The 72,089-nt window shown below is 35.8% G+C and overlaps 2 protein-coding genes and 1 non-coding gene across 5 annotated transcripts; 1 reads left to right on the top strand and 2 right to left on the bottom strand.

Annotated features, from left to right (window-relative positions):
* Positions 1–27,582: 27,582 nt before the first annotated feature.
* Positions 27,583–35,328, top strand: LOC141647330 (putative linoleate 9S-lipoxygenase 5). Its single transcript, XM_074455468.1, has 9 exons — positions 27,583–28,158; positions 32,024–32,313; positions 32,399–32,639; positions 32,735–33,076; positions 33,157–33,242; positions 33,330–33,437; positions 33,522–33,826; positions 33,932–34,195; positions 34,295–35,328. The coding sequence occupies exons 1-9, from the start codon at positions 27,963–27,965 to the stop codon at positions 35,046–35,048; spliced, it is 2,586 nt and encodes an 861-aa protein (XP_074311569.1). The 5' UTR covers positions 27,583–27,962; the 3' UTR covers positions 35,049–35,328.
* A 323-nt stretch (positions 35,329–35,651) lies between these two features.
* Positions 35,652–48,517, bottom strand: LOC141647329 (cysteine-tryptophan domain-containing zinc finger protein 3-like). Of its 3 annotated transcripts, none has more exons than XM_074455467.1 (14): positions 47,731–48,517; positions 44,852–44,919; positions 44,626–44,747; positions 44,117–44,506; positions 42,777–44,020; positions 41,814–42,190; positions 39,388–40,781; positions 39,149–39,303; positions 38,268–38,428; positions 38,013–38,164; positions 37,526–37,825; positions 36,974–37,120; positions 36,758–36,896; positions 35,652–35,811 (listed from the first exon to the last, which is right to left on the bottom strand). In XM_074455467.1, exons 1-11 carry the CDS (start codon positions 47,775–47,777, stop codon positions 37,631–37,633), a joined length of 4,305 nt encoding a protein of 1,434 aa, XP_074311568.1. In that variant the 5' UTR covers positions 47,778–48,517; the 3' UTR covers positions 35,652–35,811; positions 36,758–36,896; positions 36,974–37,120; positions 37,526–37,630. The 3 variants fall into 3 exon arrangements, with proteins under 3 accessions (XP_074311568.1, XP_074311567.1, XP_074311566.1); XM_074455466.1 differs by having other exon boundaries at positions 39,388–40,775; positions 44,852–44,924; XM_074455465.1 differs by having other exon boundaries at positions 44,852–44,924.
* Positions 42,627–42,734, bottom strand: LOC141650463 (U6 spliceosomal RNA). The gene has a single exon (XR_012546494.1). It is a non-coding gene; the product is annotated as a U6 spliceosomal RNA (small nuclear RNA).
* Positions 48,518–72,089: the final 23,572 nt, after the last annotated feature.

The following is a 72,089-nucleotide window of genomic DNA, read 5'->3' on the forward strand; positions in this document are numbered from 1 at the left end:
ATCCTATACAACACTCACGAACTAAACACATCGACATACGACATCATTTTCTACGTGATCAAGTTGAGAAAGGTCATATTTGTCTAAGCTTTTGTAAAACGGAAAATCAAATTGCGGACATTCTTACAAAACCGTTAGAAAGAGAACAATTCGAAAGACTTCGGTCGGAAATTGGTTTATTAGGTGACATACCGCTAAATTAAATTACGTCTTCCAATGATTGATTAGAGGGAGGATTTACATGTAATTAAATGTTAGTTAATATGGTAGAATGCATGCAAATATCGAACAAATGTAACTGACAACCGTATGAGTGCACTTGAGTTGTTTTTGCATTGAGCTTCCAAAATCACTTTATGTCCCATCATACTTAAAAGCCTACACCCTAGCCTCACATTATCAACACTCAACCGTCCTTCACCTAGATTAATTACACCAATCTCTCATTTATATCCATGTTTCCACTAACACTTCCTATTACCCACTAAATAAACAACCAACCCTCACCTTTTTCGGATTCCCAAAAACCGCCATTAACCTCCTTTCTCTCCTATCTCTTAAAATGCCTCCAAGACTTTCAAAAGAATTACTTCAACTCAGAAATACCTTCAATCCAAAATACATTGCCAAGAAAAAGATGGCTCCCAAAACCGCTGCAAAACCCGATGAAATCATCTCTGCCACTGCCAAACCAACTGTTGCACGAAAGAAGACAACCGCCAAAAGGGGCGGTGGTCGTGGCAGAGGAGGAAGAAGTAGGAATCCTCCTATTTCTCTCCAACTTGATGCTGATGTGGATATTGACACCGATGAAGAGAACTCCGGTTCTAAGGCAAACAAAAATGATGAAGAAATTCAGAAATCAAATGAGGTTGCCAAAACCAATGAAAAAGAAGAACAATCAAGTGAGATTAAAGAGGGGGAACTTGGTAGTGAGAAATCAAAAGAGGGAAATAATAGTAAAGAAAAATCAAAAAGTGAGGAAGAATCAGAGAGAGATGAAGAGCAATCAAAAGAAAGCAAAGAAAAATTAGAGAGGAACAAAGAAAAAGAAAGTGAAGAGAAATCAGAAGGAGAAAAAGAAAAATTAGATGAGAAAAATGAAAGAGATTCAAACGGAAAGGAAAGGAAGGAGGATAGTGATGTTGTAGTTGAAAAGAATGATGATGATGTGCTCTTAAAGGATTTGGTGAGTGACACTTTAGAGAAGGATAAGAGGAGTGAGATTGATGCAACGGAGGCCTCCACTGTTGAAAGGGAAATCGGTTCCAATACTGAAAAAATCGATTATGAAGTTGTTGATGTTGAAGATCGTGATGATGCCCAAGTGGTGTTTGATGATGGGTTTGACCCATTATTCTCAAAACCCGCATCACGAACCCGGTCTAAGAGAAAGATGCTTGAAATATTTGGTGATGATGACGAGGATGTGACCCCGGAGGCATCCCCTCCAAAACCCAAGGTTACCCAAAGAAAAAGGGGATCCGGATCAAAATCAAAAGCACCCAAAAGGGCTCGTTATCAACGGGATTTACCGAGCATAAATGAGGATGAGATCATTGAGGAGAAGGTGCCTCTCAACACATGCATGGACCTTGTTATTGCTCCTTATGCCTAATCATTCAAGAATGATATCCTCAACCATCTCAATTCTCTCGATCTCCCGGAGGAGATCTTCAAGATATGCCACGGTATGCTGCTTTGTTGCTTCCACAGTGGACGTCGTTATAAGAAATCTTGGTATGAAACCTCTCCTGCTTTTAAATATTTCAAAGAGGCCATGTATGCACAGGGTTGGGTGAATCTGTTGGACAAATATAGCCCCATGTACTTGTCCGAAGTCATCCAATTCTATGCAACAGTCAAGGTAGATGTTGAATCTGGAACTCTCTCAGCCTTTATCAATCAGAAACCTTTTGTCCTAACAATCAATCAACTTGCTGCTCATCTTGATATTTGTAATGTCGGGCTTACCTCCTTCCCCAAACGTGATTGGGGTGAAGTTGATGAGGTTACCTCTGTTGGGGCTGGTGTCCTTTACAGTTAGTGCAAGGACTTATAAATCTCTAAAAGGATCAAAGGGTATACTTTTGTATCATAATCAGTTGGTCCACGTTTATCAATAACGGTTGGCTTGCTAGATAAGTTTGACGTTATTGTCATACAGATGGCGGTGATCAACTGGTCCCTAAAAGTCACACCTATAGGATACGTTTGAGAGATGTGACGGTATGAAAATACAGTCATGTAGATGCCAAAAATTGACTAACCAGTTAGTCTGAGTTATTTGACTAATAATTAGTCAAAATGTGATGTTGAGATATTTTATTTAATACGGATTAAATAATAATGGCTAAGGTGAATTAAGCAGTTAATTCGTAAATTGAATATAAGCGTTTTATATTTAATTAAATGTATATTGAATATAATTATACAATATCGTTTTTGTCGGACATGTATTAATATTTCAACTAATCCGTATTATTAGTTGATGCTTTAATAACCGATAACCGATGACGATTTATAATGAAACCGCGTCATATACATTTAGTAATTTGGATTCGGACCACGAGTTTAAATAAAGAGGAAATGGAAAAGCCCATTTCTCCTCTCCTCACTCGGTTTGGCCGAAATTAGGAGAACAAAAGGAGAGCCTCTCCTCTTGTTTAACCTAATCATCATCATTTGGAAAAGAAATTAGGGTTTTGAGAAATATTTCTCTCAAAACTTTAGATCTCACATCTAAACAAAACTCACAAAAATAATCCTCTCAATATTACAAGGCAATTAGAGGATTCATTCTAGCACAAGGGCATTTCTCGGACGATCTTGGGTGCATCATTTAGGAGGAGATCTACTTTCATCTCTCATTGCCAATTTGCACTAGGACCGAAGGTTAATTCTTATCTTTATCGTTTCATTGTTGTTTTTCGTTTATGACAATAAATTGCATGTAAAATTTGCGTTATAATCCTATAATTAAAGGGTTTTATACGGATATTACCCTACAAGTGGTATCAGAGCAAGGCCACGTAAATTTTTCTATGTGATTTTCATCAAACGAATTTTGAATCGATGGATTTTTGCTTAATTTCATTCGGCTGCCAATTTTTTTTCCTCTCGGCATTATTTTTTTTGCTGCGTTTTGCTGCGTTTTTTGTGCCTTGGGATCCGTGTCAAGTTTACACGGTGATGGTTGTCGTTTGTCTTGTGTTCATTTTGATCTTTGCATATTGTTTTGTAATCGATATTCATTGCAATATGTTAAAGATCCATCAAAATGTTTGCATAAAATTTCGTGCGGCACAAAATTTTTGTCTCGGCAATTTTTTTTTTTGAAAAACCGTGTGGCCTTTGTTGACACGGCCTGTTTTTCTGTTTTTTGTATAGATTTGCGTGCCACACAATTTTGATAGATCATTCGATCTTTTGTCTTCAATCGTTCTTTGCATATTGTAATTTTAATCGATAATTATTGCAATATGTTAAAGTTGTTTCAATTGTAATTTCAATTCTATACAGATTAGATTAAATTGCAATTGGGTTTTAACAAATCGTTTTGTTTTTGACCTTTTGTTGCTCACGATTTTGAGCCGTTTATTTTTTTTTGGCCTTTTGAGGCTCTCGGCATTTAAGCATAAAATAAAAAAAAAAAAAATTTCTGGGTACTGTTCACGCCCAGCAGTGAAAGAAAAAAATAATTGTTTTGTTTTTTTTTTCGGCCAATTATTGCATAATACGGATTTATGCACTCGCTTGATAGTGAAACGGTTCACCCACGAACAATTTAGTTACTTTAAAACGATTTAAAGTAACGGATTATCATGAATTAAAATTAAGTTGATGAAGCGGTTTTGTCACATAATTTTAATTGTTAAAAGGTGGTTTGGAAAATTTAACATAATTACGGAATTATGTCACGAATAAATTTAATTTAGTTGATGCATTTTATTTATCGTTTTTGATTATTTTGAATGCTTTTAATTACGTATTTATTTATTTTTGCAAACGGTTGTAACTTAGTGTGGCCTTAGTAGAACGTGTTACCGTAATGATGGAACACGGTCTTGGTTGTATTTTGAGATCTCGTATCTCCCTTTTATTTCTTTTAATTACAGTTTTTTATTTAGAATGTAAATAGGTTTATATTTTGTAAATTTTAATTGTAATTTTGAGAAGACTAAAGAAGGAGATCGGATGCTCACTCCCGCTGCATGGACAAAGATGGAACATCAAGACAAGCTATTCGGGTCCAACGGTGGATTCCAAAGTTGTATTATGTTCTTTTTACTAGGATAGGCCACACTAGGAATTTTATTTACGTATTGCATTCTTTTATTTATTTTCATGTAACGATAGTATGCATCATTTTCCGCCTAAAAACCAAACCACCTAATTATTGCAAGAAAACTGACTCATGTAGAGGTCACGCGTTAGTTTTCTATGACATTCTTATGTCACACGATTTAAGCCATCATCTAAATTAATTCATTCACGCAGTTGCTAGTTATTCGTTCACTTAAAATGAATTGAAACTTAGTTGATGGGATCTTCCTCGTATAAACAAAAATTGAGAACGGTCTTTATAGGTCAAACTCCAATGAATCCCTTCTTCGTCGGTAGGCATAATATGACCCCTTCTACGTCGGGTAAGTTGGAACCGATTGACCTATTTTATCTCAACACTATGGTCACTCGTATGATCCTGTGACTATGGTGGACTATAGATAGGATTTACGGAAATCTATCGACCAAGAGTTTTTACGGAAGAACTAGCTAAACAGTTGGCTTATCAATTTACGGAAATTGAGTCTTGGGATCACTTGTATTATTCTTGAGGGAGATCAATTATACAAGTGCAATGAGTCTACACGATTAAAATGAATTTTAATAGACTTAAATCACCTCGATGAGTTGCTTATTTCGTTTTTGTTTTCCTTTCTTTTTCAGTGTAGATCACGTTCACATAAACTGCTAATAACAATATGGCTGGTCATTTGAACGACCCAATGCCAAGTGTCACATTGGACCGAGAGTCCTGGCTTCGGATCTTCATGAATCGGATGAATCATCAACTCGATCGAAGAATGATGGATCAAACTTCGCGGATCGGGAGGGATTACGGAATGCTTTGCCGCTGGCCGACGGAAGCTCAAATTTCCGCTTGAGCCCATGCCGTCAAACCCAGGCCCCACGGCCGGAATTAACGAGATCGACAAGTATAACGATTTCGCCATGGAAGCAAAAAGTGCGATAAAGAACGTACTCATTTTTGCAATGGAACCCAATTTGCGGAAACGCTTCATAGCCCAAGGTGCAAACAAGATTTTCACCACGCTCACTAAGGAATTCTCGAAAGCACCGAGAATCGTGACCTATGAGCATACCACTCGCTTCTTTGATGCGAGACTCCAGAAGGGCCAACCGGTTAGCCCACACATTCTCAGCATGATTGAGAATGTCGAGAGATTGGAGGCGCTTGATTGTAAAATCAGCGAGAACATCGTGATTGACCGCATGCTTCATTCACTCCACGATGATTTTGCGCTCTTTAGAGCGAATTACTATATGAATGATTTGAAGAAAAGCCCCCATGAACCGCACTCCTTTCTCGTACGGACCGAGAAGGACATGAAGTTCAGTGGGAGCATGAAACAGGATGTTCTCGTTGTGTCAAACAAGGGCAAGGGTAAGGGCAAAGTTCAGCCAGGCCTAGCAAAGAGAGGCAAACCGAAGTTTAAGAAGTCGGGTTCGGGTAAGAGTGGGCCTAGTGAGTCGAGCACCTCATCAGCGCGACAAAGAGCAAGAATGAAAACATGGAATGCCATCATTGCCACAAGATTGGGCATTGGAGGCGTACATGTCCTGTTTATCATGAGGACTTAAAGGCAGGTCGCGTTAAACCTGTTGGTATGTCTTCATCCTCTTCTACTTTTATTCATATGATTGAGATTAACCATGCAAGTTACGGAACTTGGGTACTTGATATTGGTTGTGGTTCTCATCTGTGTAATCATGTGCGGGGGCTCCGAAACATCGAACCCCTCGTAAAGGGTGAGGTGGACTGCGTGTCGGGAATGGAGCACGAGTGGCTGCCATCTCAAGGGGAACATATGTGATCCAGCTTCCTAGCGGATTTGAGTTATTTTTATATAACTGCTATTATGTACCCAGTCTTTGGAAAAACATTATTTCGGTTTCGCACTTGACAAACTTGGATTTTCATTTGTAATAGAGAATAATACTTGCATTTTCTCATTACACGATATGATTTATGGCAAGGCAGTCTCCATGAACGGAATTTATGTTTTAGATCGACAACCGAAATATTACACGTAATGAATAAAAAGTTAAAGGTTGGTGACAAAGATCAAACGTATCTATGGCATTGCCGTATGGGACACATTAATGAGAAACGCGTTAAACAGCTCATAAAAATGGAGCTATCTCGGCCTTTGATTTTCAATCATTTGGCACGTGTGAATCATGTCTCATCGGTAAGATGACTCGGATTTCCTTCAAAGGTGTTGGAATGCGCGCTGTCGACCTATTAGGACTCATACACACGGATGTATGTGGTCCTATGTCAATCACCGCACGAGAAGGCTATAGGTATTTCATCACTTTCACGGACGATTTAAGTAGATATGGCTATGTCTACTTAATGAAGCACAAAAGTGAATCCTTTGAGAAATTCAAAGAATACCAGAATAGGGCAGTAACCTATTAGGTAGAAAGATTAAAACACTACGTTCGGATCGTGGTGGCGAGTATCTTTCTCACGAGTTTGATCAACACCTAAAGGACTGTGGGATTGCCTTACGAGCTTAACTCCACCGGAACACCTCAATTGAATGGTGTGTCCGAACGGAGAAATCGAACACTACTTGATATGGTTCGATCCATGATGAGTCACACCGTGTTGCCTCATTGTGGGGTTATGCTCTTTTGTCGCCGCTCTAATACTTAACCAAGTCCGTCTAAAGTCTGTTGACAAGACTCCATATGAACTATGGAAGGGAACGGTCCCTAACTTGTCCTTTATACGGATTTGGGGCTGCGAGGCTTATGTCAAGTGGAGACACGAGGATAAGCTCGGTCCGCGATCGGTCAAGACATAATTTATAGGTTATCCTAAAGGAACACTTGGCCATTACTTCTATTCGCCAACCGAACAACGTGTTTTTGTTGCGGCTAGTGCGACATTCTTAGAGAAGGAATTTCTCGAGAATGCAAAGAGTGATAGAACCTTCGACCTGTCGGAGATTCCAGAACCAAATACCGAGCAACCATTGGAGGAACCAATTCCTTCAATCCCGGCTGCGGTGAATATTCCGGAGGAACCTAGGAGGTCGGGAAGAGTCTCTATTCCTCCGGACAGATACATTGGTATGGTCGAGGAACATGACATAGATGACGTTCTACTCTTAACGAGTAGTGAACCCGCAACCTATAAAGGTGCCATGACTAGTTCCGACTCAAAGCTATGGCTTGAGGCCATGCAATCCGAGATGGACTCTATGTATGAGAACAACGTATGGGATCTTGTTGACTTACCTGCTAAGGTTCGTCCCCTTCAATGCAAATGGCTTTACAAGATAAAGCATTCTGTGGAAGGTCAACAAGATATCTATAAAGCACGACTAGTTGCTAAAGGTTTCACCCAAGTGCCAGGTTTGCACTACGATGAAATTTTTGCACCCGTAGTCATCTTTGCGTTCCATTCGGATTATCTTAGCGATTGCCGCTTTTCATGACTATGAAATTTGGCAGATGGATGAGAAAACCGCCTTCTTAAACGGCTTTTTGGAGGAAGAGTTGTACATGGTACAACCCGAAGGTTTCATCGATCCACAACATCCTAAGAAAGTGTGCAAGCTTAAGCGTTCCATTTATGGACTTAAGCAAGCATCTCGGAGTTGGAATCATCGCTTCGACCAAGTGATTAAAGAAAATAGATTTACTCGATCGGTCGAGGAACCATGTCTTTATATCAAGTCGAGTGGGAGCAAGATTGTCTTCCTAATATTGTATGTCGATGACATACTCCTGATTGGGAATGACATACCTCTCTTAACTTCGGTGAAAGTATGGTTGAAAAACCATTTCCGGATGAAAGATCTGGGAGAGGCACAAAGAATTCTAGGCATCCGTATCTATCGAGATAGATCACGACGGATGTTATCTCTCGATCAGAGTCTTACATAGACAAAGTCCTAGAGAGATTCAAAGCATGACTAACTCTAAGAAGGGGTTTCTTCCTATGGCTCCAGGGGTGCATTTGAGCAAGTCTCGGGCACCAGAGACACCGGAAGAGAAAGAGCGCATGACACGGATTCCTTATGCCTCGGCTATAGGATCAATCATGTATGCCATGATATGCACACTTCCGGACGTGGCATATGCATTGAGTATGACAAGTCGATTCCAACAAAGACATCCGGTGAATCACGGTGGATGGCTGTCAAAAACATTCTTAAGTACCTACGGAGGACTAAAGATTGGGCATTGACTTATGGAGGCGAACAAAAGCTATGCGCAAGAACCAAGATGCAGATGCTAGCTTCCAAACGGATCGTGATGACTCGAAATCTCGGTCTGGATTCGTTTTTACTCTTAATGGCGCTGCAGATCATTTGGAAGAGTTCCAAACAAAGTGTTACAAAGCAGATTCTACGATCGAGTCCGAGTACTATGCCGCGTCGAAGGCCGCAAAGGAAGCGATATGGATGCGTCAATTCTTACAAGGACTATCTGTAGTGCCTAGTTCGAATGACCCGATCACCATCTATTGCGACAATAGAGGTGCCATCTTCTAAGCTAAGGAGCCTAAGTCTAGCAACAAGTCTAGACATGTACAACGGAAAGCTCATCTAATCCGAGATTACGTGGAGCAAAAGGAAGTAGTGATAGAAAAGATTGCTACAGATGATAACATAGCAGATCCTCTCACTAAACCATTACGACAAGATAAGCATGAAGGGCATGTTAATTCCATGGGAATTAAACGTGTTCCTAAGTTGTAGTACTCTTATATGGATTAGATACATCCTCTTTTGTACTCTATACGACATCATCGTTTTGATATTTTATATATATTTTGTTTTTCATGTGGATTTGTACGACAAATTTTGAACACCACAAAGTGAACTGAACAAACATTATAATTTTGGTCCTTAATTGCCCACGTAAGCTGATAACTCAAGGTAATTATTTTGTGACGTTGGTTGATGGTGGGTTCAACGAGCCATAAGTCAACAAAGTTGGTGACCAATCACAGAAGCGGGTTATACGGATATCTCGTAGGACACAATTGTGACATCAACGTGGAGTCCTAAATGTTTTATAACATTCGGTGCCCGGTCGTGGATAGGACCTCCATGGTGATCCTAAGAGTCGATTCTTTTGACTATCGACTGTCTCTTGAGACTAAGACAGATTTTGGGTGACTTTGGTTTCTTTCTCACGGTCATCCGTAACAGGAGGCCAAGTAGATTGTGTCTGGGTCATTTCATGCTGTGCTTAGATCGGAAGGAGTTCGAGTTAAAGGAAATATTCAGCCATTATCAGGTACTCGATATTTCTCGGGGCCACTCGAGGAGTCAGAATCGAAATGCATAGCCATGCTCGAATACGAATTCGTTTTATCAGTTAAGTTACTCTCTAGTCGGGGAAACCACTCTAGATACAGATCGATTGTAAAATACGACCTTTGCGGATCCGGATCTGCAAATTGTTTTACATTGAGTGGGAGAAATTTTAAATGAATATGAGAATCGGTTATCGCACATACACTTGTACGGACAAGTGGGAGTTTGTTGGAGGTGGTGTCCTCCAGTTAGTGCGGATAACGACATTGCCTGCACACTTATGCGGACAAGTGGGAGCTTGTTGGGGCTGGTGTCCTTTGATTAGTGCAAGGACTTATAAATCTCTAAAAGGATCAAAGGGTATACTTTTGTATCATAATCCGTTGGTCCACGTTTATCAATAACGGTTGGCTTGCTAGATAAGTTTGACGTTATTGTCATACAGATGGCGGTGATCAACTGGTCCCTAAAAGTCACACCTATAGGATACGTTTGAGAGATGTGACGGTATGAAAATACAGTCATGTAGATGCCAAAAATTGACTAACCAGTTAGTCTGAGTTATTTGACTAATAATTAGTCAAAATGTGATGTTGAGATATTTTATTTAATACGGATTAAATAATAATGGCTAAGGTGAATTAAGCAGTTAATTCGTAAATTGAATATAAGCGTTTTATATTTAATTAAATGTATATTGAATATAATTATACAATATCGTTTTTGTCGGACATGTATTAATATTTCAACTAATCCGTATTATTAGTTGATGCTTTAATAACCGATAACCGATGACGATTTATAATGAAACCGCGTCATATACATTTAGTAATTTGGATTCGGACCACGAGTTTAAATAAAGAGGAAATGGAAAAGCCCATTTCTCCTCTCCTCACTCGGTTTGGCCGAAATTAGGAGAACAAAAGGAGAGCCTCTCCTCTTGTTTAACCTAATCATCATCATTTGGAAAAGAAATTAGGGTTTTGAGAAATATTTCTCTCAAAACTTTAGATCTCACATCTAAACAAAACTCACAAAAATAATCCTCTCAATATTGCAAGGCAATTAGAGGATTCATTCTAGCACAAGGGCATTTCTCGGACGATCTTGGGTGCATCATTTAGGAGGAGATCTACTTTCATCTCTCATTGCCAATTTGCACTAGGACCGAAGGTTAATTCTTATCTTTATCGTTTCATTGTTGTTTTTCGTTTATGACAATAAATTGCATGTAAAATTTGCGTTATAATCCTATAATTAAAGGGTTTTATACGGATATTACCCTACAACCTCTACCCAGGTCATGAAGGTTCTTCGACCTCATGATGATGATGGCCCTACCAACATATATGCCTTTGAATTAACCGCACCCATCCGGTTCATCTTTAACCTGGTTTTTCGTAACCTTGTCCCTTCCAACAATAGCCGTGGGAGATGTTCTCTCCTTGACATGCTCCTGATTCATCACATTGTCAAGCACAAACCCATTAACCTTCCCCGTCTTATGTTTCACCGAATTCTTGAGATGTCCACTGAGTTCCAAAGTGGCAACTTTGACAAAAATGCCGTGGTTCCGTATGGTATGTGGCTCTCGATCATTTTTATGAGGGAGGGGTTAGTGTTGAAGGGAAGCCCTGCGATTGAGAAATTGAGTGATGAAATGACACCGGGTCTTCTTTCTCGGATGAACTTGGAGATTAAGAATGGCAAATTGGAAAGGAAGAATCAGTCGGGTTCTACAGTGGGTTCTACCGTTGAAATGGGTGTGGTACTAGCAAAGTTGGATGAGCTCCTTGGGATTGTGAATCGGCTGGTCAAAGAACAGGGCAAGTTGAGGGATGAAGTTGGTGATCTTCGCACTATGAATGAAGATCTTCTTGAACGTCTTCAGAATGCCTCCTAAACTCATGCCTCTTTAACCCGTCTCTCCTCTTGAACTTTGGCTCTTTGTTATGTTTTAAGACACTCTCTTGCACCTTCGGTTGTTTGTTTTTATCTTGCTTGAACTATTTGTGTGTGTTTTAATCATGTTGCTTGCCTTTTGAACATGTTTTCTCCTCCTTTGACGATGTCAAGAGGGGGAAGTAGTTTAATTATGCCATGTGTGATCTTCTAACTCTTAGGCTAACGTCCACCTTAATTATGTCTTAGCTTCCATGATTAGATGTTTTACTTTGGCCAAGCATGTTGCACCTTTCGACTACCTTGATCATGTCTATTAATTATGTTTATGTTGAAATTGACCAAAGACCGACTAACCATGGGCTAAGGGGGAATATCACACATGTTTGGACTTGTCATCATCAAAGGGGAAATTTGTTAGAACACATTAGATTGATGATGCCAAGTCCCTTTGTTATTTGATTGTTTGCTCTTAGTTGAAATAATTAGTGAATGAAGCAATCAAATGGACTTTCAACAATGATTCAAGATGATCAAGTCAATCAAGGAAGTCAAGACAATGATACTTTCCAAAGCCTTAGTCGATATATGTAAGAGTAAGTGTAACATTCTCATTTAAGTCAAGTAATGGCAAAACCATGCAACGGTACGCTGTCATCGTGGTTTCGGTACTATCATACGGAGGAGTTTTCGTCCAAATGTTTTTAAGTGTCAAAACTTTGCAAACTTTAAACCTTAAACATTTGAATTTTCAAAAGCTTGAAAACAATCTGAAATTTTGGAGTCACAAGCCTACTTGTCTAAGCCTCTAGATTTGTGCAAACACCTTTTACTAAAATGGCAAAGAAGACTTGTCAAACTTCTAAAGTAAGAAAAGCTTTTTGCCATTTTGGTAAATTGTCACATGTTGAGTGTAGAAGCTTAAGTTTTCTGATTTCTTAAGCCCCAAGCCTACAAGCCTAACACTTACCATCACTCAAAGCTATCATTTTAATATTGGATTTAATTTTTCTAAGTGTACTTACCTAAGACTAAATCCACTATAAATAGAGTGTCTTAGTCACATTTATTTCTTAAAACTTCCAAAGCATTTATTGTAAAAACCTTGCAAATCATTTGTGCATTAAAAGCTTTGTTCTTCAATTATTTGCAAAACGTTTTTCTGATTTTAAGTCTTCAAAATTGTTTTGAAAAAGTCAGTAAAACCTCCAAGTATCAGTTCATTCATCTTTGTGACATGATGAGTTTGTTCCATGATTCTCGTGTTAGATCTTCATTGTAATCTCCATGTTCATTTAGTGAACTCTTGAGATTCAAGATTCTGTAACACCTTGAGATAGAACCCATAAACTCTTGAAGCGGAGTAGCTTTAAGTTTGAGTGCAACCGAAGTAGGTTGGCGAGTTATTTTCATTGTAAGGGGTTTAGTAAGTTTGAGTAAATTTCTAAACAAGCAATAAAATAACGGTTGGACGTAGGCCTCGGAGTAGAGGCTGAACCAATTTTTAAATGTCGTTTGTTTGTTCATTTACTTTTACGTTCTTCCACTTTGCTATTTCTCGCATGTACCTAATCAAGTTCTGTGTCACAGTCACCTATACCGTGACATAGAACTGCTGTATCTTCTTGTGAACTTACATCTAATTAAGTTTCTCAAGTCTTGTACTTCACTTATTCTTTACTTAAGTTAATTAATTAACCAAGTTAAGGATAAATTTTTTAAAAGGTACACCTAATTCACCCCCTCCCCCTCTTAGGTGTTAATCGTTCTTAACTCTTCACACTTGTCTTTGTCTCACTAACTAATACATGTGCGGATGTGCGAGTGCGAGTGCGAGTGCGAGTGCGAGTACGAGTGCGAGTATTAATGATACATGTTTGAGTATTAATAATACAAGTGCGAAAGACAGTGCAGTAGTGCACCAAGAAAAAAAAAACCATAATAACCCCTGATTTCACTGAAATACTGAAATATGGTAATTAAAAAGTAGGGCTGTTTGTTTTTTGTGCTCCTAGGGTTTTCTGTGGAGAGTCCGTCGAAGTAATCTTTGATAATCCTTTTTGCTCAAGGTTCCGTCCTGTGTCTTTGACATTAGACTGTACTTTCCCTTTCGTTCCTCTACATTATTTTTTCGTTCCTTTACATTACTTTAGGGTTTAATTTCTTCTTAGTTCGCTGTTACACTGGGAGATAAATGGACGAGCGAGTTCGTCAATGGGCCGGCAAGCAGATTATGATTGGAGGGACAGATGATGGAAACGAGGAGTTTGTCTGGGATGTTGGAGATGATGAAGGCGAGAAGCAATGCTCGGATGTTATGCTTGTTGGGAAACTATGGACTACAAAGGTCATTAACGTGAAAGAAGCTATCGATACGATAGTGAAACTGTGGAATTTGAAGGGTACTATAATAGGTAACGTCCTGAACCCTAAAGAGAAAATTTTTGTTTTCCGTTTTTCCATTGCTAAGGACAAGGGTAGGGTTTTAGACGGGCAACCGTGGCATTTCGACAAACACATATGGTGCCTAAATGAACCGTGTACTATGGGGAAGATCTCTGAGACGTCGTTGTTTCTGTTCCACTTTGGATACGTGTGTATGATTTACCTATAAGGGGGAGGTCCAATGATGGGAATCTTCGTTACTTGGGGTCACAGATTGGGACGTTCGTATGTATGGATAATCTACCAAATCCGGAGGTGGAGAGAGCTGTGAGAATAAGGGTATTAATGGATGCTAGGAAACCTTTAAGGGAGGATGTTGTTGTGAAGTTGCCAAATGGGAATTCCAGCAAGTTTGTGGTTAAGTATGAAATATTACCTAATTTCTGCTATGGGTGTGAACTATTCGGGTATGGGGAGAAGGATTGCGAGGAGGGACCATACGAAGAGGGGGAATTGAAGTTTGGGGAATGGGTGCGGGATTCACCATGGAAAGTTACCAAGACTACGGTAGTGGAGTCAAAGTCGAAGGTAGTGAGGTCTCTTACTGATAAGTTTGAGGATGTTGAGAGGAAGGAAAAAGAAGACATTGAGAAGATGATCGAAAAGCTGCAACAAATAGCAGTAACATACAAAAATAAGGTGCACAAAGTAGATGCTCTCGTGGAAAAGGTCAATGGGGATAGGAGTGAGGAGGAGGTAGGGAGAAGAAGTAGCGAGGTACATTCTGCCGGGGAGGTGGACATGGTTGATGAGGGGGTAATCCCTGGGACTGAGGGGACATGGGAGATTACTGGAGAGGGGAAGAAGGACTGTGACAAGGGAAGGGGAGAGCCTCTAGAGCACGAGGTTAAGCATGGGAGTGTTCGTTCGTGGAAACGGCTGGCTAGGGAGGTGGTTGCCTCTGGTGAAGGTGTAAGTGGGGTGGAGAGGCGGTTGGGTAAGAGAGAACGGGAGGGAGCTTTAGACGAGGACGTGGCTGTGAAAAGGAGAAGTATTTCTATCATGGGTGTAAGTTCACCTGAGGCGGAGGTTGAGGTCGCTCAACCCCGCCGGGCCTCATGAATCTTTTGAGCCTTAACTGTAGGAGGCTGGGCAACCCCGATGTAGTAGGCGGACTAAAACATTTGCTCAGGGGAGAGGAACCTAGTATTGTGTTTTTGTGTGAAACAAAATTGTGTAGTAGAGATATGCAAGCTGTAATTAGGAAGATAGGGGGATATGAAGGTGTGGCTGTAGATAGTAGGGGACGTTCAGGAGGGTTAGCGTTCTTTTGGCGTAAAGAAGTAAGGTGTCAGCTGAGGTTAGCGTATGTACACGTTATGGACTTTGATGTAGAGTTCGGAGAGATGAAGTGTAGAATAACTGGCTACTACGGTTGGCCGGCGATACAAGACCGTCACTTATCTTGGCAATAACTTCGGTTACTTGCTGCTCAGTCGAATGACCCATGGCTATGTGTAGGGGACTTTAATGAAATTTTGTACTCTACGGAGATGAGGGATGGAAATAGAGCCCAGTGGTAGATGAATAATTTTCGGGACGCCGTGGATGATTGTGGGCTACGAGACATTCCGTTTGAAGGGTATGAGTTTACTTTTGATAATGGGCAAGCAGGTATTGATAATCGACAGTGCCGCCTTGATAGAGCAATAGGTACAACTGACTGGTTCGATCTTTTTCCATATGCTAAGCTTCTCCACCTTGACACAGAATGGTCGGACCATGCTCCGTTGAAGGTAGTGTTCGATAAGAGAGTATGGGAGGAGATAGGGCAGAGTAGAAATTTTAGATTTGAGCATGTATGGGTGGGGGAAGAAGGCTGCGAAGAAACCATAAGAAGGGCTTGGGGGCGAGATGATGGGGACATTATTAAGACAATCTCTAGGTGTGCGAGGGACCTGATGAAATGGAAGGGAATAAGTATTGGAGGGATAACGAGGGACCTGGCGGAAAAAAGGAGGCGTCTTAAAATCTTGAATGAGGGGCAATGTTCGAAACGAGCTGTGGAAGAGAGGAGAAATTGGTGTTGGACATAAATAAACTGTTGAGACAAGAAGAGCAATTCTGGCGACAACTCTCTAGGGCAATTTGGCTTAAAGATGGGGACCGTAACACAAAATTCTTCCACCGCACAACTTGTCAGCGAAAGGAGAAGAACCGAATTCAGAGGTTGGTGGAAGAGGATGGCCGTGTATATGATAAAACGAGTGATATTGCGGAAGCTGCTACTAGATACTTTCAAGTGTTGTTTTCGTGTATATCCCCTACTAGCTTTGATGACATTTTGCAGGGCGTGGAAGGTAGAGTCACAGACCAGATGAACGACATTTTGAGGTCCGAATATACAGGTGAGAAAGTTACTACAGCCCTAAATCAAATGAACCCGCTCAAGGCACCTGGACCAGACGGTATGAATGGATTATTTTTTCAAACTTATTGGCATATCATCGGACCTTCTGTTACTCGACAGGTTTTGAATATCCTCAATGGCACGCGTTTCCCAGTTGAGTTGAATAAAGCCCAAATTGTTTTGATTCTGAAGAAGAAGGTGCCGGACAAAATGGTGGATTTTCGGCCCATAAGCTTGTGTAATGTGGTGTATAAAATTGTTTCAAAAGTGTTGGCGAATAGGCTGAAGCAGTTCCTGGGTGATATAGTGTCGGAAAATCAGAGTTCTGGACATGTCGAAGGCTTACGACCGGGTGGAATGGAAGTTTTTGGAAGCTGTATTGATAAAAATGGAGTTCGACGGGTCATGGGTTGAGAGGTTAATGGAATGTGTTACGACGGTCTGCTATGAGGTGTTGGTGAATGGCACGGTCTCAAGCACCTTTACCCCGGAAAGGGGGCTTCGACAAGGGAATCCGATTTCGCCATACCTATTTATCCTATGTGCGGAGGTGCTTTCGAGCCTATTACGTCGAGAGGTGGAAAACAATTCCATTCATGGTATTCGAATTTCCCCAGCCGCTCCAGTGATATCTCACCTGCTTTTCGCTGACAATAGCATTTTCTTTGTCAAGGCTAATGATATGGAAGTAGGTATGATGAAAGCTCTACTATATGCGTATGAGTAGACGTCGGGACAGGTTGTTAACTATGATAAGACCACTGTGTCATTTAGCAAAGGAACAAGAGAGGCGAGAAGAAACCGTGTGACTGATATTCTTGGAGTACGGGTTGTGGGAGTGCAGGAGAAGTATTTGGGACTCCCGACTGTAGTGGGGCACTCTAGGAAGGTTGTGTAAAAAATTATACGAGATAGGCTCAGTAACAAATTACAAGGATGGCGGGGAATGTTACTCAGCAAGGCGGGTCGGGAAATATTGATAAAAGTCGTTGCCCAATCAATTCCGACATATGCAATGAGTGTTTTTAAATTACCAGCTAATTTTTGTGATGAATTATGATCGCTTGTTTCAAGCTTTTGGTGGGGAACCGAGGGAGGGAAGCGAAAAATGGCGTGGATGGCTTGGCATAAACTATGCCTTCCGAAGTCAAGAGGGGGGGTTAGGTTTTCGAGATTTTAATAAGTTCAATATGACATTATTGGGCAAGCAAGCATGGAGGCTCATGACGGAGAGGGAGTCATTGATGGTGCGAGTTTTGAAGGCGAAATATTTCCCGGATACAACTTATATTGAGGCTGCTCTTGGTACAAATTCGAGTTATACATGGAGAAGCATTTGGAAGGCACGTGACGTGATGAAGTTGGGAGCGCGAAAAAGAATTGGTGATGGCAAGATACGCGGGTTTGGGGAGACCCTTGGATATCAAGCACGAAGACCAGGAGGGCACTCTCCCCGAGAGGGAATTGTAGCGTGGATATGAGGGTTGAGGAGCTGATGGTGGCGGGGGAGAGGAGACGGAACAATGGCTTGGTCGAAGAGCTGTTTCTTTCATTTGAGGTTGACCGTATTTTGAATATCCGTATAATTAATTCTGGTGGACATGACGAATGGTGTTAGGACTTGACGAAGAATGGGGAGTACTCGGTGAGAACGGCTTACTGGGCCCTTGTTGATGATGGAAGTGAGCTGGTGGAGTAGTCCGACTATACTCGCGAGAAGTGGTTATGGGGTAAGATATGGAAAGCGCTGGTGCTACCTCGCATAAAGGTGTTTGTGTGTCGACTTTGTAACGACGCTATCGCTACAAAATGTAATATAGCTAAACGTTTACGTGGATTAGAAGATGGATGTCCGATTTGCTTGTGTAACAGGGAGACTAGCCTTCATGTTGTGCGGGGATGTAACTGGGTTGGGGGTATTTGGGACGGGCTAGGGATTGAGGTGTTGAAGGAATTGGGGTTTGAGAGTGTGAGGGAGTGGGTGGAGGCGGTTGTGAGGGAGCTGGGAGTTAGCGAGAGTGTGATATTTATGACGGGTATACGGGCTATATGGGAGGTAAGAAATAAAGTGGTGTTTGAAGGGAGGCAGTGGAGTGTGGATGCGGTTTTAAGACTAGTTCGTGAGCTGGTGGCAGAGATGAGGGGGAGGGGACTGGTCGAAACGAAGTTGATGAGGAGGTGGCGACAGGAGGAGGATGGAGGAAGCCTAGGCAAGGGTGGTGTAAGGTGAATGTTGATGCGGGATGGATGGAATGGCTGGGGATAGGGTTAGGCGTGGTGTGCAGGGACGAGGGTGGGTATGTTATGTGGGCTGCTACGAGGCAAGAGCAGGTGGATCGCGAACCGCAAATTTTGGAGGCTGAAGCTATTTTGATGGGTTTGGGAGAGGCTAGACGGAAGGGTTTGGTGAAGGTGGAGGTGGAAAGGGATTGTCTAGGGGTCGTTCAAGATTTGAAGAATCGAGCTCGGGGTCGGAGTGATTTGTTTCTCATTTACGATGAGATTTATTCTTTATGTTCTTCTTTTCAGCTAGTCGAGTTTTATTTTGTTAAGCGTAGTTGTAATAGGGTGGCACACGCTCTAGCTCATGTGGTGTCGTGGTTTGTTGGTACGCGTGAATGGGTCGGGGATTTTCCTCAAAACATTGTTTTGTTGGCTGCGTATGATCGTGATAATATGAATTAGCCTCTGTGGGTTTTTTAAAAAAAAAAAGTAAAGCTGTTTAAATGCGGGTTTGGGCCGAATATGAGTCGGGATGTGAAGGAAAAACTTGCCCTTTAAGACCTTAGTGGGAGGGTTGGGTCTTAATTATGGGCCTATTATCCTTGCCCTTATCCGCCATGTAGTCCAAAATCGGGCGGCCCATGGGCTAATGAGCCGTAACACGAAACTTCAATGTAGATGTTTTATTAGTTAAAATATATAAGGTTACCCAATATATAAATATTTTCGTTATATTTTAACCATTATAGTTTACGTATTATTTTAATGTTCCACTTCCCTATAAAATTAATACAATTTTCTTTGAAAATGTCTTTTTTAAGTGTAAAAGTAAATGATTTAAATAGTAAACAGGTCTAATGGGCCGGCCCACGGGATTTTCTAATTGTCCATACCCGCACATTTAACTTGGCCGGTTGGGCTTGGCCCGTCCTCTTAATTTTTCGGGTAAAAAGTACTTATCTAAGCCCACATAATAAGCGGGCTGGGCGGAACGGAACTAATGGGCGGAATGACCCATAAATAGGCACAACTATATTAAAAAGATATGCTAAGATTAACTAAACCCAAACGACTCAATCCAACACCAGAACCCGAATTGATCGCCCCAAATGTTTATTGTTATATTGATTATTATCTATAAATAACTTGATAATAGTTGACTCGAAAATGATCGGGCCTAACAAGTTACCCGGTTTAATCTTATCTATATAAAAGCAGAAGACAATACTCATCAGAGAGCGCGCCACGTCATTAATACATTTTTTTTTTTCGAAAATAGAGATTATGGTGGGACCCATGTGTGTGCAACGTATTTAATTACTAAGATATCCGTCTTTCAAAGCATGCGCTTAAATACGTCTCGCAACAAATTATATAAAGTCATCTTACGGAAAACTTCTTCAAATTAATATTATGATAAAATTTTATACATTCCGTGCTAAGGTTACATTAATATCGTCATGGTTAAACGCTTCGCTTGTGCAATTTGCAAATAAGTGCATTATAAAATTCTGAAATTAAAAGATCAGAAAATAACGACTGGTGACGTAATCAGAGATGTCGTGAAAGAAAAATATCCTCCGAAACCCGAACCTGCAATTAATTTAAAAAATTACAATTCGGAATAGGAATAACAGGTTCATGCAAAATACTCCATAGAATATTAGTTTACATAACCAACATGTGAGTCAGGTCGGGTCAGAGCCATGTAGGTTGGGCCGGGTCGTGTCAGACCCATATGCAGTAGGGTTCGGTCAAACCCATTAGACTAGGGTTAGGTCAGATTCATTAGGATCGAGCCGGGTTGGGTTAAATCAAGTGTTTCGGGACAAGTAAAACTGAATATTATTTAATTTTATAAAACAAATTAAAAAAAATAACATTTTTTAATGATTTCAATCAAATAAAATTAGAAGTAATATAGCCAATTTATTTAAATGAATTAATTAAAACGTCCACATGTGAAAAAATTCAATCAATACATATCATCAATGTCACCTAGATCTGTTTATTGTGTGCATTAAAATTGACAGAAATTAAAACAAGTCACAAAATTTGTTACGGAGTATAAATTACCAATCAACAATAATACATCAGATCTGATTATTGAAAGCATTAATCCACAAAATTAAAAAAATTATAATTTTTTTGTTTTAAATTAACAATAAAATTGAAATGTATATGTATATAATAGATATACGAAGTTTTCTACTTAAAATGACATATATTATAAAAAAAATGCACGAAAAGTTTATATAATGGAAAGAAAACAAGAACATATTTTGAAGGTGATATGTCTGAAATATACATTGCATATAGGACTCATTCGTAATTTTCACCTAAAGTGATGGAAAATTTACGGATCATTAATAGCATGTCATTAAAGATTTTACAATTCATCTGGATGTGTGATTAAAAAACTTAAAGATTACAAATATTAACACTAATCATAAATAATTAAACTTTATTGTTTTTATTGTAAAATCGTATACAATTTTAAACAAAAATACAACTAAATTACTTTGCATCTTATTAAGAATAAAAAAAAGGTCGAGTAAAAGATTGTACCGTCATCGTCTTCATCTCGATTTTCTTTGTGTTTGTCATCATCATGTTACACGATCAAATATATGGTTTGCGATTGGTGAATAAATTCCGATTATAAGATCAGGTGTGTACTATAAAATTCATTTTCTTTTTGTGTATTATAAAATTGATCCAGGATGAGGAAGGCGGAATTAGAGACGGAATTAAAGAGGGAGGCAGAGTTAAAGAGAGAGAGAGAGAGAGAGAGAGAGAGAGAGAGAGAGAGAGAGAGAGAGAGAGAGAGAGAGAGAGAGAGAGAGAGAGAGAGAGAGAGAGATGATAAGGGAGGCGGACTTAGAGAGATAGGGCCTAGGGGGTGAGGGAGGCGGTGTTAGATTAGGGTTAGGAATTTAGAGAGTGTTGGGAGAGGATGAGTGTATATTACAATGAGTTTATTAGTGTTGGGTCAATTTGAGTATGGGCTGGTTTCTTTCTTTATTTTTTTGTTTGTTCGGCCCATTTGAACATTATATCGTGTTTGGCCCATTTATTTGTGCGGGGTTGATTGTTAGATTGTTAACATCCTATCTTTATTAATTCGGAAGACAATATTCAATCCACAGCGTGCCACGTCAATAATTCAACTTTTCTTTTTTTGGAAATACATGTTTTGTGGGACCCGTTAGTGTGCAATGTATTTATTTCTTCATAATTCCGGCTATACAAACCTGCGACAAATTCCGTCTTAGAACAAATACAATGAAATAATTTTATACATTCCGAATAAATGAAATTAATGGCATATAAGCGAAATGAATTGCAAATCGGAATAAATGAAACTAATTACAAATAAATGAATTACATAATTTAAAAAAAAAAAAAAATTTACATAATTACGAGAAGGAATTCCATTTAATTACGGGATTGAATTACATATAATACGGATAAATTAAATGCATAATTTTAAAAACTAGATAGTACGATATATTTTTTTTAAGAAAATATCCTTTGTTATTTCCTCTTAAACCATTGTATGTGAACACGTATTTGTAACAAGTTTAAACATTAATTATGTAGATCGCTGATTTAGACCAACTAAATAAGTACAACAGAAATGCAAAAAAAAAAAATACATTCAAAAACATTAATACCGGCCCAAATACATACCCGTGCAATTTTGCACGGGTTTAAAACTAGTTTTAACTATGATAAGATGACACGTAGTATATTGAATCGCTCCCTATGTGATCCACCAACCCTACTCATATTCTTATTTATTCAATGGTGTCGACTAATCCACGGCTTTCCAGGTCTATCAACCAATATATTCATTCACCTAATATCTTACCGTGAAAGAAAAAGGTAAATACAATTTAGGGATTTCTTATAAATAAATAAATAATTGGGCATGTGTGATTAATAATTATGGGGTTTATAATTTAGTATAGGAAAATGGGTTATTAAAGTCAACAAGTATCTCCTAAAATCCTCAATCATCAATGTGGCACTCAAGTCCTCCTCAACCGTAACACCTAATGCTAATCCAATTTCGTCAACCGAAATTGTGGCTTTCAAATCCTCTTCAACATGAACACCTAATGCAAATCCATTTTCATTAATCCAAATTTCAACATCATTAAAGTTGTACTCCGTATATTTGACCAATAAAATTCAAATTTATAATTCATTATTACGTTTTTTAACAATAAAACTACCGAGTAGAAATCATATACACTAGAATATCATGAAATTTATGACTTTGAAAAATCAAACTCGCATTAAGAAATCCATGCGATCTTCATACCATTATTATCCACCCCGCAAGAAAATTCGTCTTTCTATTTAAGTTAGGTCTATTTGTAGTTTTAGCTCGATTTGTTGGATATCTATCTAGTAGTTTAGGGGACTCTAGCATTCCCTCTCTTTGTATTGCAACTTAGTAGGCTCTTTTTTTTTTTTCCTATGAAAGTTCATTGTTGTCAAATAAAAAAACCATAAAAGCTTAAATAATTTGATTTAGATACTCACTTTACCTTGTCGAATTATTTATATCATTTGTATCATTCCGGAATCATATAGACTATTCTAAGTTATCGTTTATGACTTTATCAACTAAGTTAATTAACAAAAAACTTGATTGATTGGTCCAAAAAGTTTGAGTTTGACATAATTATACTCACGTTCAAATGTTCAATGAATGCATAGGAGTATAAATTCCAAACTTTGATAATGAATTTTCCTCACTTTAGGAAAAAAAATCGAAAGCGTTTATAAATGATTAATGCAATTAATTTTAGTTAATATGCAGGATTAAAGTTGGTCGGTGTGAGTGATAAGGATTAAGGACTATTATCTCTTAAACAAATGGTTATATGTTTGATTCCTGGCTCTTGCGAATGAAAAAACAAAATTTGAAAAGGTCCATCATAAAGTTGCCTTCAATATTCTAAAAATTGTCTCAATTATCGGTAGAGGATACTCCTAGGACAGAAAAACAAAAAAAATAAAGAGACAAAAGTAAGATTCGGGCAAAATAGACAGGTGCTTGTTCCCACTTTTCCAGCTTTTGTTTTGTTGGAGATGTTGAAAGATAATTGTTCCAACAGTTCAATTTAACGACTTTCATATTTTCATTACAAATAAACTAAGCCACCTTATAAAGATAAGATGAATCATTGAATTGGATTTGGATATGATTATTGTTGCGTTCATATGATTGAGTAATGATATAGATGGTTCGGATTCCGAATAAGATTATGAGTATCTCATCAATTCCAATTGTTCTTTGAAATTGGGATATTTTTATTTTAAGTGTGTATTTATAAAAGGTTACAAGTTTAAATCTTATCGTCCCCAATTTTTAAAGTGAGATATTAAGCAGCAGGCATACGGAGGACTGTAATTGTATTCATGCCTCAAACTCAATGGACATTCGTGTGAGGGGACATATAAGAGTATAAAAATTAATCTTAGAATTTCGACCATTAGGTTAAGCTTTTGATTAAAATAATTTCTTAAAAAAAAAAATTAATCTAACATAATTTTTTTTTATGTAAGAAAAAGTTGCACTCATTATGATTGATTGTCCATAGTAGCGTACGTAGGAGTGACACCCCTACTGAACAATGGCATTATGCATTCGCATCCACTAAACTTTTTCTTTCTCCTAATAGTATAGCTTAACTTTTGAAAATAGCCTATATGGCTTTATTACTTGCATTGATTCATTAAGCTCCCTCTTGTTTAGTCAGCTATTCACTGCAATTATTCAATTAAAGAACCAATCTCACATGTTAGTTATTTGCGGTTTAGTCTTTTAGTTGCAATTTAGGGGCATAATTAAAACGGAATTTTGGATAGCAAAATTTCTTCTTATAATTTACTCCTTTCGTTCAGATCAATTATTGTTCTTTGGTTTTGACACGAAAATTAAGGAAAGTGGAGGGGGACAATTATTAAATGATAAGCGGAACAGATTGAGTATCAATGATCAAATTGTTCATCAAATTCATTACTAAAATAGATAGGATAACAATTGACTGAGACACCCTAATATGGAAAAGGACAACAAATGATCGAGACATACAGAGTAGTATCTTTGCTAAAACATTTTTAGAGATTCTCAAGTAGCATAAATCAATAATTTCAAATTTTTTTTTTTTTGGGAATTTGGGATGACGAGCTCCCCTACCTTGCATCTATTCCAAACTAGTCAAATTTCCATGTAAACTTTTTTAAGAGAATTGTGAAAGGTGATTGCAGAATTAAGACAAATGTTACGGTTTTCCTCTTCCTCTATCCCATAGGTAGAGCGAGACATGGAAATTTTAACCATGCGTAGAAAGTTTTAGGGGAAAAAGCCATTGATTTGCCAAATTTAAGTTTGGCATAATAACTAAACAAAAACGTAATACACTTATTGCTTGTCCTATGTATGTGTCTTTACCCTTTGGTCGCAATCAGGTGTAGTTTTCTAAATAACACGAGTATTTTTACAAAGAATTTCAGTTGCCGATAATCTTGACAGGCATACTAATTATCGATTTTCACTAATTACTACGAATATTGGCAAAACGAAAACTAATTGCTACTACAACCCGTTTCCCTTAGTTTTTTAACTAACCATTAAAAGTTATCGTACAAGATTGTTGTATGCGTGATTTTTATATTATCATGATAATATGATATACTTCGTAATATTTATGTAAACGTTAATCAATTTCATTTAATGTATGAATTAAGATATAATCCATAAATTAAATATGCATTTTAATTTTATCTTAACTAAATTTCAGTCCGCAAAACCCCCTCATTTTGCCACCTTCACGTCGAACCCTAACTCGAGTCACGACTCCATGAACGATCACCATCTGTCCTCAACGTCGACAGTGGACAACACACCCTCTCCAGTCCCTTCACCCTTGTAAAAAGTACTCAGATAGAGAAACTCACAAGTTAACTATTCGATAGGAGAATATGGTTTTTGATTATTATTCCGTAGTCCTTTTCTACAGAATTAATCACAAATTTGAAAATATGGACCGTAAATACAAATACAAATAGGCAGGCAAAAGCACATACATTTAATTTAGGGAGCCCATCAATTCACTGTAATAGAGACACCCGTGTTAAATCATGCACCACACATTTATGCGTTATCTTTCTGTCAACACTAAACATTGTGTTGCACTACAATGTCCCTTTAATTGTCTAACCATGATAAAATTAGCTAATATAAAGTCGGTTTTTCTAAAATGTGTCTTAAAATACATGTTAAAGAGACTTCTGAAAAGTTTCATAATATAAAATTAATCCTGTATGAGTTATGGAGTATATGATAATATTTCATTCAACCTTATAAACACAAATTAGATAAGACGATCTTATACAATGATCACTTGCATGAGCCATTTTTATCACGAATAGAAAACTTCATTTATTGCTAATAAATTAGATTTCTTTTCACATAATAGAATTGTTTCTCGCAATAATTATTGATTTATAAATTAATATATTAGTGAATAATTACTTTCGTCTATAAGCCAATAAGAGTTTATACAAGGATTTTTTGTCATCTTTAATAAAAGTATTATTGTCTACGGAGTATTTAATTTCATATGTACCTGTGTTTGCCATCAATATAAATTCGATAATTCTACAATTTGATGGAAGTATAAATAAACTATTCTTCCTTCTTGTAAAATGATCTAGACCAATTCCATATCACTATTACGACTCATCACTCAAACCTTTTGGATAGTTTACATTTGGCTTGCACTAATTCTCATTTCATTTCAGGACGGACTATTACGTCTGAAGGCTTCAGACGACCTTATATAACCATTTTTATAAAATATGATCATTTAAACTGAGTCACGTTTTTATGATAAAATAGGGGGTTGATTTATATCGACGACGTTTTAGTAAATATCGACGACGTTTTTAAAAAAAAGACGATAACTGCCCTTCTACTCTTCCAACATTTTATCTCTCTAAAACATTTCCTCTCAAATTCAACTAAAAATCAACTAAATTAAAAAAAAAAAAAAAAAAACAAAACAAAACCAACAACAACAATTAACAACATGACTGATCCCGAATCACCGGTACTTAAACAACTTAATCGCTTCATTATTTGGTTAATTTTTTTTTTGCGCATCGTTAAATTTGTTCGATAATTGATTTACGTCACGTATTAACTTAGTAATAGCAAACATTGCGATTTTCTGCGTAAATCTGAAATTTGTCCCTCGAAAGTTGAACCATGGACCAAAGTTGAAAACCAACGTTCAGCCCATGGTCCAAACGTTGGAAATAAACGTTCACCATGGTCCAAACAATGGAAATCCACGTTCACCACGGGCCAAACGTTGGATTTCCACGTTTGGCCACGGAGATTTTTTTTTTTTTTTTAAAAAAAAAAAAAAAAAAATTCACCATGGGCAAACGACCAAACCCAACGTTTGTCCATGGGCAAATGGCCAAAACCATCGTTCCTCCATGGCCAAACGTCCAAAATTCATGTTTCACCATGGATTTTTTGTGGAGTGTTGGTGGTGGTGGTGTGCGGCGGCGGCCGGCAGGCAGCATGGTGGTGTAGTGTTGTGGAGCGTTGGTGGTGGTGGTTAATTGGTGGATTGATTTTTTATTGTTTGAGTTTTTTGAATTAGAGAGCATAGTTAGTTTGTTAGTGAGAGAGTAGGGGTAGTGGACGTCTTTTGCAACGAAAACGTCGTCGATATTTACTAAAACGTCGTCGATATTTACGAATCGGGATAAAATATTACTCCCTCTATTCCAGTGATATGTTTACACTTCCTTTATTTTGTGAGGGGAAAATAAAGGAAGTGTAAACATATCACTGGAACGGAGGGAGTACCATTTTAAGTTGGGTCATATTTAACTGTAAATGGATCATATATAGCCCACTTAAAACCTTCAAACAAAAATGAGCGTATGAACTACGAAGGGAAACCTTCTGCTTTGCTTCATATATTGTCTTTATATATTCGTCCTTAATACTCGTATAAACTACCGTAAATTAATAGGAATAAATCAAATGGAATGGAATACGTCAATAATTGCTGGCATATAGGAATGATAGACATGATTATTAATTTATGATTTATTGAATAAAAAATGAATATCTAACATTCCAAATTTCCAACCTTACTAGTCTTCCTCCACGCGGTCTCCTCTTATAAATACCCTAAACTTTGTTTTAACATTCTCACATTTCTTATAACTCATTCTCTCATCTATCTACCTTTCACAACAAGCCAATTAATTATTATAATAACTAATTACTTCTATATATTCATTATTATTGCATGCAACAATATTTACAAATTATACTTAAAAATCATTAACATAATCCAATATATATATAATAATAATTCCACTAATTAGAAAAAAAAAAAAAAAAGATGTTGAATAAGCTAGTGGAAACACTAATTCCAGGAGAAGGAAGTAATAAGAAGATTATTAAAGGAAGAGTTGTGTTGATGAAGAAGAATGTTTTGGATTTCAATGATTTTAATGCATCAATACTTGATGGACTTAGTGAGCTTCTTGGTAAAAGAGTTTCTTTTCAGCTTGTTAGTGCTGTCAATTCTGATCCAGGTAATTCCTCCTTTTCACTTTAAACTCTTTTTCTATTTGGAAAATGAAATAGTGTTATCGGGTCGGTGGTGTTCTAAGTTTTGATACCACTCTCTCCACATGGTATTAGGGATGTCAATGGATCGGGTTCGGGTCGGGTGAAGCCTCATCCGTCATCCATCCGTCTTTTTAAAATCTCATCCAACCCGTCCGTCATCCGTGAAACATATCATCCGTCATCCATCCATCCATCATCCATGGATGAAACGGGTGGATCGGGTGATAAACGGGTGTTGTGCATTTATAATTTCAAATTTAAAAAAATGATAATTTTTTTTTTCTCTACAAAAATAAAGTTAGATAATTAATTTAGTTTAACTTTCTAGTGGGTAAGCTTACAAAATATTTATATTGAGAGTAGAAAAATATGAAAATTTAAATATTTTATATCTTAATAATGTGTTATATGTAAAAAAAATTAAATAAAAAATAATAAAATTGGGTGATGGATGGATGGCGGGTGGAATTTCTTCATCCAACCCATCCGTCATCCACATCCGTTTCATCCATCATCCATCCACCATCCATTTAAATCGGGTTTTCATCCATCTTTTAGGATCGGGTGGATCGGGTTTTGATGGATGCGGGTGAAATTGACATCCCTACATGGTATGCCCTAAAGAATGAAATTCATTACCACCCGGTGGCACCCTATTATTATAATGATACAGGAGTGTTCAAATTATAGGGGGATAATAACTCCCAACTTAATGAAACCCTAACCTTAATATGGTCAACCCTAATGGTAGTCGAGCCTAATATAGACCCAATCTCCTAATAAGGAGTCATAAGGTAAATATAATGCTGACGGGATTTTGAACTCGTGTCATAAATATCACCTTTCAGGATTTTATTAGCTAAACTAGCTATATCTATTTCGCCTATACTTTATATGTACTCGGTATCATTGTCATTTTGTGATTATTTTTGTTCAGAATTTTTGCTTAAGATAGGGGTAAGTTTGCATAATAGTCATTAAAATACACCTCACATGCATGTTTAACGGAGGGAGTAAGTACTTTGAAAGTATCGAGATCGTCATAAGCTAATTCACAAAATCTCATTATAGACGGCACATATCCGTCTATAACTAAAGACGAGTCAAATACGTACAATATAACCTTTTAATAGGGCAAACAACAAGTACGCTGGTGAGGGCCAAAAATGTCACCGCTGTGGTCTTGAATGAGATTTTAGATACTTCGTTTGAGGTGAGAAAGTTATGAGGACTTTTTGCCGATGGCATAAATAATAGTACTCGTAGTCGTATTTATAAAAGTCGATTATTTGTACCCAAAAGAAAAATAGAAGTTGATAAGAGATAACCTTACTATCAGGCTATCAGCCCTCGATTCGCTACAATTGTAGTATGTCTATTAGACCAAACGGCAAACGATAAATGATAAAAGCGGATTCATAATAGTATATAATATTAGCTGAATAGGGCTAGCAGGTTTTAGCAGTATGTTTGATTATCAAATTTAAGTAGCATAATTAAAAAAAATGATATGTGGTAATTAGCGGATTATGGAACAATTAGATTGTTTTCATGTGTAAGTTGAATATGTTGTTTGCAATATGCTAAATAACAGTATATAAAAAAAAAAAAAATAGTAATTCTGACCAAGATGTTATTAGGTTATTTACCAAACACATAAAATTAGTAGATTAATTGATCAATCTCCTATTCCCTATGGAGTATTTAATTTCATCAAATGTATTATTTACCAAACATGATCATAGCTATTTTAATGTAAGTTTTTGGATATTGTAAGATTCTGATATAATAATGGTTGATCCCAGTGGTAAAGAGTTTACCTTCTGACTATAAAGTTAGGGGTTTGATTTTCATTGAGTTAAAATATAGTCTTGGTGGTAAACGATTTGTAAACACCACCATTGTAAGTCCTCAAAGAGGTCGGCGGTCTGCCCTAACATTGAACTGTGTAAGGCCTACCCTTGAACCTAAACTTTAATGTACCAAAAAAAAAAAAGATTTTGTTAATCTTAAACCTCCAAATTTCTTTATGCAAGTTTCTTCGATTTAATACACCCAAATACTTGTATAAGGCAGTTTTATACAAATTTGTCATAAAATTAGATCTTTAAATAACCACTTTTATGGTTTTAGCCACGGATATGGTTATAATTGTATTCATTTTACAACTATATATATATATATATTAATGTAAAAATGTCTTAGATTATACAAGACTAACCCAGATACTTAAATCTCTTCTTCACTTCAAAACAATCATTAACGCCTCCATTAATAAATTAAACCATGTTCAGATTAGACAATGCAAATCATTGTTACATAGTTAACTTGCATGCATGGTAATACTAATACTAATTCATTATAGAAAGAAAGAAGAAACACAAAAACAGTTTGGGGTCCCAAAATTGTACACATTTTATGACAATCTCTATTTATTGCACTGAGTATGGGGTAGTTTTCGAGTGCGTAACTATCATTAATGGACTTTCGCACTCGAAACGGCATGTGAACTTTTGTAGGTTTATTTAGTTTGACAAATTAGATAATCCATGGCTACCAAAAAATTTAGTGTCTTGAATGGGTTACAAAATTAGAAATATGTTCTTTTCCAATTGTTGGTAAAGCTTTGATTATAGGTCGATATCGACATGTGTTGAAGTACTACAGAGCAAATCACTCAACGTACTAAAAGTGTATAAGTTTATTGTGTTTCTGTTAATTTCTTGCGAGACTATTTTATGCTATTATTGTATAAAATTATGATCTATTTTAGACAAACTCTTAAGTAAAGCAGTGTATTGTAATAACTAGGTTATTTACGTCGGTCTTTTTACATGTTATGGAAAAACAATAACCTATTGACAATTAAAAAAAAAGGTTCAATTGTCGGTAGTATTGTAATAATATAAGGTCTCATGTGGAAGGTCTTATGTGTAAAGTGTAAACACGTAAATAAATGCAAGATTTGGAACAATGACAGGAAGAATTAACAATGAAATAATTAAAACATGACTTTTGGGAATGCTTAGTTGGCTAAGGAAAATTTAGCCTTCAACAGTGAATTGTTCAAGTCATGGGACACACGCACTCATAAAGTTGCTATCAACCTTCATATTTTCATACTGTAAGAGCCGGGATATGGGGGGACCTTCTTTGATCCTCGTCTACAAAATTATGCATAGTCGATACTCATTCCGTCTCAACCATTTGTTTACGTTTTTCATTCTTTGTAAAATGTATTTTTAATCAAAGATAAAACAAACGGCTGCCAATTCAATTACGTATGTGTATCGCCCTGTTCTTTTGGACTTAAAGTCATTTAATTTAAGTTCGCTTCAGATCCTATAAGTTCAGTTCAGTTCAGATCCTATAAGTTCAGATCCTATACGTCACTTAATTTAAGTTCAGTTCATATCCTATAAGTTCAGTTCAGTTCAGTACAGATCCTATAAGTTCAGTTCAGTTCAGTTCAGATCCTATAAATTTAGTTCAGTTCAGATCAGATCCGTTTGAGTTTAAAGGAACATGGCCTATGTCATTTCCTTGTGCATGTAATATTTTAATGTTATATAAGACCTAAACAAGAATATAATTATCGAAAATTTGTAAACTTTTTATAGTATCCTCAACGTCCTTAGTAAATTATGTCGTATTGTCTCTTTACTTTTATTTGTCTGTAGTTCATGCTAGGATCTTATCTTTTTTTTTTTTGTATGGTGTCAAATGAGGCGCAAGGCTAGCAGTATGTACGATATGCTAGGATGTGTAGTATCTAACTGATCATCAAAAGCCTAATTCTCGGAATTAATATTATTGTGTAATTTGCAGCCAATGGTTCAAAAGGAAAACTTGGAAAACGTTCATATTTGGAGAAATGGATAACAAATTTAACCGGTTTAACTCCCGGTGAGTCAGCATTTGGGGTTAAATTTGAGTGGAGTGAAGATTTTGGAATTCCTGGTGCAATAACAGTAAAAAATGAGCATAACAGTCAGTTTTACCTTAAGACTATCACCTTAGATGACATTCCTGGACATGGTACTGTCAACTTTATCTGCAATTCATGGGTTTATCCTTCTGATCGCTACACGACTGATCGCGTGTTCTTCAGCAATAAGGTAATGTAACAATGTCCGCGCCTTTTTTTTTTTTTTTTTAAATGTGGAGTAAATTGTCAGTACTGATTGCAGTGTGTTTCAATAGGCATATCTACCTCACGAAACACCTGCGCCACTAAGCAAGTACCGGGAAGAGGAGCTTGAGATTCTTAGAGGAAATGGAGAAGGAGAGCTCAAGGAATGGGATCGTGTTTATGACTACGCGTACTACAATGATCTTGGTGATCCGGATAAAGGTGAAAAGTATGTTCGCCCTGTGCTTGGAGGATCTTCAGAGTATCCTTATCCTCGCAGGGCGAGAACAGGTCGTCCTCCTACAAAAACAGGTATGCATTTGGATCGCCTTATGACTCGTGTTAATTATTTTATTAGCCTAGTGATTAAAATGGATGTATATATGTCTTCATGACTTGGTCTGCAGACCCTAACACGGAGTCTAGGCTTCCTCTGATAAAAGGATTAGACGTTTATGTTCCAAGAGATGAGAGATTCGGCCATCTTAAGATGTCTGATTTCCTGGGTTATGCACTCAAGTCACTGTCTCAGGATTTGTCAGCAGTACTGCAGTCTATATTCGACAAAACGCCTAATGAATTCGACAGTTTCCAAGATGTATTGGACCTGTATGAAGGTGGAATTAAACTACCCATGAATCCTATCGCCGAGAAGATATGGGAAAACATCCCATTTGAAATCCTGAAAGCCTTTCTTCAATCTGATGGTGCACAACTCTTCAAACTCCCAATGCCTGATGTCATCAAAGGTATTCGATTTTCGAGTTACAGTATGGTGCATTATCGAATATTTTCGTGTGTATCTTGTTAATCTGGTATGAAAATGTAGAGGATAAGTCTGCCTGGAGGACTGATGAAGAATTTGCCAGAGAAATGCTAGCCGGAGTAAATCCTGTTCTTATTTCCCGTCTTGAGGTTCGTTAAGCTTGCATTTTACCATTATCGGGACTTAAGACCCTACAGGTTTACACGAATGACGGTTTTACTTGACTGATGTATCAGGAGTTTCCTCCAGTCAGCAAGCTAGATCCACAAACATATGGAAACCAAAATAGCACAATCACTAAGGAACACATTGAGCAAAATCTCGATGGCCTAAGTGTCAATGAGGTAATTAATATTTAATAAATGCGATTTTCCATTTGAAAACTACCACAAAATTCCCTTATAAAACCCGAGTTTTCTTAATTACAGGCATTACAGAAGAACAGACTCTTCATTCTAGATCATCATGACTCTATGATGCCATATGTGGCGCGAATAAACTCCACTTCTTCCAAGGTGTACGCTACCAGGACGATCTTATTCCTGAAAGATGGCGGAACCTTGAAGCCATTGGCTATCGAGTTAAGCCTACCACATCCTGAAGGGGAACAGAAGGGGGCTATAAGCAGGGTGTTTACTCCAGCCCATGATGGGGTTGAAGGCTCCGTTTGGCAGCTCGCGAAAGCTTACGTTTCTGTCAGTGATTCCGGCCACCATCAGCTTATCAGTCACTGGTACGATACACAAACCTGCATTTATACCTTTACGAGTATTACTCCTAGAAATAGGCGTAGGGTTTGGGTGTAGTCGAGTCTGATCGTGTATTATGATCTTAACAGGTCGCAAACACACGCAGTGATAGAACCATTTGGGATAGCAACATATAGACAGTTGAGTGTGCTTCATCCAATTCATAAGCTTTTATACCCTCACTTTCGCTACACGATGGACATTAACGCGGTGGCGCGTCAGATTCTACTCAATGCTGAAGGGTTACTTGAGAAAACTGTGTTCCCAGGGAAGTATGCCATGGAATGGTCATCTGCAACTTACAAGAGCTGGGTTTTCACTGACCAAGCACTTCCTGCAGATCTCGTCAAGAGGTAATATGTGATCTCATTTGAGTAAGTTTTGATATCGGACAAAATATGAAAAATCGATGACAATTCGCTGATAAACTCGTTTTGATCAATGTTCTTCAGGGGAGTGGCAGTGAAAGACTCTGAAAGCCCACACGGGTACAAGTTACTCATAGAAGACTATCCATATGCCCTAGACGGGTTAGAGATATGGTCTGCGATCGAAACATGGGTCAAAGAATACTGTTCCTTCTACTACACGTCTGACGATATGATCATTGGCGATACTGAACTACAGTCATGGTGGAAAGATATCAGAGAAAAAGGCCATGGCGATAAGAAAGACGAAACATGGTGGCCGGAAATGAAGACCTTAGATGAACTAACACAAACCCTCACTACCATAATATGGATTGCTTCCGCCCTTCATGCTGCATTAAATTTCGGGCAGTACCCTTATGCAGGATACGCCCCTAATCGTCCGACAATAAGCCGAAGATTTATGCCAGAACCAAATAGTCCAGAGTATGAAGAGCTTACAGCAAACCCAGACGGCGTTTTCCTGAAGACAGTTTCTAATAAGCTTCAGACTTTGATCGGAATTTCACTGATAGAACTTTTGTCAAGGCATTCGTCAGATGAGGTTTATCTTGGACAACGAGAAAATCCCAATTGGACAGTCGATGCTGAACCATTGCAGGCATTTGAGAGATTTGGGAAGAAGCTTGTGGAGATTGAAGACGGGATTATAGAAAAGAACAGCAATGGAGAATGGAAGAACCGGGTTGGCCCGGTGAAGTTGGGTTACACATTGTTGTATCCTACCAGCGGGGAAGGGCTTACCGGTAGGGGAATTCCTAATAGTACATCCATCTGAAGCTTCATTCGGGTGTTGCATCCAGTATCAACTATGTATATTACTTTCTATTCTACAGTCGCGACAAAATCAAAATTCATGAGACGGTCTGAAATGCACAACTGCCACATACAAGTCTTATACTATCGTAATAAAAGCATGTATCGCATATAGTTTGGATTTGACTCAGGTAGGTCTATAATACACATAGGGAGTATGTATTTTCATGGACCACAACCTAGATATTGTTTAATTATAATTGTGTGAAAAATAAAAAATGACATATTTACATTTCTCCCTACATATATTTGACGAAACTAATTACTATTACTACTTGGTAGATTGTCAACAATTTTTACCTTGCAGTAACTTAAGTTTTTATCTGACTTTAAATATACACAAAAAGAGAAAGGAAGTCAGATTCAAAGAGCTTGACAGACAATTCACGAGCACAAATTCCCCAAAATTTATTCACCTTTTATTCTTAACCCCTCCTTCATTAATTATCTACGACGGGTTTTCGATAATCTTTCGAAACTGAACCATATATAAAAATTTATGATTGGAGACCAGTTGATATTTTTTGATGGTAAAAGCACCTACCTAGCTCTACTAAATAACTAAAAACGAAAAGTTCCTGTTATGTACTAGTATCAAAATCGAAGGGAGAAGGAAAAATGAGTATGAAACATGGGTAACAAGTTAACAACAAGCCTCTATAGGGGGGATTTATCTATTGTCCAAAATTGCTGCCTTTTGTCATCGCTGTATCCACCGTCTGAACCTGCAATAAAAATCAGTCAATGGCCGTAAAAATCATCAATTAGAAGGCATGTCGTTCATTAAAATGATACCCCAACAACGATTTATGCACCCATGCAATTTGGACTATATTAAACTCCTTGAGAGGCTAAATAGCAGAAAGGAAAAGGGGAAAAACACTGGAACAGTAAGATTGACATACAAGAGAAGGTTCCTTGAGACATTGTTCCCTGTTTTCCAACCCCATTGTAACACCCACATACCTCGTACACCTCGTATACCTCGCATACCCTTCTCACCCACTCGACACTCCAACACGGGTATTGATTATTGACATTTCAGCACTTAATTTTAAGCCGAAAACATGAGATTTTTTTTGTATAAAAATCAGTCAGTACGACTCTTGTACACGCATCCATACCAAATACTTCTAACCAAATCTAAGTTACAAAAGTGCCAATCGATCTAGTGGGACGAGCCAACGAGGGTCACATTCTTTTCAGTTTTGTCACATTAATATTACCATTCATATCATATCAGGCTTGGACAGACAAATTCGGGTTATATCTTTTTTCCCTCCGGCAGTTGGGTCATTATTAGTTTGAGTCATTATCGGGTGGTTATCTCTAAAAGAGGTCTCAGTTGGGTCATTTCAAATAACCTAATTATTGTTGGGTCATCAATCAGATTTGGACATACAAATCAGGTTGTATCGTTTTCCCTCTGGCAGGGTTGGTTTTGATTCACCAAATTTTGGAGCTCTTGAACGGTTAGGGTCAGACCAGATTACGCCTACTCTACTCATGATAATAAACAAGATGTTCAAATTAAACAGTTTCAAAATATCAAACAAAGAACGGCAGCAATAATTACACTACTTCTCCCCTCCCCTCAACCAAAAAACACAATATATTCCAGGACGTATCCGTAAGTTCAGCTGACAGTATTTTCAGGCAATACTGGCATACCTGTTAGTTTGCATGAACAAGCAGGTGGTACGAGGAGTCCACGACAGCATGAAACCTCCCAGAAAAAGTGACAAAAACTACTGCTCCAAAATTTTTCTATACATTTACAAACTCCTAATATGCCCCCAGGCTCTTGCAGCTGCAGATACACACAAATAAATATAAATTAACTAAGATCAAGAGGAATCCATTCATCTTCAAAAGTTCTAATCATACCTTGGTAGTTTGAGCCTTTAAGGAAATATTAGAGCAATCTTTATAAATAGAATACTGTTGGCAATTTCTGAATCTATCATCTGTACAAGTTTCTGGCTATCCAGCATATGTTTTGAAGGTAACTGTCTGACAGAATTTTATAAGTACCTGCCCAGAAAACAATCAATACTAAGTCTTGTGTTAGACGACCTCGCATGTGAGACCAATCCAAACCCTTGTGTATGTGTATTATTATGAGACTGACACAGTTCACGCCTTCACGGTTTACTATCACATGTGAGACCAAACCTTATGTGAGACTAGCCTAAAGCCTTATGCATTCGTATAAGGCAGTTTTACACACAGTATTTCTTTAAACCACGAGCAATTGAAAAACCAGCTTTTAGTATTTATGATGATATGGTAATTGTCTAGAAATTTTTGATTTCACACTATTTTAGGGCACAACGGTTTTATAAAGACTTTATGTTTAAGTATAGGGTTAATGCATTGGTCTCTCGTGATAATTTCATCGCAGTATCTGGGAAAAAAGCAGGAAAATAATTGACATACAAAAGAATTAGGCATCTGAAGCTCTTATGGCATAAGGAATGTAAGCAGCAGTGCTTCTGTTTGGCCACTATAGCTTCACTCTGTCGTACAGCATTGCATCGTAAATTAATTTTCAAGAGCAGCCATGGCAAGACGGACTAAACACAACAGACCATCTACATCATGGAAGCTAAAATCAAGAACTCTTTTGATGGAAGATATGCCCTCCTCATTTCCCGCCTGTGAAAGTCTGGAATTTGCAACTGCAAAAGCATTCTGTGACTTTCTGGAGGCCTCCATAGCAAGATTAATATCATGAGTCTGCAAACATGCAAGGTGAAAGCAGGTTACAAAAACTTTATTGGACATCAGAAAAAAAATTGACTGAAACTGAGAAACAAGAAAAAACAAAGCAAACGAAATCTTAAGATAAGCAACGTAGATGTGAGGCTCCACTAATTATTCCTTAAAATCAAACCAGAAGAGTAGCTTAAGAAGATAAACATACAAAGCTGATCAGCCGCACAAAATTAGGCCGACTTCCAGCTGATATAACATGGGTCCAGTCATCCACCGCAGAATGCCCAATCCTAGCCAAATCTATGGCCATATGATTATTTAAGTTGTCGATATCAGAGGCGGATGACGATGGAGACTCTACTGCAAATGATACAAGCAAATCTTGTATGAGTAAAAGATAGTTTACAGCACTACACCTGAAAACTAAACAGCAGCAAACATAATAAATACTTGGACCAATTACCATGAGGAGCGGCTCTAACAGCCATTTGTAACTCGATCAGTTCTCTGGTCGCAGCAACATCGTTATTATAAACAACTCTCATGTATGCAACCTCCATGCATTTGTAGGCCAAAGCAGCTGAGGCCATGTCATCGCACTTTTCAAATTCATGAGCACAATATCTACACATCAAGGTAAATAGGATAATAAATAGAAAGCTTTTTAATACCAGAGAGCTGCACACAGTACTTCATGAATTTCTCATACTAAAGACTCCAGTATCTGTATAGCAATAAAGGAAAGCTAACAACTGAAACCGACTATAAGCAATAAGAGATACCATTAAATCCATCCACTAAAGATGCATATACCCCTCCCATAAAACATGAAAAACCGCCTTACACAAGAATTTTTATTCTATTATATAACGACTGATACTTCCCAGGAAAGCATTGGGTGTTTGGAACAACTCGTAAGCATACAGCATATTACGTAAATACATTTTGCTCAGCTTATAAGCATAGCACATCGTAAGATTTTGCTACTGCCACCACCACCACCGACACAGGCCCACACACACACACACACACACACACCATAAGAAACACAAAGCTGGGGCATCCAAAACAAGTTGACCCAATCTATGATTTTACTGACATAAGAAAAATTATAAAATGCTAAATAGGCTCAAACTAACAATGCCCCTGAATAAAGCAAATTCAAAATGAACGTGGCACAAAGCAACCCATTAATTACCCAGTTCTATCTGCTTTGAGACAATCCACCCAAAACTGTGGGCCAAATGCAAAATGATTGACGTAGAAGGTCGAACCAGATTTAGCACAAACAAGACACAAAAATTATACAATGCCATCCAAAGAATATCCACGTGGTCAACATACTCGAATAATTTTGCAGTACTGCTGTATACTTCAGTTGAAGACATTTCCTTGAGTCTACCATTTTCACTGTCCCCAGGTTCAAGTAGGGAAGCTCCATGGAGAAACTTCAATGCGGCCTGGAAGAAAAGGCCGGTGCTGAATCCTGATCCAGTAGTCTTATAAAGAACCAAAGAATAATCAGGCAACTATAACTGGAAGGAGTACAAGTAAAACATACAAATCCATAACATGCAACATACCTTCAAACAATTAGCTGTATGTTTGAGAGCTTTTGCTTCTTGCAAAGCAGTAACAGCCCAATGGAAGCTATCTTTATTCATAGAAGTTGAATCCTCCTTAGCTTTGAACGCATGAGTATTATTGTGAGGGTGTCTCAAATTCACACGATTATCCAAAACATGTCTAGAGAGCTTCCCATTGTCATTATCAACTCTCACTGAATTAAACCCACCGCCCTTTTCTAATTCAGGGACACAAAGGGAATAGGACGATGAACCCTTTTCGTCACTCATATCAGCAGTATGTAATTTCTGTCTATCCAATGATGTTCCATCAAAGTTCAAGCCATTCGGCCTCTGACTTTCTGAATTTTTTTGCAAGGCTACAGTACCCTCTTCATGATGCCTGTGATCCAATTTACCATTATGAGCCTCAAAATCCTCAAGTTTTGGTAGAGCACCTACTCTATTGGCATTAGAAGGTTTCCTAGATGATACTTTCTTAGAATATTGATCTTCATGAACAGCGTCAGGCTTAACACCAGCAATTTTTGAAAGATTGGATTTTCTGTCCTTCACTACTTCATTACGAGGCGCAAATTCATTAGATGCACAAGGACTTTCTCCCTTGGATTTAAGCCGCTTTCTAGAAGACAACTCTACCGGTTCATCATATAAAACACCAACTTTATCCATCCCTTTCTCGGGGTCAGACTTATAAACCTTCAAAGGAGATGATGAAATTGATCCTACTGGAGAACATTTCACTTCACGTGCTTTCACTTTAACTTTCATGGATATCTTTGACGAGCTTGAAGTGGTTGCATTGTCAGACAAACCCAAATTACCGGCCTTTTCAGATTTTCTTGCATCAGCAATCTTACGAGACATCCTGTCAGAGTGATATGGCTCCACATTGTGAGGACCTATCCCCAGCTCTTGGCTTGTGCTAATATCATCAGCACAGCCAAGATTATGCTTAGAAACAACATCATCCTTCATTCTACGATGTCCCTTGTCTCCATTATTCCCCTTTGTGTTGATATCCTGAGGCCGCTGACCATTACAAAAGGGTTCTGAAGCATTAGCTTTTCGACATTGGTCCTTCAATTTTCTCTTCTTCTCAGAAACAACATTTACCTCATCATTCATGGCTTGCATCGCACTTAGACCTCTATTTTTTAGTTTCAGAGGAGGGCACTCTGAACTCCCACGCACAAAATCCCGTGAACTTTGAAAAGCATCAGGATTATAATTTTGACTTTGACCTCTGATTTCTGCTTGTATCAGTCCAGCGTCGCCTGAATTTACCAAAGATTGCTGATGTACTTTCTTGATTTTCCTAGATACTCCATAAACCTCAGTTTCGGCCATCCTTTTCTTTGGAATCTTTGATGGCCTACCGGCAGCTGCAGCTGTAAATAAAACACCTTAGTGAAGGTCTTCCCCATTTACAAGCACAAACTTTTGAGTAAGCACCTATGTTCGTTAGGCTTCTGTTCTACACAACTCTTTAGGGGAGTAGAGAGCGGATCCAAGTGGATAGTATAAAATACGCATGTACTTAACTCGATTGTTTGCCAAAAATACAAGGGAGAACTCCTCAAAAAAAAAATACAAGGGAGAAGCCCACTGAAACAACCCAAAAAGGAAATTGCAATGATCTTAGTGAAACTGCGGGAGTACTACTATATGGCAACACTTATTCACTTGGTAAGTAAATAGCCAACGAATTTAGCAGATTTCAATTCATTATGTTCATTACAATAAATGAAAGCTGACATTAACCTATACAGCGTCCACACAAAATAGGATACATCTAACAGGTACTCCAATAACTCCTATTAATTACAAATCAAGAAATATGAGCAATACTTAGTTCAGGGAAATTGAACAATTGCCAATCATCTTTACCATATTCTTAAACATGATTACGGTCAATAATAACCAGATCAGACGATAGGAACTTTCACCTATTGTACAAGTCAGCAAAAAATTTGTAGATTACAAATTCTTGGAATATATTACTATTCATTATCTAAAAGCAACTAAGCAACACATTGCAATCCTTAATTTTTTTTTATATCATAGATACAAAAAAGGAGATAAAGGTAAGTACAAAAACAGAGAAGTCCATCCATGGTAAACTAGTATAGATGTCAAAAACGTAGCTGTAGCAAATCAAAAGAAATGAGCCAGTCAACACTGGCAGCCAACTTTTCCATGTTTAACGATATATAATGATACACTGAAAAAGACAATTCTTCTCAAATGAAGGTGTCAACACACCGGACAACAAAAGTAATATTGACTCTGACTCCTCCTTCCCCATGTGGCAATCGTCGTGGACCCCGCGAAAGATAAATAATTGTTTAAAGGCATCAAACATCAAAATTATACTTCCTGTTTCAGAGCATACACAGAAATATAAGTGATTGATTACATACCATATTTACTAGAACAAGCTGTCTCCAACGGATTTTTTTTCAGGTTCTTTAGACTTCCGGTTCCACCAGAGTGTTGTAGATCCCTCTTCATAGCTCTGCTAAAGTCTTCACCGCCACTTTGCCTAGCGGCGTGAATCTCCAACTTCGATAAACTGTGTTTTTTGCCTCTACTGAGCATAACATCAGCACTAGGGGACAGGTTCGAAAGACCAACATTTTGAGCCCCAGAAAAAGCTTTTACACATGCAGTTCCACCCAAATGAGCCTGCTGATCATTCAGCACAAGTGCAGAAGGACCCAAAGCAGTGGGTAGGTAACGTGCTCGCAATGCATGAGTTGTCTCATCCTCGCTGACGCTACACTTACTCATCCCAGGCCTAAAACACAATTTCACAGCACATAACGTCTTAGGCCAAAGTAAAAAGAAGGAAATGCTACAATTCTGTAAGTTTTTGAAGCTTGATAATGAATTTCCCAATTTACTCCCTACTAATCGAGCAACTCTATTGTCTTTGCTAGGGCATATTGTAGTCTTATTCCTCAAATGGGTCACAGTCAAACGAATTCACAATCTTCAGAAGGCTGCCTTTTTTTGTCTAGGAAGTGAGGGGGTTGTACCATCCAAGTTATTATAGTAGGTGTAAGCAGATAGATCCTAATCTCTTAAATAGTCAGGGTACAGCAAAGAAGAATGAGAAAAGAGGCAAAAGAGAGAAAAAGAATAAAGAGGAACTCATAATCCCAAATTTAATCATGTCCCATAACATTTCAGCTAGCACTTTCACCTACTTGAATAAAAAAAATCACCCTACGTAGATTTTGAACTCTTTCTTGATTTACAAGTGGCATCCTTGCGCAGAAGCCATGCTAATCTTTTCTATATCAATCAATAATTTTATCATCAAGTGACATGAAACGCACGTAAACTGAAGAGAGAAAATTAGAATACAAAAGTGAACTTACAGCCATGTAAGCATGCTACATATCCATTCCTTTGGGAGGGAATCTGGGTTTGTGCCAAACGGCAAAAGTCGCCACTTTTGACATTTCTCACATTGGACCCAATCATCCATTTCTAACGGTACTAGTGAAGCATTCTCTGGTGGCGGCAATTCATCACCAAGAACCTTTTCCCTGAAAAAATTCACATTCATCACATCTCCTGAATTAGGTCCAGGAATAGCAGCAACACCAACTTTTCTACTGTTCAATTGGACCTTCATTTTGCTTGCAGATTGTTGTCCTTCTCTTTCAGTAGCTCCCAACGCAACTCCCCTCAAGCTCACTTCTTTCTTTTTCTTGCTAGTATTTTCAATAACAGCTACCTTGTTGTCCTTTATTTCCTTGGGTAAAACTACATCACCTCTTTTGCTTCTAGAAGGATTGTTTTCAGGGATAACCTCTTCATATTCTGCCCTAGAAGAACTAACAGCGCTTCCTCTTGGTGGCTGAGTAGACGAGAGACTACCAGTTCGAAAATCCTTCTTAGCTACAGAAGGAGGTTCCTCCAAAATGAGATCCTTCTGAAGAGGAGGTATTGCTTTGGCATATGACTTTTGATTTGATGATACAACTTCATGTTTTATCTCCTGAGGAATGCCATAATGTGTGTTGTTGTCCTTGACATCCTTCTCATAAACCACAGCTACTTCCTTATTGTTAGCAATGATTCCACTTTCCTTCCTATACCCATAAGCTTTCTTAGGATATACAGAGTCAAGATCTTCCTCTTTCACTTCGTTCTTCCCCACACTATGTTGTTTCAGGACCTTATTTGCCACCTCCTCTCCCAATCCAAATTCATTCCTCTTTTTGGTGCCGGGTTTATCTTTAGGACTTGGAATTAGATTTTTGTCCTTCTCGGACTTCCTTCTTATCTTAATCACATTTCCGTCTTCCTTGTTATCCTCCTTCACCAATTCAGAAGGCTTTTGCCTTTTCGTATCTTGCTTTGATTTCGTCTCCTTGTTTGCATCCTTCTGTTTTGAGTTATTCTCCTTACTCGTATCCTTAAGTTTTTGCTCTTTTTCAACACTGGCTTTCCTTCCATCTAAGTAAAAACTATCATGTACGATGTCGAGAGGTTCCACTTGACCAGACCTAGGTAAATGAGTCTCTGAAGTATTCTCCACTTCCATTAGACTAATCAAGTCATCATGAAGGGGCGAAATAAGTGCTTCATTTGGAACAGCAGTAGATGTCATAATCTGTTAGAGAAGATACACAGTATAAAAAAGACATAAAATGATAAAATGAAAAATCCAGTAAGGCGATAAGGGGAACAAAAATGCAATCATGATCACCTTAACAATGAAGGAAGGAGACTCCAGATTCGTTTCTTGCAAGCCAAGCAAAGTTCCATCTTTTTCTAATGGAGTGCCTGCTGGTGATGAAGAAGGGGACATATCAAGACCAAGGCCATTGTATATTGAAGAGTTATCCCGAGGTAATACACTCTCAGGTGCCATTTTGACTCTAAACTTTAGTTTTGGTCCAGAATGATTTAATGGTGGAATTTTTGGCTCAACATGATGGTTTGAAGCACATTTTGCCGAGTTTTCAACTGTCAATTGGTTCTTCATAGTGGGAACCCCTGATTTTGATAGAAACTGCACAGACTGGTTACTTGAGACAGGTGCAGTTCTAGCAGGCAGTGAAGTATTAGCAGGAACACTCGGGGTCTGAGAAAAATGCTGTGACCAAAAAAAAATTAACCAAGTAGTCAATGCAGGAGACTTTAAAGTCAACATAACAGACATGTTCTCTGAAAAAGATACCAGATTTGTCACAAAAATACAGACTATATATATACCTTTGATTGGAGATTAGAGGGAGATTTTGAACACACTTGGCTCTGACTCCTATGGTTCGACAAAATCGGAGGAGAGCGTTCGTACACTGGTAAGAATGATCCATAGCCCCCAAATATGGTACCTGTCCAAAGTTCATATTTTTCATCAATTTAACAGAAGATATGGGCTACCAAAAATACCACAATCGGCATGATGTAATGGTACTCATGCAGTACCACAACTCACCCTGGCTATCGGCAGAAAACCCACGCATAAAATCTTTCTGATAATGTCCCAATAATTTTTCAAGCTTCCTGTCCTAGAGCAATCCAAAAGAAAAATAAAGAATGACCTCAAATAAGTGCAAGTAGACCGTACAAAACTTTGTTAACAAACAATCTGCTCAAAATGTGAAAGCTTATTGGCTTCCATACAAAAGCCTATCAAAAGATGAAATTAGTATGCAGAAAAAGTGACACATCACATAAAGAACACACACGATTATAAATTAAAGACGACACAGTAAAGAAAAATTCGTCCAAAATCCTTTCATCCGTTAATATATCTGATTTTAATACACGAAGACACAAAACATGTTAAGGTTGGCCTTCACTTAAAGGCAGGACGTAGAACTAATTGGTTAACAATACTCACATCACCTAACTGATAATTTCTTGCTCTTTAATGGGAAGTATGAACCCAGAGTGGTATTTACTACTATAAAACCCAGTCTAATAATTATTCAAGGCAAAGTGGTACAACAGAGAGGGGGGGGGGGGGGGGGGCGTAGAAAAGGGTAGAAAAGGAAAGGAAAAAAAAAAGGCAAGTAAAAAGTGGACGAGAGGAAAGTAAGAGGAGAGAACATGTAAAAAAGAGATGAAGGATTCTAGACTAATCAAATTTCCTTTACCATTTACGTCCACGAAGAAGATAAAAAGTTCAGACAATGAATAAACAAATAGCTAGCCTCCCACTAGCATTGGCTTTTTGAGAAAATAATGCCCTAAATGGTATAGTACGGTACAATTCGAGAACAATTTTTGCTCTGAAAGATGATGTCGTTTAAAAGAAAAGTACTGATGGGTTCGCATAGAGTTAACACCATATGGGGAGGGATTTGGAGGAAAGCGATTGGTGCAATTTCCTTTGTTAGGTTATTAATTTGGTTTGACACTAATGAAGAGGGAGCAATGGAGATCCATTTTCCCTCCAACAAGGCAAATCAAAATCTAAGGAAAGACTGGAAGTAAAAAAATCTTTACTTCATTCCCCCTCCCCTCATCCTCCCATCCCTTTCACTTCCCTCCAATCCTTCATTCCCCTCCTCTTCCCACCGAAAACCCTATCCACACAATGCCTAAAGGATTACATATAAAGTGGAGTGTGATAAACATATTCGAGGAGGTCGCTTGTTTCTGTTACTCTCTGCTTGGTATCAGCCAGCTATTTTTATACACTATCTTATCCAAGTAGACGTGGATGATGACTTCACCATTTTTTCGGATGGGGAGATGGAGGCAAATGAAGGGGGAAGAGAGAGATACATTCCCGGTGTTATAACAATTAAGTATGTGTGTGTGGAAGGAGAGGGGAGGGGGAGAGAGATTTAGGGAGACACTTTACATCCATCCTTCCTGAATTAAAACCTTCCATAATTGGAGATATTCAAGATAAAACTAGTTTCTATCTTTTATAACTCTCCTCCGGCCACTCCTTCCCCACCCTTCCATCCTTCTCCATGATTGCCAAGATTAAGCAGTTTATAGCTACTAACCAAACACTATAGGTAAGCTTGACGTTTGCCCTAGCATTGATAAAAAAGAGTAATATACCAAGAATATGGATGTCTTACACTCAAATCTGGTCTATTTATCGTATCACAGCATATCAGAGAAGGATGCCTTATCTAGCGATTTCCAAAAGTCTCAGCTAACAATTACGGCGCATTATTGATTATTCTAAGAAATACCTCACAATTAAGGTTTAACTACCCAAAAAGAAGCGGAACCAAACAGAGCTACTTTCACGTTTGCTTAATAGCTATAGGGAGAAGAGCAATATACAACATACACATTTTTTAGATGCTTTTGACACGTGAACGCTCAGCAATGGTAAGTAGGATTTTGGAGACAATAACTTTTGTGACTACGTGAACTTAAACTTACCATCACCCCCAGACATATAAATGGAAAGCATTTACGATGAGTGTATGGCACACAAAACTGGAAATTTAAGAGTAAATCAAACAGCACCACTATGTTCAGACTTCAGAGCATGACTAACATGTACCAGGATTTCTTCAGAAGCATAACTAATGTGTATCTTTACCATAATTTCAGGAGACTTGAGGGACGATTAAGGAGACCATGCCTAACAACGAATCCACATTTGTCCAATAATGCAATACGTCCTAAATGATGGCATTTGCTTATACACTTGCTCACATACCCAGTGATCAGAGCAAAGCCATTCTAAGCAACATTCACGTTTTTATTATAGAAAAAAAAAATCTCACACAGTGATATAGGTCACAAGACTCACAACTCACAAGACAATCCATTCACATAGAACACGCCTCTGATACATAACAATATGTCTCCCTGACAAACCGAAGTAGCATAACATAAAGATGAATTTAGGGCACACTTCAATGATAGAACTCAGTTTAATCTCCACGGCTTCACCTTAACAGGTGATCATAGTCATGGAATGGTATACAGCCCCCACTTGTAATGGTTATACAAGATAAGACGAACAATATTCATCCATAACAAGAGTTTCATAACGGCTATGCCAATGTGAACAATGTATGCTTGAATTCACCCTTTCCTCTCTTCTCTTGGGGGTACAGGAAAGAAGCATGAAGTCATTAACACACAAACCCCATTTCCTTAAATCAAACGACCGAGGACTAATAACAATCCAAGTAATCCAACAATCACATGAATGATCAAAAAATCGACAATGCCTCAAATTTATCATAAAGCTTTATAACCAATAAACTGAATTCTACATAATTAACATGAATGAAACTGAGCAAACAACTACAAATTTAATCAATTCCACAAGTGTAAGTACCAATATCTCATCACACAGTAAAAATTAACATTGTAACAAGCGCTTACAATGTAAGACAAGTCCCTGTCAGGATCAATATTTTCATCATCATCATCACCGTCTCGAAACAAATAACCCTCGCCCTCTTCAACCTCAATGTCTCTCATCTTCAACACCAAAAATTGAGAACAAAAAAACACCCACCTCACCTCAATTTACCCTCCTAAATTACCATAACACGAAAAACCCAAAATCACTCCAGAAACAGCAAAAATAACTCAAATTACCCTAAAACTCAACAAAACCAAAAAAGATTAGCCTTTTTTTACTAACAATCAGAGTGAAAACTGATCAAAACAAAGAAAAAACAAAAACCCACTTCGAAAATCCAAAACCCAGAAAAACCCATGTAACAAATCCCTCAGAATTACCATCATAAGGCACAATTTCACCCTTTGTAATTCACCCAAAACTGATATTTTTTTTCTAATAAAAACATGGGAAATAATCAACCAATGAACTTGACCAATCCAATGCAACCAACAATGGAAATAAATCAATCACAATAATTATAAGAGGAATATAACTTCCTATTAATGCAGGAAATTATCACAAAATCCCTCAAAATTTTATTATTAAACCCGATAATGTATTTAATTCAATTGTCTTATAACAAAAAAAACGTTTTGCTTTGTTTCTATATTTTGTTCATTTACGGATTATTTGCTGTTTGTAACTAAAATTCAGAAGAACTCAAAAAAATTAAAAAATCAGAAATAAGTGTGTTTTATTGGGGTTTTTGTGTATGTTTTATTGTGTTTTTATTATGGGTTTTTTGTCCCTCGTTTTAATTTCTGGTGAAAGGGTAATTTGGTCATTTAATGTGCTTTTTTTTGTTGGGAATTGTTTTCCTAGAAGAAATTAGTTTACGAACCGTGCAAAGTTGCACGCGCGTGTATAGATTGTAGTTTATTGGTCTGGGACTGGACCGGACCGGACCAAACTCTCTGGACCGAAGACCAAATAAGGGTTAAGAGGTGGACCGAGGACCGGACCATATTAATATTGATCCGATCCGGTCTGGACCATAAAAACACGCGGACCGGACTGGACCAAATGGACCAAATATTATTGTCATTGACAGGTTTTAGCATATCAATCAATCAATCAATCAATCAATCAATACTATATATTAAATCCAGAAACCAAGGGACTTCAATATAATTAAAGAAAGTTATACAAATTAATTATAATATATAGTTTTAAATCAATAGCACCGTGTGATGGACCCGATTAAGGGATCTTAATGCAAATATTATATAGTTTGGGTTAAAATTAAATTATATAAAAGCTTGGTAATTTTCTTAAACATGGTCAATCCTTAAAATAAAATAATTAATTAAGATGGTTAATTTCCTTAAAATAAAATAATTAATTAGGATGGTCAATTTCAAGGAGATTAAAAGAAATAAGATGTCTGATAATTTTCCTAAATATTTAAAGAAGATTAGAAGATGGTCAATTTTCTTAAAATAAAATAATTAATTAGTATAAACATGCACACTTATGGTATTAATTATTATCATCATAAAATTGTAGTAACATTGGATATAGTTATATGATAGTAATCACTCATTTGAATAGTAAAAGTAACAATATTATCAACGAAATTAGTGAGAGTGGTAGAAACAACAACGGGAGTAGTGAAATAATCAATATTAATGCGGCAATAGTGAAAGTAACAATAATTACGGCGCGAGTAGTGAAATTATCAATATTAATGCGTCAGTAGTGACAGTAACAATAATTACGGCGGGAGTAGTAAATTTTTCTCAACATTTATTTCATCCTAATTTTAGGATATGTTATAAAAAATATATTAATGATAAATTTATGAGTTATGCAACTTTAAGTAATTTTATTTAATGAAAAAAATAATAATGGTAAGTAGAGATAGCCCGGGCGAAGCCGGGCACCAATACTAGTATTATATATATTAAATCCAGAAACCAAGGGACTTTGATGTAATTAAAGAAAGTTATACAAATTAATTATACTATATAGTTTTAAATCAATAGCACCGTGTGATGGACCCGATTAAGGGATCTCAATGCAAATATTATATAGTTTGGGTTAAATTTAAATTATATAGAAGCTTGGTAATTTTCCTAAACATTTGTAACAGACTAAAACATGGTCAATTTCCTTAAAATAAAATAATTAATTAAGATGCTTGGTAATTTTCCTAAATATTTATAGAAGACTAGAAGATGGTCAATTTATTAAAATAAAATAATTAATTAGTATAAACATGCACACTTATGGTATTAATTATTATCATCATAAAATTATATATTAAATTTAAATCTATGCAGTTTTATTAAAATTTATAGTTTATTAGATGTATAGAGATGTTAATTATTTAACATACAAAAATATATATAAAGTAGGTTATAAATAATTCAAGTTGGATTCCGTAATATATAATATTGTATAATTCTTTCGATTTGATTTAATGCATATATGTAATATATCAATACTATATATTAATTCCAGAAACCAAGGGACTTCAATGTAATTAAAGAAATTTATATAAATTAATTATACTATATAGTTTTAAATCGATAGCACCGTGTGATGGACCTGATAAAGGGACCTCAATGTAAATATTATATAGTTTTGGTTAAAAGTATAATATAAAGATTCCTTGATGAAAAATATTTATGGAAGTTACATTAAATTAAAGTAATTAAATTTAGAAAACACAAGAATATAGTGATTTTCCTTAAAATTAACATGTCCCACTTATGGAATTAATTAGTATCATCATAGAATATACCTTAAATTAAATGTAGTAAAAGTAATAGTAGCAACAACTAGATTAATAAAATTAACGGTATTAATGTGAGAGTAGTGACAGTTATAATAATGATAGTGGGAGTAGTGAAAGTAACTACGGATGTAGTGAAAGTAACAGTGGTAACAATGAGAAAAAGTATGAACAATTAAATAACCAATCGACTCAAGAAATATTTTATTTATTTAAATATAGGCCGGATAAAATTAACGGGAATAATGAATTTAACTGAAAAAAATAGAGGAATTAATAAAAGAAACAATAGTAACCACGGGAGTAGTGAACGTAATGATATTAAGAAAGAATGTAGTGAAAGTAATAATATTAATAGCGGGGTAGTGAACGTGTCTCATAATTTGAAAATAAATTTTACATTTCATCATAATTACAAGATATGCCGTAGAAAAATATATTACAAATAGTAAACGTGTGAGTTAGACAACTCAACGTAGTTTATTTCATTGAAAATAAAATTTAACGGTAAATAGAGGTAGCCCGGGCGAAGCCGGGCACCAAACCTAGTACTATATATTAATTCCAGAAACCAAGGGACTTCCATGTAATTAAAGAAAGTTATACAAATTAATTATACTATATAGTTTAAAATCACTAGCACCGTGTGATGGACCCGATTAAGGGATCTCAATGCAAATATTATATATTTTGGGTTAAAATTAAATTATATAAAAGCTTGATAATTTTCCTAAACATTTGTAAGAGACTAAAACATGGTCAATTTCCTTAAAACAAAATAATTAATTAAGATGGTCAATTTCCTTAAAATAAAATAATTAATTAAGATGGTTAATTTCAAGGAGACTAATAAAACAAAGAAGATGCTTGGTAATTTTCCTAAATATTTATAGAAGACTAGAAGATGGTCAATTTCCTTAAAATAAAATAATTAATTAGTATAAACATGCACACGTATGGTATTAATTATTATCATCATAAAATTATATATTAAATTTAAAATCTATGCAATTTTACTAAACTTTATAGTTTATTAGATGTATAGAGATGTTAATTATTTAACATACAAAAATATAATATAAGTAGGTTATAAATAATTCAAGTTAGATTCCATAATATATAATATTGCATAATTCTTTCGATTTGATTTAATGCATATATGTAATATATTTATATAAATATATAATCCTCTTAAAATTGCATGCCTAAGTAGTATACGTAATTTCGTCAATAAAAAAAAGAATTGTAGTAACATTGGATATAGTTATATGATAATAATCACTCTTTTGAATAGTAAGGGTAACAATATTATCAGCGATATTAGTGAAAATGGTAGAAACAACAACGGGAGTAGTGAAATAATCAATATTAATGCGGCAATAGTGAAAGTAACAATAATTACGGCGTGAGTAGTGAAATTATCAATATTAATGCGGCAGTAGTGATAGTAACAATAATTACGGCGGGAGTAGTGAAAGTAACAATGATTACGGGCAAGTAGTGAAATGTTAATAATATTGTTTCATTAATAAGAGTAAAATATTAATAGCGGGAGTAGTGAATTTGTCTCAAAATTTATTTAATCGTAACTTTAGGATATGTCATAGAAAAATAGATTAATGATAAATTTATGGGTTATGCAACTTTAAGTAATTTTATTTAATGAAAAAAAAAATTAATGGTAAGTAGAGGTAGCCCGGGCGAAGCCGGGCACCAATACTAGTAAAACTAGAACTCGAGAAGTTCGTAATGATCAAAATAAACAACATTATTTTCTTACTAGATTTAACTACTTAATTACACATCTTATAATGCGTGTAAACAAAGTAGAAAATAAAATCAATATTATTACAAATTTAAAAATTCTTTTATTACATAACTTCGGTCCATGGTCCGGTCCGCGGTCTATTCGGGTTGGTCCAGGACCGGACCGAAGACCACAGTAGAGTAAATAGGTGGACCGTGGACCGGACCAAACAAAATTCGATCCGGTCTAGTCCGGACCAAATGGTCCGGTCCGGTCTGGTCTTTGATCCGGACCACTGAATGAACAGCCCTAGATTGTATATATAATTTTTTTCTTAAATTCTTAGATTTACAACATTGTTTTGGTTTCTTATTTGACGTAATAGATTTCCCATATGTTACATGAAAATTATATACTTAACAATTACAATGCAATTACAATTACAAATACAATACTTCTATAACAGTATAATCTACATATTTAAACTATAGCATTAATTATTTTTTTTCAAAATAACATCCTCCTTATACTAAAAGAATAAGAAATCTCCAAATTTTTCCGCCTAAATTAATTTGGCTATAATTGGGCTTTCTTTATATCATATCTGTAATTGCGCTTTTATTATATTATATCTGTAATTGGGTTAAATATTAGGTTTTATAATTGCAACTCAATTATACTAAACTTCGTTCTTCCACCGATTAATACAAAACATTAATAATAATAATAATAAATTTTACAATTAAATATCAAATTATTGAGTTAAATATTAGATTTTATAATTGTTACTTCGTATTTTCTTTAATATTCCGATCTAAAAAACCGCGCATTCGCGCGTGATCTATACTAGTTAGTATTAAGAGAGTATTAATTGTAAAAACATAGCTACACTCTTGTTGTATATCATACTTACACCCGTCGTATCTCATATCTTTGATTAGAGCATGCATATGCCGACATGTTTACACCTATGTTAAAGCATGTTAATAATTTCAAATATCGGCAAATTTTACCATATAGGATAAGTTTTGAAATGTTTGCACAAAAATTAAAATTGAAATGAGGACAAAATAAAAAGTAGAATTACGAATTAAATCAAAACAATATTAGTTAACGTATACACTTGAAAACTTGGCATAAAAGGAAAGAACGCTTATGAGTTACACATTATGATATGTCTATAAATTATTTTTTATTTGATATACTAATCAGTATATATAAATGATCATACTAAAGCCTTTCTGAGCTTTTGAAATTATTTTACGACCCGTTAATCGCGAAACATATTTGGTCTCTATGTCCTATAACATTACTCGTGTCTCATATCTTTTGATGTAATCTTTTGATGTACACATTCAAAAGTCATAAACTAAGTTGAATTTTTAGTTTCAATGTATTCAATATTTGACTGGTAGAAATTGGTACAAAATCAATTTGAAAATCAATTTGAGGTTCATTTTTGTTAACATGGTGGGCTCATTTCATAGTCAATATTAGTCGTGTATGAGTTAGTAGATATAAATTGATGATTATTGTGGGCCATTTGATTAGTGGGCTAATGAATTTTTGTAAAATTGTGCTTAGTATGAGATGAGTATTTAGGTGGGAAATTTAAAAAGATATTTATGATTTGTGTTTTATTATTTATAAGAAATAAGAAATAAGAAATTGATCACTTTTATCAATGTAAGTAGAATATAGTCTGATAAAAGTGACCAATTTATAAGAAATAGTGAACATTATGTGTAAAAATGATTGTTTTTTTTAAGTAGTCACTGTTAATAACAAAATAGTGGTAACTTTTAATATCAAAAGCTAAATTTTTACCATAAAATGGTCATTTTTATTTGGTCTTACCATATTAGGGTATCATATCATAGTATAATTTGTGATTGAGAATTAAGCCATTGACACTCTAGAGTGTAAACTCCTTATTCATGTTCGCTAATGTTAAATATACATCCAATCAAAACTCTCTAATAGATACCCTTTAATCCTTTATTAATGTTTAAACAATGACAACCTACTCATAATCAAATTTCATTCGTATAAATTGCATTAACTAATAAAAAAATTTGAGGGAGATCGGAGATAGTCGCTAAATAAGTTATTGATATAACATTGTAATCATTTATCGTTGTCATGACCATTATATAATTATATTGTTAATCATGACTTGAAACGACTCTTTAACTTTGTATATATTCTTATCCGGGGAAGTGATGATTGACTCCCATAACTTTGTGCAATTGTGAAATTAACTCCCAAAACTTTCAATTGGAGTGATTAGGCCCCGTAACTTACATAAAAAGTGAAATTAAACCCCTTTGTCAAAATCTCACGAGAAATTCAATTTATCATATCACAAAAGTAAAAATGGTTATGTTTTAAAGAAAAATACAAAATAAAAGTTTAGAAAATTAATAAAAAAAATTAAAATATATATTAGATAAAAAAAAATTAAAATATTTTATGAAAAAAAATATTTTTTTTTTTTTTTACATCTGTATGTAATTCGGTATGATTTAAAAAAAAACAATTAACAGTTTTATGTGAATTATTTTGAAATGTTGAAAAATAGAAATATTTGAATATTTTTTTACCCTTTTATTATATTTATTATATTTTTTGTCATGAAAATCTTTTATTCTGACTTTTGATTTTAACACAATTATCTAACAAAATATTTTGCAATTTTTTTTTTTTTAGAAAAACTGTACAGTTAGAAATTTGAAAAATGTACTTTATATAAAAATAATAAATTATTTGTTTTCGTAAAATATTTTAATTTTTTTATCTAATATATATGCTGTTTTTTTATTAATAATTTAAACTTTTATTTTGTATTTTTCTTAAAAACATAACCATTTTTACTTTTGTGATATGATAAATTGAATTTCTCGTGAGATTTTGACAAAGGGGTTTAATTTCACTTATTATGTAAGTTACGGGGCCTAATCACTCCAATTGAAAGTTTTGGGAGTTAATTGTAAGTGTACTTATTTTATTTTTAACCATATTTTCACCTGTTTTATTGCCTGTAGTACTGTTTTGTATTATAATTATAAAATAAGCTGTGAGACCTTCTCTAAAGACATTTACCCAATGCTTCTTAAATTCAATTTGTTAGTTGTTAGATTATTCAATTTACTCGTGCAAGGAAAGGGGAGATGCTATAATAACATGATAATCGAAAATCGGCAACAAATCATTAAGTTCATAGTAAAAAAAAATTAATCAAGATACTATGGCAATTGTTATTGTTTTATTAATTAGTATAGATAGTTAGATTGAAAGTTATGAACACTTCAACATGACTGGCCACTTTAACAAATAGCTATTCACACCGGTTTAAAAACGTAAAAGGAATGATTTTGAGACTAACGATAATCTAAATTGCATGATTAAACAATATTGTCTAATCGAGTAAAAACATGATACTTAAAAAAATTAAATTCATGCCAAACAATTGTATATACTATATAGGATATGAAAATTAGTTTTTAAAAAAACCACAAAATTCTAAAAGTAATTATGATATTATGGAGACCTTAAAATATAGAGAAGTTAGTAAAAACAACAATAAAATACACGGTGGTATAAATTTTATGTTAACAACATAAAATAAATTTTATATATTGGGCTATTTAGTTAGTGGACCTATTTTTAAGGAGTCCTAAAATCTATGTTAAATATGGAGTGAGGTTTTGGAGGGAAAAAAAATATGTTATGGTTGTTGTTTTATTATTTTATATAGAAGATTAAATATGTTTTTATTTACGCTTATTTGGTAATCATTAAATTCTCATTTTGTAATAAGGTTTATGTAAAATTAACTGAAAATGTAGCTGAAATCTGAAATGGTAGATGAAAACTGAAAATCTAACTGAAACCTGAAAAAGTAACTGATAAGGTAGCTGAGAATTAGGAACTGATAAGGTAACTAATTATATAAAAAAAGTGTTTGGCAAACTAACTGAAAAGGTAACTGATTTTGATGAAATGACGTAATAAAATGTGAGAGCTTCTCTTTGGTAGCTTGGTTCACTATCTTTTCATTCTTTTGTTTTCTTGAGGAATATTAGTGTGACAAATCTAACAATGTGAGACATTGATTGTCCTTTGAGAAACTTTGTTGCCTTTTGAGTTGGTGTTGACGTTTAATCTTTGTTGTCATTCTTGGAATGTGTTTTAGTTTGTACTTTGTGCCAATTAGGGAATTAGGGGGTACTAGGTAATATCCCGCGCTTCGCGTGGCTTGTTTTAAAATTTTATTTTTATAATTGAAGAAAAATAATATAATTTATATATAATCTTTAATATTTTTACCTATAAATAAAAATAAATTATTTTTTTTTTCAATTTTTTTAATGTTTAACTTCAGTGTTTTAAAATAAACTACATATAATTTTAATTAAAACTAATAATTTATAGTTAATTACGCATGATCAACGTTTTACAAAAAAAATTGTAACTGATCAAATATCATATTAATTAAAATAAAATTTATTCGAATAATGCAATAATCAACATTAAGTTATCAAACTATATCATTTCACAATACGTTACGTTCCAAATCAGTTAATATAATTTTATACAATTTTTAATTTTGTATGTATAACGTTTGATATTTATGTATCAAACATATAAAGTCCAAACTAAACTTATTCAAATGTTTTGGTTGTGTCTTACATGTGCTATGTGTCAAACATATCTATAATAAATTTGTACATTTCGTATATATAATGATGTTTAAGAGTTTACCCGTAAATAAAATAGGTTGAACTTTCTCAAATATCATTTTTATAAGATAACATATAAAATATTTAACTAAAAGTAATATCTAGTTAGTCATAATCAATGTTTCATTCTTGACGTATACATATTTAACTGAATATATTAAAGGAAAATATAGTGTGTTTTCTACTTTTTTATGTTGTTTATATAATAGGGTTTTTCTATATGATACCCTTGTATTTAATTTATTCGAATTCTACCTGATACCTCTCGCTTTTCAAAAATACCAGTGGTACCCCTAAACGTAATGAAAACATCTTAAAATACCCAAAATGCTCTAACCCGCCTCTTTGAAATGTTTAATTTATACATTTTTTATTGATTTTTTGGCAATAATTTCTTATGTCTTTAACGTAAACATTGTCTACTCAATTGTATACATATTTTCTTTACAAAATTTAACATATTAAAAACGTGATTTTTAGTAGTTTGGGTATTTTTAAAATATTTTACTAAATTTGGTGATACCACTTATATTTTCAAAAATATAAGGGTACCACGTAGAATGTGAATAAACACGGGCTACCACTTAGAAAAACTCTATGTAATATTATATTACTTAATAATCGTTACTTTTCTTTTAATAATTCAAACTCACTCGCGATCACTGTGTACATACATACTCGTTATCAAAGTATTTAAACCTCTCAAAATCTCATATGTATTTAATTTATTGCAATATAATTTTTTCGTTCCCACACTATAAAAACTTATATCTTAGTAGTTTTTTTTTTAAAGTTTTGTTTTTAATAAATACAATGACTCATCTAAATATATTTTTCTTAATAAATTTGATGGTCTAAGTTTTATAACTTTCTCAAAATATTTTTTTACGTAAATATAAAACATTGTAAGATACTCACTTTAATGATCTCTGCTTATCAAAATATGTTAATAAATATAATGAAAATTATTCTCGATTGAAAGCATTTTTCGCAATAAACATTTTTATTTACAATTTAAATTTTTTATCAAAATATTTTTTAATAAATTTAGAATCAAATCAACGTAATTATTTAATGTAATTTTATAATAAAAATTATTAAATTATAATTAATATTTGCTGAGATTTATGTTCATATTAAATGATTAGCTGTAATTAATGCAAGTCATTAAGGCTGTACGAGACACGTGGCACATCCACAGCGTTTCAATTGATTATATATATATATATATATATATATATATATATATATATATATATATATATATATATATATATTTGGTAGGTTCGAGTGTTTGATCCTTTAATCATATCTTTTTTTTTTTTTTTTTTTTACTTTATACTATGGATTTCGCGGATGTTGTAATTAGTCCCTAATTAGTTTAAATTCCACGCCAACAATTGTGACATTAACCCCCTTAAGTTTTAAATGCAGTGATTAGACTCCATTACTTGAGTTAAAGTGAAATTGAATCCAATTTTTTTATTTTCAACCAAAATTACACCAAAAATATCAATTTCATTCATTTACATAATTTATCAAGGCAATAAAAGTTGTTATACATTTATAAATTTTATGCAATTTATTACACATTTTGGGGAAAAAAATAATATTTGAACGAATTACATAAAATTTAGAATTTGTAAAGTTATTTCATATGTATATCAATTATATTAAAACTACTGAAAATAATAAAAATATTCTATCTAAAAACTATGTTAATTAATAAACTATTTAAATACTTTTAAAATATTAAAAATTAGTTAATGTACAGTGAGTCTTATACCCTATTCTTTCTGGCTTTTTAGAGCTGAACTGAACTGAACTGAATGGAGCTGAGCTGAACTGAACTGAGCTGAACTGAACTGAATGGAGCTGAACTGAACTGAACTGAACTGAATGGAGCTGAGCTACTGAACTGAACTGAATAGAGCTGAGCTGAACTGAACTGAATAAAGCTGAATTGAGCTGAACTGAAATGAAATAATCATATTAATATTAATAATATTATTAATAATAATATTTGATATTATTGTTATTATCAACTAAAATAATATTAATATTCATAGTATAATACTATTTATACTAATATTAATATTTTTAAGAAAAAAATTATAATATTATACTCCCTCGGTCCCGGTCATTTGTTATCCTATTCCATTTTTGGGTGTCTCATTTAATTGTTGTCCTTTCTATTTTAATAATGAACTTGATGAGCAATTTGATCATTCACACTCAATTTGGTCCATTTGTCATTTTATAATTGGCCCCCTCCTCTTTCCTTGGTCTTTGTGTCAAAACCAAAGGGCAACAGTTGAACGGGATAGAGGGAGTATATGAATAATCATAAATTATAATAATGAAAAAATATTATTTTTTACTAATAATATTCTTAATAACAATAATAAATAATAATGTCAATATTAATAATGATATTAGTAAAAATAATTGTTTCGAATAAAAACACTCAAATAAACGTTGCTCGAATCCGACCGGCTTAACGCGCTCCTCTCAGACGATGGCACCTCGAACCTATGCTTGCTCTCTCCGGATGGATCTTTCACGCGTAACAAATAGAGCCTCGGAGGGTTCGCAATAGGTCCTTCTCTGATGCCTTACGATAGTGGTGGATAGTTGGGACCTTGCTTGAAGCTAAGGTCTCCGTGCCCTCTCATAATAGCTCGAGTAGTCTTACTTCTAGAGAGAGGAAGTTGTTGGTGAGAAGTATTTTACCATTGATCGGTGAATAATGAGGTATTTATAGGTTTCTATGTGTACCTCAAATAATGGCTTGGCAAGCATGGTTACCATATTCGCTATGAATACGCCTTACCGATTCGCGATTCACTTATAGAAAAGGTGTTATATGTATTTTCAGTAATCAATTGATAGAATTCCCTTTTAACGATTCGTGATTCGTAGGGTATCAAGCGAATCCGTAACCATGTTGGCAAGCGTGTTGACTTGTATGACCCCGTATTGGCTACTGGGTCAAGTCGATTGGGCGTGCCCCATCAATAAAATTAATAATAAATGTTATTAATTTTAATAATAATACCAATAACAACAACAACAACAACAACAACAACAACAATAATAATAATAATAATAATAATAATATTGGGAGGACCCACGGAGCCGGCTTCCTTGGGTTTTCCCCACTTCTATTTCTCGGCCATTGCGCGGTGTTACAGTATTGGGAGGACCTGTCAGTACTTGTCATGGTTTTAGCAGTGAGATTGTGGCGACGAGAGTAACTAAGACCATTGAGCTAATGGACTTGGTTGCGAGGATTGAGGACCCGCAATGTGAGTTGCTTCTTCTTCGAGCTTGTACTGGTATTTCTAAGCTCTACTTCTCCCTTCGTACTTGCTCCCCTAATGTTTTTGGGTCTGTCCATCTTCCTTTTGATGCCGCTCTGCGTTCTAGCTTGGAACGTATTGTCACCGCGTCAGGGCCGGGTTTTGGGGATTGGCAGTGGCGCCTTGCTACATTCCCTTTTCATCTTGGTGGACTTGGTGTCTATGCGGCGGGAGATGTTTTATTTTATGCTTTTATTGCGTCCCGCTTGCGTCTGGTTTTGGGCTAAGCTCCTCGGCCCTTCCGGTGTTGTAGCCGCTGGCCCGCTTTTGATGATGCCGCGCAGTGTTGACTGCGACTACGTGTTCGATATATTAGGTCACCCTAGTGAAATTGCGCCCCCAAACTTATGAAGAAATTGGCGACATTTATTTCACGACGGTTCTTGCCGCCGCCTCGTAGTCTGTTTTCTCTTTGACACCACGCTTGACTTGCTTTATGGCGAGTCTCGGCGGGGTTCTCACTCCCCCGATTGGTTACGTGCGGTTCCTATCTCGGGGTTGGGGCGGACTATGAACGGGAGGACTTACCGTAGTGTCTTTGGGGTATCGTCTGGGTGTTCCGTTATTCACGGTATCTAGGCCCCGTCCCGCTTGCTCTCGGGTTTTTTCTTTGGGGATGTTTTTGGGGACCACGCTGTTTCTTGTCTTTACTTGTGGGCGTTAAACATCGACATAACCTTGTCCGGGACACTCTTTTCGACATCTGCTATAGATCCGGTATTCTTTGCGGGAAGGAGGTTGATATCGGTTTGGTTGATGGGCATGGTGGCTCTCTTCGTCCTGCGGATTTATTGCTTTATTCTTGGGACGGGGGCGTGATGTGTGCGTCGACCGACGGGTTCTTCACCTTTGACTCGGATCGGGTTGGCGATTTTTTGTGCCGGGCCGGGTTGTCGCTGATGTTGCTCACCGAAAGTGTGCTAAGTATGGGGATTTGTGCGCGGTAGCGGGTTATGGTTTCCTACCTTTCTCTTTCTCTTTCTCTTCACTTGGGGAGCTGGGTTCGGATGTTGTTGCCTTGCTCAAGCGGATCCAGAAATTCTCGGTATCTCAGGATGCGGGGGCTCGGGTAGCCGCTTACATTTTTACTAGACTTAGCTTTGCTATTGCTAAGGGTGTGGGAGCCCAGATTGTCTCTCGGCTCCCCACCAATTTCATGTAAACCTTTTATTTTTATTTTAATGAAAGCTGCGCGCATCTTATAAAAAATAAAAATAAAAAAATAATAAAAAATAATAATATTAATATTAACATTAATAACATTATTATTCATTTTAACAATAACAACAACATTATTATTCATTTTAATAATAATATTAATAATAATAATAATAATAATAATAATAATAATAATAATAATAATAATAATAATAATAAATAAATAAATAAATAAATAAATAAATAAATTACTAATAACATTATTATTAACAATATTATTAAATATAATACTAATAATAATAATAATAATAATAATAATAATAAAGAATAATAATATTAAAAAAATAGTATTATTGATAACAAAATTAATAATAACTATTAAATTTAAGATGAGTAAAGCTGAAATAAGCTGAACTTAATGGAGTCGAATCGAATCAATCAATGAATGGAGCGAAGTGAAATGAATCAATCGAATGGAGTGAATCGAATGAATCGAATCGAATAGAATGAAATTTGAATCAAGTGGGTGAAAATAAGCCAGAAAGAACAGAGCCTTAATATAAAATGATTTGTTGTATTTTATGTTAAAATTAAGAACAGGTTGGGTTTCAATTTTTGTCAAAGTTACAGGGCCTAATTGTTACATTTGTAACTTATGGGGCTTAATCCCACAATTGTTCAAAGACTCAAAGTTATGGGGGCTAATCGCCACTTTCGTGGTATAATTTTGTTCAGTTTAGTTCTGTTTTATTCAGTAATTAAACTCGTTCAGTTTGGTAAAACAATTCAAGTTCAACCTAACATGGCCTTAATATGGGAATATAGTAACTATATGGTGTTAAGCTAACCCAGTAGCCCATGCAGCAGGCACGCCACTAAATAAGGACCGTGATGGGCGGGGTTAGTGTTGGGTCAATTTTGTCTAACCCGAACCTGACCCACTGAGTAGCAGGCCAATGCCGGCCCGGGCTGGGTCTTCATATGTTTTTTTTTTATTAGTGTTTGGGTCGTTCCTGGCCAAGGAAATTGAGACACTAGCGCAGGCCCAGGATGACACTGGGTTGGGCTTAGTGATGGCCGGGCTACTAGATATCGGCCCACGAAGTCGGGTTAGGCCGGACTGGCCCGCTACATTTAACCTTTAGATATGCAGAAAATCTTGTCAAAGTAATGCAAAATTATTTATTTAGATTAAAAGGATATTTTCCAACTTCTTACTAAAGTTGCGTACAATTATAAATATAGGGTTTCGTCAAGATTTAAGCAAGTTAGATGAAATAAGAGCATGTGCATCGGTGGGATTCTAGTTCCCCAAATGCTACCTCTCTCCTAATATGGGGAGCCCCATGAATGCTTCTAGTGTCCCAACTATTGGGGCTGCCCACTATATAGGGTAGGTTCCCAAATACAAAAGTCATGCATATGAACAAATGAAAAGGTAGAAAATGTATTTTTATTATCGAATATTGTAGTCGAAAAATTTATGGTGGACCATGAAAAGGTAGAAAAATGACTTTGGGGAACCTCATTGATGTAGGGTGTAATTGTGAAATGGGGAGGGTAGATTAAATAATTAGTGAAAAATGATGTGGAAAATAGAGAGAAGATTTGGGGCACCCCATGAGTGCACATGCTCTAAGGCAAGAAGCCTCATCCTGCATTACCTTGTTGGTTGAATAGAACAAACAATAGACAAAACCTCACACCTCCTAATATTTTACTCTTACTGCAAGTTATTAGATGAAATAAGGCTAGATGCCTCATCATGCACTTAATTTAATAAACCTTATACTCCCTCCTATTCTACTTAAACTTCTCTATTTTATTTTTCATCTATTCACAATACCTTTCCTATTTCCTTATTTAGAAAAGTTTTATACTTATTTTAATCACCCTACCCCACAACAATACCACACCTCACCCCACAACAATATTTATTTTAATCAACTTACCCCACAACAATACTTATTTTAATCAATTCACCCACAATAATACCCCACAATACATTCCCTCTCTCCAATTACCAAACCCCACTACAATACTTTACCTTATTTTAATCACCCTCCTTAATTCTAGTGCCCCATAAATAGGGAGGTTTATCTAGAATAGGAGGGAGTATTAATTAAGCCCCAAGCCCACAGACAAGCCGCTACCTTAAAGTTGATGGACATGTCAAATGGACAACACTAATAAGCCCGCTTTAACGGGCTTGGACAAGGCATATTAGGCCGTTACACTTTTTTCAAAGATAGATCGGGCCAATGTCCGTGGTCCAAGCATGCAAATGAATAAATGATCACCTCATTTGATCTACAGTCCGTCTCATTGAACACGACCACTATCCGTCACAAGCTGAAGAAGGATAGTGGTCGTCTCACAAAATGCAAGTGGGAGGGCAAGTGGGGGTTTCCATTTCCCTCCCACTTGCACTATCCATTTACATTTTGTGAGAGGGACACCATCCGTCTTCAACTTATGACAGATAATGTCCGTCGTCAATGAGAATTCGTATTTGATCTATTACACCAAAACACCAAATTGGTTTGTTGAATCAAATTAGTTTTATCTTTATCCTAACTAATTCGATTTCTGTTCGCGATTCAGAGTATCATTGGAGTGTTGAATCAAATTGAATTCAAATGACGTGGACAAGGACAACTGTAACACCCCTGATTTTTCCGGCTAAATTAAAAATAACTTTTACATATAAAACTCGCCGAAATACAGAGATATTATAATTAATATATAAAATCTCTTATTACAAAACCTCTTTTAAAATGATAAAGAATGGTACAAAACTTTTACAAAACTTTTTAATAAAACCTTCACTTGAAATATCATCCTTTTAAACCGCATCAGAAATTACCTGAAAAGAAAACCAAAAGACAGAGAGACCTACCCCCACACGACGGGTATCCCGAAAGGGAGAAACACGTGAGTCAGGCCTGAGCAATTTAAATATTAGAACTAAAGGAATAGAAAACGAGAATTCTATAATTTAGTATTTCAAATGATAAAACAAATGAACTAATTTTTATGTCTACAACATGGTTTGGTCATAAAACATTTTAAAAGACAATCCAACTGCTAATAAGTAAGAAACTTTACTTCCTTGAGAAACAGGTTAACAAGACGACAATGACTGGCCTTAGACTAATGTGCACACCTAATGTGCACACGTGTCTGTCAGGTATGTCAGTTTAGCGTCAAGTCTGCGCTAGACAACAGTATCTAATGGCTCGTGTAGGATTCACTCTACCTCGTACGACAACTAAAATCATTTTTGTTTGCCCGACTCTCCACTGCGGGTTGTGAGCCAAACTATAATCCTCTAAAGGCATTTTTGTATACCTATCTCTGCTCGCCACTGCGGGTTATGAGCCAAACTATAATCTTCTAAGGGCATTTTTGTATGCCTGGCTCGCCACTACGGGTTATGAGCCAAACTATAATCTTCGGGTTATGAGCCAAACTATAATCTTCTAAGGGCATTTTTGTATGTCTGGCTCGCCACTACGGGTTATGAGCCAAACTATAATCTTTTAGTCTTATGACTTTGAATTTTAGCGGACACGCTAAATAAATTGTAAAATTCCGAAACAAAGCTGACTTGTCATATTACAAAGAAAATAGTATAATTACTTCAAAAATAATATAATTCGAGTACTTACTACGTGTAAATAAAAATAAACACGGCTAATCTGAAAAAAAAAATAACTTCATACAATTTATTACCTTAATACAATACTCATTTATGCACCACCATAATTAAGCAAATCCGATCTCACTGTACTACTCCAAACTCATCTCCTAGTAAGGAGTTTAAAACTCAAAGTAGCCAGATATAATGTTTTCATTACCGTCCTTAAACCAAGTACAAGTGAAGTGGCGGATAAACCGAGAGACAATACTTTCATCTCAATATCGATATAAAACTCAATAATAAAGAATTCATTAACCAAGGTCGCACGTTGATCGTATAACATGGCACAAATGCCCCATAACTCAATACGAATCTTAACTTCAATATCCATATGCCATATCATCAATTGTCCTTTTTAAAGGACTACTCAATATTCGGAGTAAAACTCCAACCTACTCACCCACGAATCTGTTGGAAAATATTGTGATTTAAGAATTATATTATACTATGAATTTTCATATTTGACTAAGTAATAGTTTAAATGGTTTAATTGAGTTATTAACTCTATTTAATTTGATGAGTTACAAAGTATATTTGTACATGGTCAATGCTATTTATTTTGGTGGAGTAATGGACATTAACATCATTATTAATGTGTTTTAAAGAGGGTTGATCATATTGATTGTAAAACGTTTGTGCAATGTTCAAATTATTCTTACTCGTCCTATTTAATGGGGATTAATGCAGTTCTATTTGCTGCGTTTTATAGGCTAAACGCCTCAAATAACTTTCCGTGTTCTAAAAAAAAAAAAAATTCAGTTCCTATTTACTGCGGTTAGAGAAAAACGCCTCAAATGAAGAGCCGCAAATTAATATTTTTCTACTAGTGTCACGAAGGACATCGAGACTCCAACGGTAAGAAAGATCCAACTCAATAAATCCAAGCTCAAGCTATGTCCTCCCCGGAACGAGGTTCATGGTGAGGGCCAAAGAGGTAGTGAGAGGAGAAGGAATAGGTAGAGAGAGAGAGAGTTGTATTAGGTTTAGGGAATGAAAGAATAATTTACAAAATTTAAGTCGCAACCTCCGCGTAACATTATAACACGCTATCAATTGATCACTCAGTCGAGTATGGAGCATACTCGGCCGAGTAAGCCGCACTCATTCGCGTGCCATAGACACTCAGTCGAGTGACCCTTACTAGGTCGAGTAATCAGTGTCGAATGCAATATAACTCCCCCGAGGTCAAGGGTCAGTCAGCGGGTTCCTAATAAGGCGGGTATTACACCAGGAATCGAGATTTGGGTTCGTACACTATAAAACCCACTACCACCATAAAATCACGATAGAACCCTAAGCATCCCCTTGCTCTGACAACAAAAAGCGATGTCTTTCCTCGCCAAACTGAGGATCTCAATCGTCCTCCTTCTCCAGCTTCATCCTTCTTTAATCAGATCCAATAAAGTTTCGAATCCATGTATCTTTATCCATCTTTGCCTTATAGCAACCTCTCAGCCTGATCTTCAGCTCCACAATAATAATCATAGCAAGCTTGCCTGGTCTTATAAGAGTAAACTCATACCTGCTCCTGTTCTTTTGCTGTCAGACGTGATAGATGCATGCATTTATAATAGCATAAATCAGGTCTACTTTGGTTTTCAGTCCCTTTCTTCGCAGGCTCTAATCAAGGATTTTATGGGTAGGTAACAAATTAAAACTCCAATCCATTGAATCACTAGTTCAATAACCATTTTACGGTAATCACACTCGAAGAAAAGATGGTCCATGGTCTCAGATGTAGCAGTATCCTCTGTACGTATGCCAAGTTTATATAGCTTATCTTTGGTATTCATATTCTGATGATAATAAACTCATGTCATAAAGCAATGCTTAGGTAGAGACGTTTTATTCCAGACCATTCAGTGTCATGTTACTTTCGCCCTCTTATCCCTCAAGTACTTATATCCTCTAGCAATAGAGGTATTCGTGCCCTATGCTCCATTGGTTTTTCTAGTATGCTTCTTTGAAATTTTCCCTAACATGACATACTTTCCTCCAGTACCAACTACATGAGTAGGAGGAGAGTAAGTATGCCAGTTATTCTCCTTAATGTAGATCTGATTAATCCATTTGACCCATAGGTGATAAGATTTAAAAGCAATCCACCACCATACCAACTTACCTAATGCTACTTTGTTCCGCAATGTGTCATCCTTGATCACATCCCCCTCACCCCCCCTCCTCTTTTGGCTTACATATTTTTTTCCCATGGGACCAGAGGGGTCTTAGTATATTCAGTTCTCCCATCCCAAATGAAATTTCTACAAATAACTTCTATTCTGTGTATAATCCCATTTGGCAGTATGAATATTAATGCCCAGTAGTTGTGTAGGGTTTTTAGAACTGATCTGACTAGGACTAACTTGTATGTATAGGACAATTTCGTGGCACCAATAGTCCTAATCCTGTAAACCATCTTGTCAATTAGAGGTTACACGGAAGAATCCTGTAAAGAATCCGGTTTTCACAAATGAATAAAACACATAGAGCTGGATTGTCATTTTTAAAGTGATGCAATTAGAGACGACACTATTTCTCCAAGTCATGTACCCTCAAACCTACAACTCGCAGATATATCGTTGGAAAAACGACATTTTAATTTTCTTCTTCGTAAGTTGGGCATTTGTGACTTGCATGCTCCAACTTGAGAGAGGGTGTTGGATTTAGTCTTAATGGGCCTTTACATTATTTTATTATTAAAATAGGCTTATAAAGCAATGAGAAAGGTAAGAAATTGAAAACCTAATCTATATATCTATATCTATATCTATATCTATCTATCTATATATAATTATAATAGAGAAACCACTACACATTAACTATGACACGTGTCAATCTATGGTGCAATATTTTCCCGCCTAACATTTGCTCTTAACATTATATCTTCTTATATCTTATGCATGTAAGTCCCTATATATTTACCCAAATGAAACAATTAGTTTCCTAAACCCTTTGTTTGCGTGTATATATATAATTGGCAAATACACGTTATTGGAATTAATTTCCAAAAACTTTCTTCCCAGATTGATACATTTATTGATGGCAAATGAAAACTGACAGCCAATGAGAAATTGTGGATATGCATTACAAACAGTATATATATGAGCCTCTTGAGATTTTTTGAGCTTTTGTACAATCTATTGACAATTTGACATAAGTAGTTATTTGTTAACTTTATTCAAGCTATCTCAAAGTTAAGTAATTCTATAATTTTTGCATAGTACTTAAATGTTGCCTTTACTCCACTTAATTGCTCTCTGTTCTCACTAAACTTATTCACAAATTCTTATTTCAGACGAGCTATTTTTCGTCTGAAATGAGACAGACTTAATGTAGCTATTTTACGATAAAATGTTAGTATTTTTTGATAAAATGATATCATCATTTTCAAGTTAAAAAGTGAAAACTTTAGTTATATAACATTTTGTCATTAAATGGTTACATTCTATTAAAAAATGATGACATTTTCTGGTCTGAAAATAAAACCGTCTGAAGCAAGACTTATTGAAACTTATTTTAAACACAAATGCTAAACTTTTTATTTTCTCTCATTTTTTTACACATGTCCCATTAACTCATCATTTTTCTTATGCATTTGTCCACCTTATTTACAATTTTTTTTTTACATGCCGTCTATCTTCAACAAAAAATGGTATTACTCCATCAAAATTTATCTAAATTATCTATTAAAATATTAATCTATATATAATAATAAGGGGTTTTCTAAAATGTGCCCCACATGTTAATAACCTTAATATGGTAAGATTAACAATATATTCTCACTAATTATAGTAACAATGAGTTTATACTTGAATATCTCATGAGAATATGCTGTTAATCTTACCATATTAAGGTTATTAACATTTGCCCCTAGGGCACATTTTCGAAAAACCCTAATAATAATAATAATAATAATAATAATAATAATAATAATAATAATAATAATAATAATAATAATAATAATCTCGATAAGAAGACAAAAATTTATCATGAAATAAAGTTGTTGGGCAGTGTTGGATAACATCCAATACAAGGTTTTAAATAAAATGTTACATGTAATAATGCTGAACATGTAACATAGGTGAGTTAAATGAATGTGATTCATTTGTTTTAACAATTGCGTTAAACATATGAATGTGATTAATTCATTCATGGATAACGTGAGAATTGATTTTATTATTATAAAATCTAACGTCTTTTACATGGCTATATAAAGGATGACAAATCCTTTGGAAAATGTATCTCACAAATTATAATCAAACAAGGTGACTAGTAAATAAAATAACAGTCGGAGTTTGAAGGTGAGAGGCAGTATAACGGGTGTTATAATACAATAATTTAGGAGGTTACTCTAGGAGTGATATTAGTGGCATTGACTAATATTACTGGAGGGCTAGAGGTTGTTATCTTATATTATTGTGGGTTTCGAATTGGTATTAATTCGGGACGGTTACGTTGTACTGGTACTATATTATTATAGTCGATTCTAGTCGATTTGGCTAGTGGGTTTTACTTCCGGTTTGGAAGGTTTTGCCCTGGGTTTGACCCTAAAATATTGTATCATCTTAATATTGCTTACATTTCTTTACTTTTACGGTGTACTTGTCGATTGGTTGCTTCCGTTGCGCGTGGGTGTGGACACGGGCCACGGGGGCGCTTGGGAAACAAGCGTTTGCATTTGTGGAGTCGCCACCAATTTATTGTGGAAAATTGAAAACCGTTCGAATACCTCGTGCCATGTCAAGACACAAAGTAGTGACATGAACACCAAGAACTCGTTACCCTTAGCATTCTATGTCTAGAATGACTCTCGTGGATGCCAATGAACACGGATGTTCACAGAGATCTGGAGTAAGGGGTGAGGGTACGTATTAGGAAGCTCTTTTGATCGAACACCTAATCCCGCCTGCCTCGATAGCGGCCTCTACTAATGATTAGGGAAATTATCTATACTCGATATATTGTCGATTATATGCATGCAATGCAACATCCAACGTTTTAATCCTAACATGTGAATTAACTAAGTCGGTGAACACGTAATTTAACATACAATTAAGGTCAAAGTCGGGATTTAGGTTCAATTACATGCGAAGGCATACAAATGGTACAATAAAAGAAATACAATAAATACAATAAAGAAAATTACAATAATTACATCGGATTCATTGATTTATGTCGAAAATACTTTTAAAACGGATAATTTGAGAAAGAATAAACAAACGAACAGATTAGGCGATAATACGAATAATAGTTAATTACATACGTAAACTAATTCAACTAGGTCAAGGCAGAACGGAAGTTCAGAGACAGAAATCAACCTGGAACAGCGCAGTGAATCGCGCCCTCGGAAGAGGCGCGGCGATTCTTGCGTCTGTTCAAGGTGAGTTCTGGCTGTGAAGCCGGAACTGCAAATCGTTAATATTCGTGGGTGAATTTAATGATTGATTATGATATTTGACTCGGATGAAAGTGATTTAATACATTAATTACATGTGAATGAGTCATAAGAACGATAAAACATGGATGAAACGAATGTAAACGAATTAATTACATGAATGAAAGATTGATTAGCGACATGGGTGAACTAATTAGGTTAAATATGACGAATTAATGAGAAGCTAATGACGGATATGATAATAGACAGATGGAAATATACCAAATATCGAATTCCATAAACTCAATATGAATGAATCAAATTTTTACAACCCGGATTGATTTTAATGACGAAAACCCGCAACTATTGGTTATAAGGGATTAAAGTCGGAAATTAATGATGAATTATATGTTAACAATGATTAATAATATGTTAAAGTTATTATACTTAAAATTATCGTGTTAAAGAAACAATGAACAATTGATAACGAAACAAAACAATCGAATTATCAAAAGACGAAGGAAGAAGAAAGGAAGCAGGAACTGCGGCAGCCTCACGAAGAGGGGCAGCAGGTGCTGCGTCCCTTCGAAGAGGCGCAACAGTTGTTGCGTCCTTTCTTGACGTCTGTCTCCTGATAATCCGTAAAAAGGGTTTTAAACATGGTTTTTCAAATCGGTTTTAGAAGTACTTTCGACATAAATTTTACATGATGATTACAAAAAGTAAATAACAATAAATAAAGAAGAATTTACATCCTCAGACTTACATGTTTGACGAAACGAGATGAACTAAGTTTATGTTTTAGTGATGCTCGACTCGAATGTAACGAAAGTGCCCTCGTAAGAGGAAAAACGATTAAGATTAATTAAGGTTGATTATGGTGGAGTTGGTCAAATTGGTCGGTCATGCAAAACGAGGCTGGTACTCAGAAAGATCCGAGCTTACGTGGTCGAAAGTTCAAGCACGTAGGCGCCAAAAAGTAAGAAAGTGGTCTAGAATGCAAAGGGAGAAGAGAAGGGCGGACACTCGCGTGAGAAATATGAGGAGCGAAGGCTCCTATTTATACTAATCATGTGAAGGAATTAGGGTTTTCGGAGAAACTTTGGAAGTGAATCTCGGAAAGATATGAAAAGATACGAAAAAATATGCAGAAAAGGACTTGGGAAGAGGCGCAGCAGACACTGCGTCTCTTGGAAGAGGCGCAGCACCTGCTGCGTCTGTTCCCAAGTGGTTTCCTCCTGCGGAAGAAATATTTCCGTGTTTAATTTATGGAATAACGGAATAACCTTATTTTCCTTAATATTTTGTATGAATATTACGGGAAATTATTTACCAAAGATTAAAAGATTGTGAAATATGGAATAGAAATATCCGGAACATTCCAGAACATTCTAACTCGGGATTTTAGCGGTTATCAGAAAATGAAGACGGTTTTAGGCTCGGACTCCAAATGTACTCTAATTACTGGCAAAACGACCGTATCGGCGCGTAGATGACAATTAAGAGGTAGA

The sequence above is a fragment of the Silene latifolia genome, chromosome 3 (assembly GCF_048544455.1).
Source record: "Silene latifolia isolate original U9 population chromosome 3, ASM4854445v1, whole genome shotgun sequence".
Lineage (NCBI taxonomy): Eukaryota > Viridiplantae > Streptophyta > Magnoliopsida > Caryophyllales > Caryophyllaceae > Silene > Silene latifolia.

What these genes read in the sequence shown, in the direction of transcription:
- LOC141647330 (XM_074455468.1), top strand. Translation starts at nt 27,963, where the DNA reads ATGTTGAATAAGCTAGTGGAAACACTAATTCCAGGAGAAGGAAGTAAT. An exon ending in TGCTGTCAATTCTGATCCAG is followed by an intron (nt 28,159 to 32,023) that starts GTAATTCCTCCT and finishes TGTAATTTGCAG; the next exon opens with CCAATGGTTCAAAAGGAAAA. An exon ending in TTCTTATTTCCCGTCTTGAG is followed by an intron (nt 33,243 to 33,329) that starts GTTCGTTAAGCT and finishes CTGATGTATCAG; the next exon opens with GAGTTTCCTCCAGTCAGCAA.
- LOC141647329 (XM_074455465.1), bottom strand. Translation starts at nt 47,829, where the DNA reads ATGAGAGACATTGAGGTTGAAGAGGGCGAGGGTTATTTGTTTCGAGAC. An exon ending in GTTTTCTGCCGATAGCCAGG is followed by an intron (nt 44,748 to 44,851) that starts GTGAGTTGTGGT and finishes AACTTTGGACAG; the next exon opens with GTACCATATTTGGGGGCTAT. An exon ending in AGTACTGCAAAATTATTCGA is followed by an intron (nt 38,429 to 39,148) that starts GTATGTTGACCA and finishes CTTGATGTGTAG; the next exon opens with ATATTGTGCTCATGAATTTG.